This window comes from Melanotaenia boesemani, chromosome 5 (genome assembly GCF_017639745.1).
Source record: "Melanotaenia boesemani isolate fMelBoe1 chromosome 5, fMelBoe1.pri, whole genome shotgun sequence".
Taxonomy (NCBI): Eukaryota; Metazoa; Chordata; class Actinopteri; order Atheriniformes; family Melanotaeniidae; genus Melanotaenia; species Melanotaenia boesemani.
This window is the reverse complement of record NC_055686.1, coordinates 5,602,648-5,666,519: the sequence shown is the minus strand read 5'-3', so window position 1 is coordinate 5,666,519 and position 63,872 is coordinate 5,602,648. Positions and strand designations below refer to the sequence as shown.

The 63,872-nt window shown below is 39.5% G+C and overlaps 1 protein-coding gene across 2 annotated transcripts; it reads right to left on the bottom strand.

Annotated features, from left to right (window-relative positions):
• Positions 1-5,913: 5,913 nt before the first annotated feature.
• On the bottom strand, positions 5,914-42,402 carry lratb.1 (lecithin retinol acyltransferase b, tandem duplicate 1). 2 transcript variants are annotated; one of them, XM_041985110.1, is made up of 20 exons: positions 42,070-42,402; positions 41,277-41,377; positions 40,315-40,384; positions 40,095-40,225; positions 39,919-40,007; positions 39,746-39,845; positions 39,459-39,502; positions 39,142-39,219; positions 36,020-36,216; positions 31,936-32,000; positions 31,749-31,855; positions 31,431-31,533; positions 30,513-30,612; positions 24,854-24,893; positions 24,713-24,764; positions 23,229-23,340; positions 20,963-21,046; positions 18,477-18,594; positions 12,607-12,697; positions 5,914-11,318 (listed from the first exon to the last, which is right to left on the bottom strand). In XM_041985110.1, exons 1-20 carry the CDS (start codon positions 42,308-42,310, stop codon positions 11,244-11,246), a joined length of 1,998 nt encoding a protein of 665 aa, XP_041841044.1. In that variant the 5' UTR covers positions 42,311-42,402; the 3' UTR covers positions 5,914-11,243. The 2 variants fall into 2 exon arrangements, with proteins under 2 accessions (XP_041841044.1, XP_041841045.1); XM_041985111.1 differs by having other exon boundaries at positions 31,936-31,994.
• Between the last annotated feature and the right edge of the window lie 21,470 nt (positions 42,403-63,872).

Below are 63,872 nucleotides of genomic sequence, written 5' to 3'. Positions count from 1 at the left end.
GCCTCCACAGTCACCAGATCTCAGTCCAGTGGAGCAGCTTTGGGATTTGATGGAACAGGAGATTCTCATCATGGATGTGCAGCAACTGTGTGATGCTGTCATGTTAATATGAAGCAAAGTCTTAGAGGAATGTTTCCAACACCTTGTTGAATCTATGACACAAGAATTAAAAATAGGGTCTAACCTGGTACTCAAACAAAACTGCTGCAGCTTCTACAAACAAATATTTTTTTATAGGACAAACATGATTTAAATCTTTTTATTATTATTATTATTTGTGGCTTCACCACACTGAGCATGATGGGAAATTGAGCTGCTTGGCCTTCAACTCTCCTTTCATTCATTGATTCTCCTCCTGGTTTTCTTTCTTTTCCTTCTGAAGAGAAGAAGTGGATTTCCAGGGATTAAGGGTAGATTATGGAAACACACACACAGACCCACACACCGAGCTTCCTCCCCCACCGAGTCAGCCTGACTGCTGTTGAATGAGTGTCGACAGATGAGATCTAGATGCTGAATGAGTGTGTTGATGTCATGCTGACTGAGCCGCTGTGAAAAGATGAATGGAGTCCAGTGATGCCGTGAGAGGACCAGATCTGTGTGAATGTGCTGGTGTTTGCATAGTTTTGGGGACCGTGTTTTATTTAAGGAATTCTGAGGACATTTGTACAAAGAGAAGACATTTCACCTGATTCGCACTTTGGGACAAGTTTAGGTTAAGTCCTATAAAAATGCTCACATAGACGTCAGCAGTCTGGAATCAAAAGAGAAACCGTGAAGAGAAACCATGAAGAGGCCTCTGAGACCGGGACTGGCTGCTTGTGTTTAACTCAACATGTTTCTGATTGTTGGTTTTACTCAGTCTGAGAACATCATAGATGAACTAGAAATGTCTGGAAAGCATTTAAAGGTCCCCATACATTTTAGCATCTGACCCATTTTCTGTTCAGTTTAGGTATTTTATGTATGATATGGTTGATTCTATAGATGTTTAATGTCTAGTTTTTATATTTCTTTTTCTATAATTGTGATGTTTTGCATCTCTGTGATTAGTTCCTGTCTCCCTGGTTGTTTTTGCATATTTTTGTCTTTGATCCATGACGCATGGCTTTTGCATCTTCGCATAACAATTTTAATCTGAAAGTTTTTCATTACTTTGTGTCTGTGTTGCAGCTGTTTTAAGCCTGTTTGTATATACACTGCTCAAATAAATACAGGGAACACTTAAACAACACAATGTAACTCCAAGTCAATCACACTTCTGTGAAATCAAACTGTCCACTTAGGAAGCAACACTGATTGACAATCAATTCCACATGCTGTTGTGCAAATGGAATAGACAACATGTGGAATAAGAACATTCCCAATAAAGGAATGATACTGCAGGTGGTGACCACAGACCACTTCTCAGTTCCTGCTTTCTGGCTGATGTTTTGGTCACTTTTGAATGTTGGCAGTGCTTTCACTCTAGTGGTAGCATGAGACAGAGTCTACAACCCACACAAGTGGCTCAGGTAGTGCGGCTCATCCAGGATGGCACATCAATGTGAGCTGTGTCAAGAAGGTTTGCTGTGTCTGTCAGCGTAGTGTCCAGAGCATGGAGGTGCTCCCAGGAGACAGGCCAGTACATCAGGAGACGTGGAGGAGGTCATAGGAGGGCAACAACCCAGCAACAGGACTTCTACCTCCACCTTTGTGCAAGGAGGAAGAGGAGAAGCAGCCCTGCAAAATGACCTCCAGCAGGCCACAAATGTGCATGCATCTCAAACGATCAGAAACAGACTCCATGAGGGTGGTATGAGGGCCCGACGTCCACAGGTGGGGGGTTGTTCTTACAGTCCAACACCGTGCAGGACGTTTGGCATTTGCCAGAAAACACCAAGATTGGCAACTTGGCCACTGGCGCCCTGTGTTCTTCACAGATGAAAGCAGGTTCACACTGAGCACATGTGACAGACGTGACAGAGTCTGGAGACGCCGTGGAGAACGTTCTGCTGCCTGCAACATCCTCCAGCATGACTGGTTTGGCAGTGGGTCAGTAATGGTGTGGGGTGGCAATTCTTTGGGGGGCCGCACAGCCCTCCATGTGCTCGCCAGAGGTAGCCTGACTGCCATTAGGTACCGAGATGAGATCCTCAGACCCCTTGTGAGACCATATGCTGGTGCGATTGGTCCTGGGTTTTCCTCCTAAAGCAAGACAAAGCTAGACCTCATGTGGCTGGAGTGTGTCAACAGTTCCTGCAAGACGAAGGCATTGATGCTATGGACTGGCCCGCCTGTTCCCCAGACCTGAATCCAATTATGCACATCTGGTACATCAAGTATCCATCCATCCACCAACGCCATGTTGCACCACAAACTGTCCAGGAGTTGCCGGATGCTTTAGTCCAGGTCTGGGAAGCGATCCCTCAGGAGACCATCCACCACCCCATCAGGAGCATGCCCAGTTATTGTAGGGAGGTCCTACAGGCACGTGGAGACCACACACACTACTGAGCCTCATTTTGACTTGTTTTAAGGACATTACATCAAGTTGGATCAGCCTGTAGTGTGTTTTTTCACTTTAATTTTGAGTGTGACTCCAAATCCAGACCTCCATGGGTTAATAAATTTGATTTCCATTGATAGTTTTTGTGTGATTTTGTTGTCAGCACATTCAACTATGTAAAGAAGAAAGTGTTTAATAAGAATATTTCATTCATTGAGATCTAGGATGTGTTATTTTAGTGTTCCCTTTATTTCTATATATATATATAGAAAGTCAGTGTGAGTTCAAACACCATATTGAGCCACTCTACATCTCTTTTGGTGTTGTTTTGTATTTATTTGAAGCCTTTACTCAAAGCATCCACTTATCGCAAAGGATTACAAACCAAAGTCAGAAAAAGTTGGGAGGGTTTTAAAAAAGCTAATGAAAAGCAATAAACAGCAATTCTCATATTTATTTGTACTTTCATTCTGATCCCAGCATATTTAATGCTTTGTCTTAATTTAATTTGCCTCTGGGTGAGGCCTCTGGACCACGAATAATTAAGGGCGTAACATGTAAATGACGATGGATTTCAGCCGCCCACGTTTATCAAGGCCCGATCCTTCCTACGCTGGGACCGGTCAGATACGAATGTTTCATCACACATGGATCCAATCGTAAGATCATTCCTGCGATCAGATGTCCTCATTTCCTTGTTTGTTTGATAAACGAAGGCCAATGTCTGCATGTTTACTGGAATTTAAAGGGTTGAGCTTCTACAGGCAGTTTTTACATAAAAGACAAACATGGGGACTGAAAAGAGAATTAACTGGCTTGAGTTAAATACGAGTTAAACAAAGTCACTGTGTATGTGTTTACCTCCATTTATTCAGGCACAAAGATGCTAAATCCATTCATCTAAATATGCTGTGATCCTTTTTGTTTTGTTAAACTTTGGGAGGTAAAGTGACAAAGAAGTCTCACAGAGTGAGTGAGATGCCAACAAAGAGAAAAGCACCACAAAGAAAAAAGAAAAATGACCAGTGGGATGTAATTTATCTCCTTTTATCAGCTGTGACAGCAGTCAGACAGACTTTTATCCCCCTGACACATGAGAGCAATCCATGAAAATATATGAGTGATGGTTTTAGACTTCTAGCTTTTGTTTTCAGACTGCATCAGAACTTCTAAACGCCATCTCCTCTGAGACGTATGGACATACAATCTGACAAATACTGTGCAGGTCCAACAACAGTGGAGAGTCATTGAATCTTTAAGTTCTGTAAGATCCAAAGCGATTCCTCCTGAATCAAACTGTTACTTTTCCACATCCTACAAATGTTCGACAGGGAGGCCAAATCACCTCTATTTGCCATTTTCATCCACCCATTCTTGCACGGTCATATAGTGCTGATCCTCAGATCTGTCCTCAAACATTAGCGATGTCTAACCTTTACTCTTCACAAGAATCAACGCAATTTTTTTCTCCAGCCCTCAGATTATGTGCACAGCTAGACTCATTTCCTTACAGCGTTAGCTCATCATCCTAGCCTTTCTAAAAGCTCTTCTTAGCATAACTCTGGTTATAGTAGTGTTTGTCAACTCTTCTTCATGTCATTATTATTGCAATATTTAGGCAAGCAAACCAGGTTCTTAAAAAAAACCCCTGACCATCAGGGCATTTGTTAGTCTTGTTTAGCTTGCTATCTGGCAAAACAGCTAGCTAGACAGCATAAGTTAGGTTGCTTTTTACTAAATATCATCGCAAGTATAGGCTGCGTTACAAATGGTTGCAATGGGTGCTTGGGGAGTTTTCTTTCCTTCCACTGGGGCTTGCCACCCATTTGGTTGTTGCCAACAGTAGGGTGGCCATCGGGGGGGGGGGTTGTCCCTGGCCTGTGGGGCCTGTGCTTCAAAGCCATGAGGGCTCTAGCTGGGGCCTTCCTCTGCCATCCTCTGGATGGATGCGTGGTTGTCTCTCTGGTGGGCTGGCTGGGATTCCTGCTTTGAGGTGGCTGCTGGCCTTGCTGGTCCTGGGGGACCCTGGTCACATTTGCACAATCACACTCATCACTCTTTAGTCTTGATATTTTGCCCCTACATTCACTAACCTGCTGATAGTCACCATGTCCTCCTGTGGGTCTAATCACCAAAAACTACAGTTGTGTTCACGGTTTTTCATTTTTTTTTTTATTTTGTTGCTGTTTTGTTTGTTGTTGTCATTCATGTTTTCTTCAGCACATTTATCTTTTTATAGGTGTTCTCGATGATTGTGCAAGAAAACAAAGCTGACAAAAAGAGTGGTTGTAATTCAGTAGAAAAAAGTAGAAAAACCTTAAAAACAACTTGGTGGACATCAACAAGAGGACATGGAGAGTGCACTTCAGGAAAGCCTTAATCTCTGGGAATATCAGGGTATAACAGCAAGAACCTGGCTAAGTAGAAAGAAAACACTGAACAGAGTATTTGGTAATAAATGTGTTTAATCTTTTCACTTTAGCATCTACAAAAATCACTTTTAAACAGCAAATTCGAAATGCATTTAGAAAATAAGTGATGAGAGCTGAAAAATGAAGCTTCTGTCATGAAAAAGGCCGGAGTGTGATTAACTTTCTTTGCATGCTTCATTATCGGCAATTAACAATCAATGATTAATAAAATACTTGTAAATTTCAAGTCGAACACAAAGTTTAAAACAAAGCTGTGCTTGTTATAATAAAATCTGCCCCCTGATACAAGAAGTATGAATCATTTCACAGTTAGATGTCAGAGTTTTCAAACTGACTAAAGTGCAGGTGTTTTAACAATAAGGCAGGTCTGTATTAGTAAGAAAACAAGGCAACATAAAGACATCACAATGAACAAAACATTCATTCATACACGGTCCACCTGCTCTACCTGCCTTCTTTTTTTATATTGTTAAACATAACAAATGATTTATTTGAATCTAAAGTATTTTTGTATCAGTTGGTTGGACTAAAATCGATTAAAAAGCTTTCTGGTGTTCAACAAGGCTCAAGGCTCAGACCTCTGCTTTTTTTCTCCTTTTACCTGAAGATGATTAACTGCATCCAAAATCCCAACAATATCCATATGAAAGGATGAAAATTTATTAACCATTTAGTGATTAGTTTCACAAAATTACTACATTAAGCAAGCCAACACATAAGCCAACACCAAAATCTCTTTGATTAAAAAGATAGATAATGATATTTAGATTAATATGAAATCTGAACATGAACTCTTTAAACATTTTTCATTCTTTTGTGCTGATTTTATTAATGAGTTTGTAAACTTTAATGTATTTTCTAATGGCATTTCATCATCAAAATATTTTTGTAAAGGTAATGTACTGTGTGTATTAAATGTTTAATGCTTCACAATGAATTAAAATACACAAATCTATTTTATTCTATTTTCTGTTGGTTTTTTTCAGAAACATTAGAAATCATTCCCTCAGCATGCAGGACAGAAAAGAAACCGTCAATAGAGTCCGTTTCTTTCCCTAAAATACCATTTGGAGAAGAATCTCCCTCATTTAAAAAAGAAGGAATCAATAACGAGTTAGTGAAAATAATCGTAAATCTCAAAAATGACTTAAAGGCTTGTTAGAAAATGTGTCTCCAGAGAGGGTCCAGTCATTACTGTAACTGATTTATTTTTAATAACTCTTCTTTATTATTAGATGCTTGACTCTTTATTTTAAAACGAAAACAATGAGGTTAAAGTGTTTTTATTTTCACTTCCTGCCAGTGAGGAACTTTCCCTGAGTCCAGAAATCAATCCATCCAATGATTATATTTGTTGCCCAAATTCATGAGGAAGGTAGTACTGAAGCGTGTCCCTCATCCAGAAAAGGAGGAAATATATCCAACCAATTCTAGGGTAAAACATATTTTGGAGTAACTCAAAGATTTTCATTTTGTCTTCTTATCTTAATGTTTTTTTCTTTTTCTTTCCCCCATTCCTATTCATACAGTACTAGGATGTTGTAATGTACCTGAAACCTTTCGGCTGTCACCTGCAACCTTCCTCAGAAACATCTGCTGATGCGTTATCAGCTGTTTTCCAGAGGTGTGTCTTTTGGATACTTTGGAGCATCTTAGTTTTAAACTAACCCTTTAATAGATCCTCATAGTCAGCATCGGGCAGGATAAGCCTGCTGAAACGAAGGAAGCAGCTGTGGTGTTCCACAAGGCTCAAGTCTCAGATTTTTTCTTTTATGTAAATTGTAAACTATAAATTTTATTTTAGAAAAAAAGAAAAAAAAACATCTCAAAAACTTAATTATAAAATATCTCCATGCTTCTAAAAAGACTTTTGTTCATTGTTTGAGCTGGTTCAGGGTTGACAGAGTTTATGTATTTGTCTTCTTTTTCTGTTAAACATCTGAATTTAGATTGAACCATATTTTTATCCATTTTTTTTTAGAAAAATACCACAGTTCCTATTGTTAAACATGTTTGCAAATATGTTCCAGTCAAAAATTAGATTATGATACAAGTTTAGTAATATGAGTACAGAGTCCAGTAGTCCAGGATCCATGGTCTGTTTTCAGAGTGTTTCAACAGCTGTAAGGAAGTTATCATGGGAAATCAGCTGATTGACAGAACTGTAATATGATACTTTTTACTGATCAAAGCTAGATTTACATGATATTATAACATTTAAGTACAGCATCACTGTATCAACGCGGCATCTGTTTGGATCGCATTAATAAAAACACTGGAACTTACATATATATCTGAACCAGAGGAGGCCTTTAGCTTGGTTTGAGACAAACAGAAAATCTCACTGAGGAATAATGACTCGCTGCATTTTGAGGTGAAGCAGATGACACTGGTCCAGTTAAAAGCTAATGTGTGGAACAAGTCAAATGTGGCTGATCAGCCCCAAAGTTACATTTATTCATGCAGACTATGATGCGTTTAATGTCAGAGTTTTCAATGTTCGGTGGTCATTTTACTCCAACTTCAGTGATTTCTGATCATCAGTCTGAAGTTTTTTTTTTTTTTTTTTTTATAACTTTAAACTTTATAACTGTTTCCTCAAGTTGTTCCAGCACATCCAAATAAAAGGATGAAGGGACAAACAATCAAGACATGATGATAATGACAAAGATTTCCCAACAATCCCTTGATGTTTTCATTCTGATGATTTGACCCACTGGCTGTGGGAAAGTCTATCACGACAAAATGACTAAAATATGCCAGAAAATGAGCATCAACAGCCTGGAACGCCTTGTAATTTGTCGAGAGGGAATATGTAGGACAGATGTGCAACCACAGTTTAGCTTACAGAGCTTGTTTTTATTATTACGCTGGAAGCATGTTTCCTCTTTTCCATGCAAAGTGGCGACAGTTGTGGCTTGTACTTCGTTTCACTTTGGGTTTTTATGGGAACTGGGATATAAAGCTTTAATTTTAACACCTCACTCTGCCTGTTTCTCCACTGCACGTCTGTTCTGTAACTCCACAACACAAGCTGACAGATTCACTTTTCCCGTGTGATTCCTTCTTCACTGGCCTGATTTTTTGGTCTGCTTTCAATTCGCGTCTGAAAGAATTTGTCTTGCTGACATTTATTATGGTTTTATTGTGCTCCAAAGTCTTTCATTGTCCATTTACAGGGAACGCTGTTTGTGTAATGTTTCAGTTGAATGTGGCTCCTTTTTCAGACCAACCGTTGCAGATTTTCTGTATTTAGGGCAGCTTTAAACACTTGGTAACAAACTGTGAGATGTCTTTCAAAAAGAGGTCAAAGATGAGCGAAACGGCAGGCAAAGAATTTTCCTAGACAATGAGAAAGGTCATGCCACAATGACGAGCCAGGACAGAGTTGTAGAAGCAGCAGCTGATGGAGGCATGATGAGATCTGAGGCTGGACTCCGACAGCTTCAGCCTGGTTGTGATTATGACTAAGCAGACTGGAAGCCAGAGAGTTGCTTTGGTGGAAGGAGACGTGCATTCCTGTGGCGTGGCTGGTCAGAACCAGGTCATGTTGAGGTGAACGCTGTTAGATTTGAAGCCAACGACTGTCTCCTGATATCTGATTGGGTCATCTTGAAGCCAAAGCAAAGATTTAAGGCAGTGTTTCTCAAGCCAGGTCCTCAGGACCCACTGTTCCGCATGTCTTAGGATTTGTTTCTACTCCAACACACCTGATTCAGATTGAACTTCCTCATCGAGTTCTTTGCAAGTCTTTGCGAGCCATTCATGTGATTCAGGTGTGTTAAAGTAGGGTGTCTGAGAAACGCCGCTATAAGGGAAACACAAACAACTGATCTGCAGTCCTAAGGAGTTCAGAGGTCAGAGGTCAGGGCAGATCCCCTGAAGCAAAAGAAAAGGAGGAGGACAAGAACATCTCAGCCTCTGGGATGTAAACAGCTGCTGCTTTGATCAGATTATCAGTGATGACAACAACCGGGCATTTGCTTTTACAGGAGCTTTCAGACACTACAAGCACTGATGTTCCAACGTCTTCGCCCATTTTTTAATCAAAGAACAAAAAAACCCAGCTTAAAAAAAATAAAATACTATTGGGGGGTGGGGGGGTTGGAGCCTGAAGACACACTTTTCTTAACCAGGTCCCAAAGTGAACAAATGGGGTTAATCAAAATCTGCTATACTACAATATTTAAAAAAAATATATCCATAGTCAGTAATAAAAAAGAAACTGCTTAGTCATGAACTGCGGGGTCTAGTGAGGTCAGAGAGCTGATGGAACTACGTTAGCAAAGCAGTTCCTAAACCATTTATTCTATTCTACAGTCATTTAACAGACGCTTTTATCCAAAGCGACTTACATTTGAGAGTAAGAACAACACAAGCATGACCATTTCATTAATGAAATGCCCGAGAAACACCACAGTGCAGATCATTGGTTCCTACATAAATAAAGACAGGCTATACACTGATAGCTCTAGCTGAGGAAGGGACTCAGCCAAAAGTCCTGTCCTTTGTGTTAAGGTATTGGTTTTATTAAACCTCTGACAGTGTGCCCTGGTATTTGGCAGTAAGCAATCGGTAGCAGATCTTTTCAAATCCTTTATCTTGTGAGGTGGGTCCTTCATGGATCTAATGGGGCGGCAGTGGGTCAGGTTGTAGTGTTGGTTGTCCAATAGCAGTTGGAATCCTGCTTCATACCAGTCAATCTATCGTTGTGTTCTTGGACAAGACACTTCACCTTCCTTACCTCCAGTGTCGGCATCAATGGTGAATGAATGTGTGGTGGTGGTTGGAGAGTGGATTGGTGAAATTTTTTCTGTCAATCTGCGCCAGATGTGGCTAGACATATAGCTTATCACCACCGAGTGTGAATGGGGCAGGAAAAGTCAGCCCTAAAATGACTGTTAATGTGTAGTGAGATGCATTTCCTTGCTAAAAGAAGCCGCTACAGTCAGGCAATGCAACCTGGTCAGCAACATTTAGGAAGGTGTCAGAATTAACATCCACATGAAAAGCAGGACTTGAGGTTTTCCAGCAAACCCTCACCGAGCTGTCCACCCAGTGTAAAAGAAGACATGATTTATCAGAAGAAGCCGCCAGTTCTGATACTTGAGTTACAACTGCTGGCCCTTTCAGCTGACTCACCCTGACCAGTCTGCAGCTACATCTGCGTTGCTTGTTAAACACAACAAACTGCCATGCACCCTCTTCTGACACCGTTGTATCTGAATTTAAACTACAGCAGCTTCTCAAAACAAGAGTCCTACTTCTTGAGTCTTGGCCTCTCTATGACCGTGTTGCCAGTTCTGGCAAGTACTGCCCATTGCAGACCAGAAGAACCTATTAGAGCTGCACTATTTACGCTCCTTGTTAAAGCCTATAAAATTTTTATGCCCATTGTTTTGCTGATAGAAATGAAAAAAAATGTAAACTTGCTGCCTCGTACACAACCAGTAAAAAAATTGGATGCACTTTCCCATTAAATCTAATGGTAGTGCTCATCCCACCAACTGCTAGGTGCCACATTAATAAGATAATTGTTTTTATTTCGCCTGTATGGGCTCTGAATGTTGTGAATGATTGGTGGAAAATAGCCAAAGGTCACGTGACCTAAGTCATAGATTTTCTACCACTGTTACTTTATGATATTTAGATCATATTTTGAGTTGTGTATCTTTCCTTAAGCTTCTCTTTAACATTGTTAAAGTCTTTTTTCTTATACTTTGATCAAAAGCATCATAAACTCATTTTCTTACTCATATGATGGAGATTCCCACATGAAACTGACTCCATAAGGAGGAAAGCTTTCCATTTTAAATTTCCATGGATTTGTTGGTTTGTTGTTCAGTTTCTTGCTTGCTAATTGTAATACTGATGGTGTTTCAGGTTCTGGTAATCATTTAGATTAGGAAGTATGACTTTTAGTCACAGACCAGTCACAGATGTGATTTATCAGGGCTAAATAAATTAAAGGTATTTCTTACATTGATAATGTGTTAACATTTAAATCTGAAATACCTGTTTTTTTCCCATCAGTGTTGTTTATAGTAAGAGATGACTCATGAGATGACTACTGACTCATTGCTGTAAGGATATTTCTTTAGAGAAGGGAGTAAATGGGGTTTAATTCCTGGATGTTTTGTTATGGCTTGCATTGTAGATTAATTCCTGTAAATCTATTAAATTATTAGATTAAAACTACCATAAATTCTCCAAAAAGTTTTACCATCTCAAGCCCTGAAGTTTTTTTTTTAATATTTAATTCAAGGATGTGGATCCATAAATGATCTCTTTGCGTTAACTGTTCATGTCAAGAGAAGCGAGTCTCAGTCCACCAGAGATTTGAGGTCAGGAAGTCCTTTCAGCTTCAGGTCCAGCAGCATCTGTCCGTAGGCTTTACCCTAAGAAAAGATAAAACAAAGAGGTCTGCGCGACTTTACGAGACCAACGTGAGCTGCAGCCCTGACGTGTTGGAATTCTCAGTTTGTGAGTTTTACGAGTTTGTTAAGCGTGTGGATCAACACGTTAGTGCGTCTTTGATGTTTTGTAGTTTCTACAAAGGTGGGAAAAAACTTAAAAATGGCTTAGAGAAGCCTTCATTATATCATTCATTATTTCAGTATTTTAAAGATAAAATATACTTTAAATACCATCTTTTTGCATCATTTAACATGGCTAATAATGTGCAACACTTACTTTAGGAGGTTTTATTGGACCTACAGTAACACAGTTATCAGCTGGTATAAAAAAAAGGTTTCTTTTAATTCAGTCACATTTACAAAATGTTAAACTAAACCATCAAAATATGTGCTAATGTGTTAGTCTAACTGAAATCATATGAAACTAATGGTTTCTTTTGTAAAATGTACTTTAAATTGGACCCAACCAGCTTAGGCGTTTAGCAAATGCTCCCAAACTCCTGTCACAAGCTTTGACCCAGATTACGAATAGAAGAAGGAACAACATACAATAACTACAAGGGATTGGTAGTATCTCAATTGTTAAAGAAATAATAATAAATACATTAAATTAAAACTCTGTGGTCCCCCAAGAAAATTGCAAACAGAAAAATAAAAATCCTAATTAATTTTTTTTTCTCTTTCAAAGCATAAATATTTTACTGAAGTTCAGTAAAGGACACGTAAAGGACCGACACCTGAACAATCCTTTAGAAAATCTGTTTATGTGAGTTTTGAATGAATGAAATGAATGAAAAATACTTTATTAATCCCAAAGGGAAATTCAATAATTTTAAAATAATAATTTTCTGCATATCTGAAAATAGCCAAACACGATCCTCATCTTTATTCGTTAGAAAATCTTCTAATCTTCTAGTAAGTTTAGATTAGCTTTTTTTTCCAAATACGGCACAAGAAGAAGAGCTTCAAATATTCATGGTTGGTTGCACGGGGTTGTTTTCATGCAAAAGAGGCTTACACCACCCCGTCTCCTAAACCAGTACATCTCCCACAGTTTGCACTGGTTGAACTTTCTCAGTTTCCCACTTATGAGCTGCTGGGAAAAAAAAGTATTTTAACATCTGCACATGTAAAACTTAAAGAGCGAAATAAGTAGGAGGAAACAAAGAGGAATGAAAGCAGGCTTGTGTGTACATGTCTTCCACCAGAAGGCGGTTTGAGGGTCTAAATCTGGTCCAGGTTAAAGTCAACAAGTGTGTGTGTGTGTTACCTGGGGGTCGCTGCGTAGTGAGGCCACCCCTCCCCCACCCAGCGAACTCTGCAGGACGAAGTTGAGGCCATGGATCCCCGGCAGAGTGTATCTGCAAACCACAGTAGAGTCCAGACCCGTTACCATGGCAACACAAACCTCCACATGTCTGAGACCACAAAGTTGAGTAAATATGTTAAACACAAGCAGAAGTCTGCCAGCACAGCCTGGCACCATGTGTGTTCAGCAGTTTATTACACGTTAATGTGTGTGTGGGTGTGTGCGGCTGGTTTTCTGGTTTTACTGGTGAAAAGTCAATGTTTTTCTCTTGATTTACAAGAAGTGTGTGTCAGTATTTGTGTCATCATTAAACAGCTTAAACAGCATTTTTATGTGTGGGTGTGCAAATGCAAGTTTGCAAGACTTGGGTCAGATGTGATTGCGTGTTAACCCCGATCATGTGTGTGCTGCTGTCTGAAAGTCTTTAAACTTGTGTGAGCGCAGGTTTTTAAACAACATGGGGACCAAACCCTGTAAAAACACCTGCGTAATGAGAACCATGTGTACTAGTGGGGTCCACAAAATATACAAACAGATTTTTGATGCTTAAACTTGGTTTTGGGGTTAAAATTAGATTCTGGTTATGTTTGGTGTAAGTGACTAGTTCAAAATCAGCCCGCCACAGCCAGCCAACTTTAATTTCTAATTTGTCCATGTGAGTTTGCATTTTTTAAATAAATTTACAAGGCAGGAGGACGATGTGTTATATCTGTTCTATCTTTCTGACTTCACTTTGCATTATGAGGCAAGTCAGCTCATGTGGTTAGGATTACTAAACAGATGTGGAAATGTACACGTATTTAAAATAACTCCTAGATCTGGAAAAGTTACTCTCATCATAATGTAAAATGCTTTATTTTTTAATTCCAGATACATGTGATTAAATGGTTTTGGATTTTGTAAACACATTATTTGGAAGTTGTAATGTATGTTTAAATGAGTAAATAATAAGGGTGGGACGATAAAACAAACAAAAAAATCTCATTATTAGAGCCTTTGTAACCAAATAATCTTGATTAATTGCATTTTAGGAACATAACACTTGCCCTAAAAAGCAATATATTTTAATTTAAATGGATTTTAGTGGACGACTGAATCAAATAATAGACAGAGGTTAGTATTGTAAACTCAAGCTCTAGTAATGTCTGGGAAAATGCATTTAATTGCATTTAACTTCAAAACAGTAGAAAAACAAAGAAAATATTCCTGGCCAAAATTCAGCAGATCTAAAGGTAAAGTGTTATTTTAAGTACTTACAGCTCCAGCTGTTTGTTACTCATTTTTAACCTTTTAAATGTATTTCATCCACACTCTCCATTAAAAGGCATTAATATCTGACGGTAAATCAGGGCGCGATCAGCCAGTGGAAACTGTTTCATTTGCAGTCTGGTCATGGAGGTAAACATCTGTTGCTCTGACTGCAGCTGGGAACTGGGACTGATGCATGAGGACCGAGGCTTTTCTGCGGGGGAGGGGCCAACAGCAGCACATACTGCTCATTGATTACAGTAAACGACACGAGCTTCCACGTCAATCTCCAAGTCTCCACTGACACTAGAAAAAGTCGCTATTTGTTGCTAGTTGCTTTTTATTCCCGCTAGAAGGGTCTGAAAACTGGCTGAATGTAGCGCCAATGTTGCTAAGTTAGCAACACTATGGTAGCTGAGCTCTGACGTGTGCAACAGTGTAATCGGTGTACTAGGAATATGTGCACTGACAAATGTTCCGCGTTGTTTGGAATGCAAACTGCAATTAAATGCACAATTTTTTTAAAAATGAACACATTATAGCCCCACTCCTGCTAAATATGTAAAAAATAAATTAAATATGTAAATAAGATCATTTTAATATAAAAAATACTTTTATATATGAAGTTTAAAAAACAGATAAAACATAATTATCAGATTTTACAAATAAAAATAACTGTATAAATAATAAACGATCCAATGTAAAAATTCTATTCATATATTCATATATATATTCAAATATATAAATATATATATTTATGTAGAAAATCTATACAATAAGAAATAAACGTTAAAATAAAATAAAAATGAAATAAGTAAATGTGTAACAAAGACAAAATGTCGTTGAAACTTCAATTTATTTTCAAGAAATTTCAGGTTGTTTATAATATTTTCTACAATGATAGTTTATTAAATGTAAACATCTTAATAAGTGTAATTTTTCATTGCATGAAAACAAAGTTAAGTGTTAGGAGTTTTTGTTATTTATAGGGTATTATGCTGATATTTTACTGGTCTGACACACTTGAGATAAAATTTGACTGTATGTGTCTCCTGGACTGAAATGGGTTTGACACGCTTGTGTTAAGGGTTAGAAAATGCATTATGCCAACGGACTGTCCTCACAGGAATGAAGAAACAATCATTTGTGTTTGTGTGTGTACCTCCTGGGGAGATAACTAGTGGTGGAGGTGCATTAATGAAGCGTCTGTGGTGGTGTGGAGGCGTTTAAGGTGTGAGAGGAGATGCAGGTCAGTGAGATTTACAACCTGCAGCTCGTCATTATGCTAATCGCTAACACGCTGCACTGAGTCACAAGTTTAATCATCTGCAGATCAGAACAGCTATACCAAAAAATGCAAAGGTTAACTGAATTTTAACGGGATAACTGTAACTACTTCCATGCATGGACCTGTGTAATTACTGTAAAACTGTTCAATGAGGCAATTTTACCACTTAAATTAAATTGTATATGGTTTACCTCAAATTTCTACACAGAGATAAAGTTGTTCAAGCCAGAGTGAAAAGTTAGAAGATTTAGACCAGGGATCTAAAAACTCTGACCTTCGAAGATGATTTTCCTGCAGGTTTTAGATGTTTCTAAGGTTCAACACACCTCAAATTATTGGGTCACTGTGCAAATGTTAACAACAAGCTGTCCAATCCATTAGATTTCAATCAGGTGTCTTGGAGACATCTAAAACCTGCAGGACAGTGGCCCTTAAGGACTGGAGCTGGGCATAGAAAACCAAAGAAAATCTGGAGAACTATTTTCAAGGTCACTTAAAAACATCAAAACGAAGTCTGCCTGCTTGTGGAACAAAAGTATTATTGTTTTTTTATCACAATAATTGGTGCAATGGCAGACCTGAGGAGCATGAATTCTTCTAGTTTCTTCCTTTGCAGTGCAAAATGGTGACGCCTGTGGCATTCGCACCACCTACTGTTTGTACCCACAAATCATCTCCTATGTACGTAAACGACAGGACTCAATTAGGATTCATTGACATGTTTTTAAGCAAATTCTTGTGCAGTTGCATTATTTTAGATGTAAACTTCACAACATTTGGAAGGAAACTTAACCACAGTCTTCATTCAACAATAAATTTTACTGTTGATGTCTGAAACCCATCTGTCCTGATTGAGTCCTGTAGAGTTTCAACACAGCTCAAAGCAACAAATCCATCATGTTTGCATTATACTTTATTGAAAGCACTGATAGATAAAACTGATTTAGGGTTCATTTAACAGGGGCTGATTTAACAGATCTAAGCTGTGATGGGAAAATTAATCTTACAATGCTGGGCCAGGCATCATTTAAATTACGTTAAATTAAGTTAAAGATGAATGAAACTGCCATTTGTCTATCCAGCAAACTAAAAATGTCAGGCTTTAATGTAACTGATATTTCACTTATTGTACTTGAATGAGTCAAACTGTATGTGGAAATAAAACAGTAATGAGTCATCTGAAGAGGAATTCAGTCCATATTCTTCAATCAAATATAGTCTACCACTACTGCTACTTCAATTCTGCTGCTAGTCTGACAAAAACAAAAAGAAAACCCTATAAATTAAATGAATAATCTAAATAAATCAGATTTTTATGTTTGAGAAAAGCTCGGTTTCTAGAGCTGCTGGCTCAAACATCAAACTAAACTAAACCTCTGGTTTTGATTAAAGGCCCATTTATGTTGGATGCAGAAGACAGATATGCAGATTGACGGACAGTTTAATTTGTCTTTTGCGAGGGTTATGCGCGGAATTTGGTCCGTTTTTAGGGAGCTTAGCTATCTATTGCTTGACACAGAAGACGGAGCAATACCACTGGAATACCATCCCTGGGGCAGTGCTGAGCAGAATAGCTGACATGTGACCAGTGAAAGAAAGAAACTATAAGGAGGACAAAAACTATAAAATCTGCAGAAGGAAAGGACTGGTTGGGTGGTTGAGAACAACTTCATAACAGTCCATTACCACCGCCAAACGGTGTTTGAAACTGACGTTGGCTTGCGGAAATGAACTCTGAAATAAGCATTGCCCACAAGTGGAGGAAACTTAACAACCATGGCGACACAAAAGACGTATGGGCAACAGCGACGTATGACAATGTTTGAAATGGACGTCGCTATTTACGCACGTAAGGGAGCATAAATGGGCCTTAAGTCGTCTCCGCTGCATCATTAAAGGTTGAATATCTGGAAGGAGAGTCAGTGGAAGTCTTGTTCCCAGTCTTGCTTTACGGTTGTCATTTGCCAATATGCTTTCAGCAGATTTCCTGATTATAATCAATATAATTTTTAAATGAATTTGTTGAGGACACATTCACACCAGGACAGCCCTGTTGGGTTTGGTTTGATTAGGTGGTAAATTAGGGAAAATGTTACACCTTCGTTTGGTTTGGTTTCACACTATACTTTACTCAAGCAGACCAAACCGCCTGGACAATGTCACGCAGTTACAACTACTGCTCGCTAGGGGGCGATACTATCCAAAACAACCACTGACCGAAAAGAAAAAAACCTGGCTCTTTTATTTTGGTGTTCAAACCTAACCTTTATCAGAATTTGTCCAGTATGAGCAACAGGAGAGGCAGCCAGACGTCCACCATGATGTACTCTTCGTCACTGGATGGTCTGTTCGCTTTCACACTGCAGGAGAATTGCACCAGGGTTCACTTGCAAGTGGAACGGGACTCCCTGTTTTGTAAATGACCGGAGTTCACTTGTTTGGTTCAGACCAGATTCTGATGAGTAACTGCACTGCTTCAAATGAACCATACTATCTGTGGAAATGAACCAGGGTTTGTTTAAAGCGCCAGTGTGAATGCTTCCCTAAGGCTCATTTATGCTCCCTTTACATATGTAAATAGGTCCGATTCAAATGTGTCCTCATACTCTCATCTGTCCTCTACTTCGGTATGGCTGTTAGGCAATAAATCCACCAGAGGGCTGTGCAGAGTTTGGCGTTCACGTTCGAATTCTGACATTCATTTCAGAGTAATGAACATGGTGGAGGAGATTTTAACGATGGTGTATCAAACTTCATTAAAGGAGAAAATGTCATAGCTGGAACCAACAGCTGATCAATGGAATAACATGCCAGAGCCAGGAGCAGATGCCACCAAACATTTCACTGGTGCTCTGTTTAGTGGAATAAAAGGAAAAGCACCTCTGCAAAGAATGAAGAGGCAGCTGGTAAGACAATATGCTTCAAGCTGTATTTAGGAAGAACGTTGGTTTGTCAGTGTACAAAAACCCCTCTCGCTGGTTCTAGGGGTTTTGGAATGTTGCCGGTTCTAATGTTAAGACATGTTGACTTAAGTCTTGATACGTGACTTGCTACACAAAGAAGAAACCAGAGGTTGTGGAGGTTGATGTGGTCTGACCATCATCGCTGTTGTGTTTCCTGTTTGTGTTTCATAAGGCACGTCTCAGTTTGGGTTGTGACTAACATCAGAGGTTCCTGTTCAACATGTTTCTGCTGTGATTTCACCAACCACAACTGCTGATGGCTGCTGCTGTGGTTTGACACATCTAAAAGATATGCAACAACCACACTGACTTCCTAAATCTTCTCTGCTTACCGTGTGACAGCGTTGTGAACTCCCTGCTCGATGAGGTGGGAAAAGTATTCCTCCACCACAGAGGAAGTCAGGTGTTTCTTCAGGTAAGGGTAGAAGAGGGGATGGCGGGCTATAACTCCTAGAGAAAGAATAAAAGAGCTCATTTACACTTTGACTTCTTGGTGACCCTCAGTGGCTTCCTATCTTTTATTTTAAAAAGAAACCAGATCATTTTCCAGCAGATTTGACATTTTCTAATGGTAAATGGTCTGTATTTATATAGTGCTTTTATGCAAAGCGCTATACAATATACATCACATTCACCCATTCACACACACATCCACACAATGATGGCGGAAGCTGCCATGCAAGGTGCTCAACCATGACCCGTTAGAAGTAATTTGGGGTTCAATTTCTTGCTCAGGGACACCTCGACATGCGCTCAACATGCCAAGGATCGAACCGGCAACCCTCAGGCTACAAGACGACCACTCTACCCACTGATCTGCCGCCCCATAATCTTCTAGAAGATTTAAATCAGTTTTGATCAACATTTTTAACAACTTCTTACCACTGTATATCCTATTTTCATAGACAGTGATGTTTGTTACATCTGGATTGATGCTCCTCTAAGGTCTGTCTGTTATTGCTGATGAACAAAGTGGTGGTCAAACCAAAATGATAACGTTGCACGTGGAAGATGCAAGATGTTGTCCAAGAATTATTACAGTTTAGAAGGGAGTTCATGCATAACTCCCTACCACCACCAGCTGTTTCACTCTATCATGACCTAGACTCTTCGTAAGAGCTCAGTCTACGAGCCCTGGACCAGGCCAGTCTATTGCAGGGCCACGTAACTGTTATGATCTGATCTAATGGGTGTACATGAACTTCAGAAATGCAGTTTTCAAAAAACCATTAGTCTACATTGTCCAGTCCATTATGGGATATCTTTCTGAGTATGTACGTATTGATGTAGCTTCCTGTTACTTTTAAAACATCTAGTCTTTGCTGAACATGAGGCCCACAGTCTTAGCTTTAGATGCTAATTTGGGAGTTAATAAGTTGAAAAATAAACCACATGTGAATGCTGTACTTCCTTCAGACTCTAACTTTCTGCTGCTGCACGCTAACGTGTTCCTCTTTAGCTTTCTGCTCACGTTGTGACTTTGTAGTTTCTGTATTTCAATTGAAAACTTAAAAAAAAACTGAACCAACAGTTTTTAGGCACATATGCAGAGATAAACAAAAACAAAACAACATAAACTAGATGCATGAAGGCATTGGAAAATTGAGGAGAAATCTAGGGATGTTAATCTAATTACTTAATTAGCTAACTGCCGTTATCTGATACAACACATCACCTTATGCTTTCTACACGATCGCTTGAAGAATCTGATAATTCCATAAACCAGATCATGTTCAGATTTTTAAAGTTTTTTTTTAAAGTTTAGATTAAGACTAGGCGTGTAGTCTATTTTGCTGCTTATTAGCTCCAACATGGTGCACAGTGGTGTGGTGGTTAGCACCGCAGCCTCATAGGCACAAGAAGGTTGCTAGTTCGAATCTCGGCTGGGGGGAGGTTCGAACTGTAAGGGCGGTGGCCTTTCTGTGTGGAGTTTGCATGTTCTCTCCGTGTATATGTGGGTTTTCTCCGGGTTCACCGGCTTCCTCCCACCGTCCAAAGACATGCATGTTAGATTAATTAATTACTTTAAATTCTCCCTAGGAGTGTGTGTGAGTGTGAATGGTTGTTTGTCCCCTATGTGTTGGCCCTGCGATGGACTGGTGACCTGTCCAGGTGTACCCTGCCTCTCACCTGTTACCCGCGACCCTTAATGGGCCAAGCGGTACAGAGAATGAATGAATAGCTCCAACATTACGACAGCTAATGCTAAAACCGTGGGCATCACTAAGTTTAACAAAGCCGGATGTTTTGGAACTAAAAGCGTTTTGAGTATTTTGTCACGTCATACGTAGTACTCTGAAGGAAATCCAATAACAAACTAAAACATGTAGACCATGGCTTTTCACCTACTGCATTTCTTCAGTGTGTATAAACTCCTCAGACACAGCTATTAAAATGATCTGATTGTTTGCTATTTACAGATTTTTATGGTCATAGAAACGGGCTCAGTTTCAGGATTTGAATGACTGGAACAGCCAAATGCCTCATTGGGTCTCATGATCTGTAGTTCCTGGTAGCTAACCAAGCCTACAAGATAGGCTAAATAAAGTTTATTTCACAAATATTATGAAGTGGAACATGGTTTTCAGAAAGAAACATGATGAAAAAAGTGTCTTCATGCATTCATGCTACTGCTTATTCAAACAAAAATCTGTCAAAACAGAAGAACAAACTAAATCTCTTGAAATTCTTGAAATCTCTAGAAATACTTCAGTGATGTGTTTGTCCCCCAAACCCTCTTAAATATATTCTCTATAACCTTTCAGGGTTCAGACTTGTAACCAACATAGAGAAGACTTTGTGGATTACTGGCTCTCACCGATGTTTGCCGAGTCTCCTTTGTCGCCACTTCTTGTGTATGCCAGATCCTCCAGCCTGTAGCTGTGTGGTCCACTGGGCAGGTCTGAACACAAACCAGAAAAACTTGTTTGTTGGCTCAATTAATGGTGATAAAACAGGCAAACACACAATGAGTCCGTTTACTTCTTGCCAGCGGTCTGATCTTTTTTTAATACACCCCTCTTAGTTCAGCCACTCAGAGATGGTTGAAGGCCTTGAAATTTCTCAAAGGTCTCTTAAAATGTTTCTTAATGGTCAGTGAGGATATTAAAGGGATTCCAAAGCAGTTCTCAAAGCCACCTTTACCCCCCTAAAAGACTGTTTTTATTTAATTGTTTTAAACTCAACAACCTGCTGAAGAAATGAAAACTGGAAAATAAACAGGAAAATCACAGCGACAGTCGACCCTCTCCATCTCAGTGAATGTATGTGAGGAGGTTGTCCTGACTCGTGTGCGTTTGTTTGACGTTGTACAGAAATTAGGTTTTAACGTTGAGCTGAGACTCTACAGAGTCCAGAGCTCTGCTGAGTTTTCAGAACAATGCAAAGGAAGAGCTGCTTGAAGGACTGAAAGGCTGAAAAGTGGCACAGCTTGTACTTCTCAGGAATACACAAACAAATAAACACACTAGTCTGTGGAGGTCTGACTCTTTCCCACAACCTCTGATCTGAAGATTTTTAGTTGTTTTATGAGGATTTTTTAAAAAAATGCAACTTAATTTTCTTTTTCCTTGTCTTGAACAAATGATTCTAGTCAAGAATTTATTTTAACCCCTAAAACACAGGTGTCAAACTCTGATCCACTATCCTGCAGGTTTTAGTTGTTTCCCTGCTCCAACATACCTGACTAAAATTAATAGGTCATTGTGAAGAAGTTGATGGTAATCAGGTGTGTTGGAGCAGGGTAACAACTAAAATCTGCAGGATAGTGGCCCTCAAGGACCAGTGTTTGACACCCCTGCCCTAAAAGATATGTTAAACATCCAGAATGACGACCTAAACGCCATTATGGACATTTGGAGCTATTTCTTCTAACAATTAAGGACTGAACTTTCCAACAACTAAGCCTGTGGCATGGGTTTAATTACTGCTGAGCATCTAAAATATGCAAGTCTGAGGCCTGCTTCTTTCCTAACTCTCAGATGTTCTGGTTTTATGATTCGTGGCATGATACCAGACTCAGCTATATCTAGCCTGTCCCAGTTATAAAGGGACAGAGATAATTATATGTCCATTGTGTTATACAATACTGCGTGATAGCGTGAGTGGGTATATTACTTCCCTCGATAACTAGTTTGGTTTTAAACCAAAGTTTAAAGCATGTAGCACATCACTCTGCACGGCCCATCTCAACTTGTTTGCTGTATCTTATAAAAAAATACAGCATACAAGTTGCAAACAATGATGCCACGACTATTTTACTTAAGACTCCCAAAGGAAGAAGTGCTAGCACTTCTGAGAAATGATGTCTAAGTTCATGCAACATCTGGATGAATCTAAAAACAGGATCATTGTAGTACTCTCAAATCCATCTAAGAGCTGCTCCCGTCACTCATCCAGAGTATACACTGGCTGAAACGTCCCTATGTTATGTGATTATCTTGATTATCGTTAATTGAGCTTTTAGATTTTCTGTCCCTTTCTTTTATCCGTCTCCTAAGTGTGTATTTATGGACCTAAATCTGTTTAATAAATGGAACTGAATATTAGGTGAAGTGCAGAGAGTCCAGCTGGTGGCATTATGAGCTAGCATGTGGAACAGTTTGACTTCAACAGAGATGAACTAAAATATTCTGGAAACGTGACAAACATAAGAAATCCTTTTACAAGTTTCCTCCTGGGGAAGGATGAAAAAACTGATTATAGGTGCTGCCAAGCAGAGGATAAATGAGTCACTGATGTTAAAGCCATATTTAAGAACCATTAAAATTCTTAATGGACAATCTAAGCCTCCTTAACACCTTGAAGAGAGGTCCTTGAAGACTTTTACAGTGTTCAAGGATCCCTGGAAATATTCAGGGCTTGTTTGTTTAGCTTCCAGGATACTTTTCAAGGACCCTTGGAGCTTTTTTAAATTTCTTCATGGACCTCCAGAACTATCCAACAAAGAATGAAAGACAAACCTCAATGACTTTATAAAACCATTTAGTAGAATTCCATAACTCTTCCAGGCCTAAAACATTTCCTGATCATTCTTCTTGTCATAGAATCCAGGTCTCAGGATGGGTTCATATAGAACATCATACCTGTGTCAGGTATTTCCTCAGCTGGGGTGGGCGGAGCTTCATCCTGCTCAGGTGTGTCTGGTTCCGCCTCTGTAAAGGACTCAACCAGCTGTCCACCAAGGTGAATGTCCACCTGCCGGTCGTTAAGGTTTGTTACCGTTAACATCGTCAGATTTTATTCATGCAGATTCTAACATGTTGAAGCTCATCACTGAAAACATTTTTGGTTTAAGTCTTTTTATCTGAACATACACTCACTGACCACTTTATCAGCTCCACCTGATCAACTGCTTATTAACACAAGTATCTAACCTGTCAACCATGTGGAAGCAACCCAACACATGTAGACATGTAGACGTGGAGAAGACGACTTGCTGAAGTTCAAACTGAGCATCAGAATGAGGAAGAAAGAGAATTTAAGTGACTTTGAACGTGGCATGGTTGTTACTGGGATTTTCACACACAACCATCTCCAGGGTTTACAGTGAAGGGTCTGAAGAAGAGAAAATATCCAGTGAGCTGCAGTTGTCTGGTTAATGTTGGAGGAGAATGGACAGACTGGTTGGAGATGATAGAAAAAAGAACTGGTTCCACCAAAGGTCTGAACACACAACACGTCCAGCCTTGAAGCAGATGGGCTACAGCAGCAGAAGACCACACCGGGTGCCTCCTGTCAGCTAAGAACAGGAAACTGAGGCTACAATTCACACACACTCACCAACACTGGACAATAGAAGATGGAGAAACATTGCTGGTCTGATGAGTCTCCATTTCAGCTCCACATTCAGATGCTAGGCTCAGAATTTGGTGGAAACATCATGAAAACATGAATCCATCCTGCCTTGGATCAACGCTTCAGGCTGCTGCTGGTGTAATGGTGGGGGGAGATTTTCTTGGCCCACTTTGGCCCCCTTAGTCCCAACGTGGCCTGGTTTAACCAGCACAGCCTACCTGAGTATTGTTGCTGACCATGTCCATCCCTTTATGACCACAGTGGAGCATCTTCTGATGCTACTTCCAGCAGGATAATGCACCATGTCACAAAGCTCAGATCATCTCCACCTGCTTTCTAAAACATGACAATGAGTTCACTGGACTCCAACGGCCTCCACAGCCACCAGATCTCAGTCCAGTAGAGCAGCTTTGGGATGTGGTGGAACGAGAGATTCTCATCATGGATGCAGCCGACAAACTTGCAGCAACTATGTGATGCTGTCATCACAATATGGAGAAAACCTCTGAGGAAGGTTTCCAACACCTTGGTGAATCTATGAGTTCTGGAAGAAAAGGGGGTCTAACCTGGTACTAGAAGGTGGACCTGGTAAAGTGGACAGTACTAAAAATATGATCCACTAGTAAATCTACATTCTACGTAGAGATATTTCCATATAAAACATGGATGAAATGAACAACCAAAAGGTCTTTATATAAATGACATGTGACGTTTGACGTGTCAGAAAGTTTGATAAAGTTTTTATTAAAATGAAATTTTAAATCAAACTGACCTTCAGCTGAGATTTAGGATGCAAGAAGCAAAACGGCTTCAGGACAGGAGACCTGTAAATCACAACAAAACCATAAAAACACGAAGAACAAACTTTAACTGACAGATTTATGTGCTGGGAGAGTTGTTGCTGCTCGCTCACACTCTCGGCCGTCCGCCCACGATGCCAGTGAGTCCAGGAGCTGTGAGTTTAGAAAAAGTGAGAAAACAAGTTGAAGTTTTCTAGTACCAGCAGGTGTCGCAGCAGCTGACCTGAGATCAGCCTGCTCCGTGTCCTACTTACAGCACAGACAGCATGAATCAGCAGGAGTCACGCAGAGTTCACACCGAGGTGAAGCCGCCACCAGAAACAAAACCCAAATGTGGCTGAGGAGGTCACAACCCCTCTTATCTGGAGCCAGCTGAGGAAGACTCCCCCGTCAGGAAGGAATCTGGTTCAATAAACTGTTTCAAGCCCAGAGTTCAGCTCTGTTTCTGGAGGATGATTTATTAGTCCTTATGATTACGCCGTTAAACCAACATTATAGACGTATATAAGTAAATATTTAGAAGAATCTAAATTCGACGGACTCCTGTTTGCAGCTTCACATTTTTTAGAAGATGAATGTTACTGAACTAAGACCGGCAAAAAAATCCAACTATTCTTAGAATTAGATGCAAAAGGTTGAATAGAAAATGTTTCTCTGAGACCAGTGTTCCTTTATTTAACTTTTTAGTTTTAAAAAACAAAAAAACTAAACTAAAAAAGTCTAGAAACCCATTTTCTTTCCATTAGAGGTTGTATATTATTCTTACAAATATTTGGGAGGTGGACAGCCTGATGTAGTCTGCCTTATAGCCGACTGAAGCAGTAATCAGAGATGAGTAAATGTTGATAAAAAGCACAGTGATAATAATGAAGTGAAAACAACCTCCCACAAAAAACTGATGAAACCAGTAAACCAGTAAACAGTAAAACCAGCTGTTTTTCTTTGCTGTTGGCAGATCGAAGGATGAAATCTGATGAATGGATGAAGAAATTAATGAAAATATATTATTATCTAAGGGCAAATTACACTGGCCACCAAATAAATAAATAAAAACACACTAATATTTCATTGGACCACCTTTAGCTTTGATTACAGCCTCATTCTCTGTGTCATTGTTTCTAGAAGTTTCTGCAACGTCACGAGATTTATTTCCATCCAGTGTTGCATTAAGTTTTCTCCAATATCTTGTATTGATGATGGGAGGGTCATCTGAACAAAGCCTTCTCCAGCACATCCCAAAGATTCTCAGTGGGGTTCAGGTCTGGACTCTGTGGTGGCTAATCCATGTGTAATAATGATGTCTCCTGTTCCCTGAACCAGTGAGCCCCATGAATCCTGCATTGTCTTCGTGTAGGGAAGATGGAATAGCCTGCTCATTCATTGGACACATCATGTTGCTGAACCTGGACCTGAACAAATACAGCAACCAATAGGAATGATGGCTGCATCACTTCATCTGCTTCTCTTCTTACCCTGATGCTCCATCACTCTGGAACAGGGTAAATCTGGACTCATCGGACCACATGACCTTCTTCCATGGCTCCAGAGTCCAGTATTTAACAATCCTCTGTTTGTACCATATCAAATTGTATCTTCTCATGTTTATTTAATTTGTTTGCTTTATAGAAAACAATCAAGTAATGAATGCAAGTTTCCCAGGGAAAGAGAAAGAATAATTGCGATGTTATTTAAAAACCAGATGTGGGCTTGTAAATTCTTTGTCTTTGAATGGTTCTGAATTGCATCATGAATCGTATCGAACCGAATCGCATTGTATAAGGTTATATCGTCAAATTATTAAAGAATCGCATCACATTGTCAAGAAGGGTGAATCGTATTTCATCATATCGGCAGGGGGCTTCACTGTATCGTTAATGTGTCGTAGTGCTGGCAGTGTATCGAGATGTGTATTGAATTAGCCTCAGTGGTGGGGATTTACATCTCTAGTACATGTATCTAGTATGTTGCAGCTACTTTAGGTTTTTTTTCTGTTCTTAACTAAATTATCAGTCAAAGAAAAAAAAATAGTCTAATGTAAACTGTCCATTTGTGATGATATCAGCAGTTAGATCAAAATTAGAAAATAGCTATTCTATCCTAAACTGATAGTCAACCATTCTCTGGTCATTACACTGTGTGTCCCCATTACCAACATAAATACCTAAAGGACTGGAAGGAAGACAAACATTTGTTTTGACTTTCATACATGTAACCTCCATCTAGGCTTAATAAACGTGAATACTGGCAGCTTTTAAATCAGCACTGCAGAATCACGTCTTCACATAGAAATTTAATGTAACCACTTGCCGACCCATTTTAGTGTGAATATGAGACATGACCAAACAATCTAAACATCATCAGACGGCTACACTCAGCTGTAAAGTTATGTCACATTTTCAGACCTCATCACGGACGAGTTTTCCACAAATGGCTGAAAAACTGGAACAAAAACCAGAAACAGAAAAAATTTAAACCTGAAATTTACTGATGAGGTGAATAAAAATAGATTTTATTTAAAGCACCTTTCAAGAAACCTAAGTCAAATTGATCAACAAATCTAAGTAAAAAAGATAAAAGTAAAATAAAACAGTCTACGTGCAACAGAAATTAAAGGAGTTAAATACAGAGGTTTAAAGGTCGTAGGCAAGTGTGAACAGGTGAGTTTTTAGATGAGATTTAAAGAGATGAAGGGAGTGAACAGTACAGAGGTCAGGAGGAAGGGAATTCCAGCAGCTACAAGTCCTGGTCACCATGGTAACAAGGCAAGGGGCGGGGACAGCGAGATGGAGAGAAGAAGAGGATCTCAAGGAGTGAGAGGTGATAGCTGTGTGGACCAGGGTGGACAGGTATGGATGGCATAATGGTGAAAAGGACTGGGGGGTTTATGGGGAGGCAGTGCAGCTGTTGTAGGACAGGAGTGACGTGGTGAGAAAAGGAGGTTTTAGTGAGGATGTGAGCAGCAGAAACCTGGACCAGATGAAGCTTATGGAGTGATGTTTGAGGTAGGCTGAACTGAAGGGGGTTACAGTGGTCAGGGCAGGGGGTGACCAGGCTGTGGACCAGGACGTCAGTGGTGGGAGGGGTAAAAAAAAAGATGGCTTTACTGGGTGCAGTAAGACGCAAAAGTCTTGTTGTGTTCTGGCCTCTCGTTTCCATGGTAACAGTTTTGGGTGGGTAGAACTGCAAAGACTTGACAACGGCCCCCAGAGTGAAAATTTCCCACAATGCAAGGCGAGTCCTGTCAGTCTTTTACTTCATCTCGCACTTGCAAACTCAGACTTTGCTTAATCCATGAAAAGCACAACAATGGCGGACCTCCGTGTCAGAGGTTACAGATAGTTAAGGCACGTCTGTACGAGCGGAGGATTACTAAAAGCATAATCTGACTGGCATGACTCCCAGTCAATGTTCTCTTGGTACTTTGAAGATTTGTAATCTAGAGTCAAACGAAGTAGTAATTCTACTATTTAATCAGTCCACACAGGACTGGAACGCAGGGTTCCCATCTTCTGTTGTTCCTCTTGTTTTTTCCTAACGTTGTGTTGTGTCTTTTTCCATCCTTATGAGGACATCGTGCACACCTGGGTGTGTCGTTGCAACGTTTCAGCACCCACTAAGGGATGGCATGCACACTACATGGTTCCTGGTCCCATATGCATTCCCAGCACGGAGGTAGTTTTCATTCTGCTGCTGTTTAATATAAGCAAAAGGGAAAAGAACACTGGATGGATTTTAAGCCATAATACGTCTAAAAAATGACCACAATGGCCTGGAGATTCTGCTTGTTTATGTGTGCACATTTCTGCAATCCACAATAAGTTGTCTGTAAAACACGAGTGTTTCCACCTTGACCTTAATGTTGAAGTAAAAAAAAACAAAAACATATTTTTGTCACAAATTTAAGGCAATATATTTCCCGACATGAATAAGACTGTTTAAAAGGATAGAAGATAATTATAAACCTGTTCTAGAGGAAAGGGAAGACTAAATAACTTCTGTTGTCATAAAAAGAAAATAAATTTAATTTAACCTTCAGGTGAAGTAGGGCATCCTTCTAATATAATGGTGGGAAAACACTGTAAGAGATAGGGTTTGAGTTTATTTTAACCCCAAAATGCCATCACTTCTACCTTCATCAGTGTCTCAGGAGCGGTAGTGTGTAACTCTGTGGGATAAACTGTGATGGATATTTTAAGAGACCTCTATTTAGACCTGGAAATGATGATGAAGCCACTTCCTGTCAAACTTTCCACCAATCAGAGAGCTTAGATTGATGGTAACGTCCAATCAGGAGCAGCCAAAGATCAACCAGTGAGCAGAAAGTTCTATGTGTGTGTGAAAAGAAGAAAAATAAAGCTCCTCTATGGCTGAAATAAAGCCAAGAAGACGTTTCTGATGCACGGTGGCGCCACAAAGCAGCTGAGCTGGAGTTGGTTTAGTGAGGATAGCAGGTAAATAGTAGCAGGAATAACTGGAAATGAGGAAAAAGTGGAAACATGGAAAAAGTTTCTGTTGTGTGTTTGTTTCAATAACAATATTTTTTCTCCTGAAAGCCAAGACTTGAAAAAATGATGTGCAGATGAGAAAAGGCTTGGTCACTGCTGATCTGTGTGTTATTTCTACAAAGTTCTGTTAGTAATTAATTCTGTTTTCTTCTTCTGGTCGGCCTTTATGCTGCTTTATCTATTCATACATTCATTTTACATCATTTAACCTCAAAATATGACGATAAAGGCTGGAAACATCATGTCTGATGCTGACTGGGATTCAAAGCTCCAGCTTCCAAATGTAGTTTCACATATAAAAAAAAAAATAGAAAAACAAACAAACAATAAAAGAAAAAGGCTCGGGGTTTTAAGGGTTACATATGTCAGTAGTGTTTTTTAACCTTTGTCATTTGTGAGGCTGATAAATGATATATATGTATATATATTAAAGGTTCTCTAAAATTTTATGTAGCCGTCATATTTTACTTCTGACTTTCTATAATATAACTCTTTATTAAACATGTTCCTGTCCAACCATGTTAAAGCTTAACTGATTTTATAAATTATTCATTATAAACTAGTATAACCTTTATCATTTATGTTCGAAAATACATAAAGAAATTACAAATTAATCTTGATTAGGGAACAAATTCTACCTCATCTGGTAAAACTCTGCCCCCTTGTGGTGATATTTCATGAAGACAAACTCTTCCTTTACATAAACGTCTGGATTTTGGATGTTTTTTCTTTTTTTTAAAGTCTTCATGTGAAGGGATTTCATTGAGTAACTGGTGAAAATAATAAAAATGTTTCCTTTATATCAGCTCAACAGAAGGATCAGTGGTCAGACCAAAAAAGTTCAGCAGAGCTTTCTGAAGGATCTCTGGTAACTCGTTACTACCACAGAACAAGCAAATGTGCAAAGATTTGGGGAAAAAAAAACCTGTGATCAGTTTAAACCATTATGGTTCAAAAAAGGAGTGGTGGGAGTACAAGAAGTATAGTTTATAGAAGAAAAAGCAAGCTGAGCCCTCAATAATTACATGAACTGATCATCCTTAAAGCCCTGTTATGTTAGCGTTATGTTAGCGAGGTCTATACGAAGACGGGATTCAGGATACGTTTTATGTTTAAATCCACACTTTTACAGCTGATCTGCTCAGAGTGATACATGTTCAGATGACTCCTAAAAAACCTTGAAATGACACTTATAAAAACAGTTTTAATAACTCCACATCCAGCAGAGCTCATACGGATATTTAGCCAACCGTAAATCATTTCGTACCCATGCCGGTGCCTGCAGGAGCTACTTCTCTGGAGAAGATCTCCAGAGCTTTCTTCTGTTTGTGGTGGACAGCCATCCAAATCACTGCCTCCCTGGAGCCCTGAAAACACACGAAACGTCCAGCATGAGGCTGGAGATGGTCTGAGATTGGCTAATTAAAGGTTTAACAAACAAGACAGCCAAAGACATCAAAGACAGTTGGGACCCTGGCTCGATTAGTCGACGGTAGTAGACAGTAAAAATAGTAAAAAAAAAAACTACAGAGTGAGACATCGTCTTCTTTTCTTATCTCTGCTGAGAGTTGTACATGCGCAATAAAGTCTGCCAGGGGAAAATATGGCGGCCGACCGGGGAATCAAACGGCGTCAAAAGTCTGAAACAACTTCACGTTAAACTTAGAAAATAAATTAAAAACATGTGAGGTTTGTAAAGAGGACCTTCCAGCGAACCACGAAAGTACGTCTGCAAGGCTCAAACTTTTAAAGAGGAGGAACGTCGGACTCATAACAACCTCATGCAAGATTTCAAAGCTGAAAGTGAAATAAGAGCCATTTATAATAACTGTGAGATACATGATCCGATTGGTCGACTAGTCGTTTTAATAGTCGGTGACTAGTCATGATAAAAATTTGTCCATATCACCGTTTAATGAGCTCAAAAAGAAAATCAGAATTTAATATATTGCATAACCCCGTGTAAAACTGACTCAAACTGGGACAGGCTGGCTAATCTGAGACATCTCAACTGGAGAAAACCCAGCGCACCATGGAGATCGACCCGAGTAAACTGGAACAAACCACCTGATCCAGGCTAGAACATGTAGACCAACCCAAGTCAAGGACAAGCCTGATCCAGGTAAACTCCAGTGGACTCGGACCAGAACCATCTGACCCAGTGTTTGCTGTGTGTGGTTTTTACCTTGTTGTGAGCGTTGGGACCGTACGTGTCTTCGGCTCCGAGGACCTGAACGTTGACTGAGCTGAAGTCCTCCAGACCCAACTGCTTAAACATCCGCTTCGTCCTAAACCACAGAAAGAATAAAATCCTACCACACTTTCCCAGTTTAACCTAGTTTACCTCACACTGAACCGTAACCACACTTTGGATTACTGTGCTGTGTACAAAATATTGATATATTATCGTATTTTACGGACATTTTGACATCACATAGCACGAGCAGGGGCGTACTGATGAGTTTTACATCCTAATTATTGGAAGATTTCACATCTTACACACCGTTTGATGATGCTGTCAGCGGTCCGTCGGGCCTTTTCTGCTGCTCTCGGTCCTCCGACAGGACACACCGCCGTGGCTCGGAAACCATCCATGTAGGTGGCACAAACCTGGAGGAGGCAGGAAAACCGGCTCAGAGCCGACATCCATGAAGACAGCCCGGTTTAAGCCGACCATGAAGCTGTGTTACCTTGTAGTCGTGTGATGGAGGGAAGCCTCTCGCCCCACTGACCCTGACAGCACCTCCTTCTACACCCGAACACACACACCATCGATAATCAGTGACACAAGCCTTTAAATAAACTGGAAATACATTTGCTTTACTCAATAAAAGTGACTATAAATAATAAGACGTACTGAATTTCAGATGTCTTGTGAACTGAAACTCTTTAAATAAACAAATGAATTAGAAATTTGATCACATTATAATAAAAAGCTAATCTGTCTTTAAATAAGCTCATTTAAAAATAAATTATGGCAAAAAATAAACAAGTTTATTTCTACGGCACATTTCACGTGCTTTAATTCAAAGTGCCTGACATAAAACAATAAAAACATAAAAAGTAAAAGGCAGCAGAAAATAGCTAAACTCATAAATTATATTAATTATGCTAAAAATGCTTTTTATGTTTCACTAGTTTTTTCCAGATTAAAAGATTTTCTTCTTGCAGTTATTAATCTAATCATTCATTTAATCTCTAATCAATTCAGCTATAATTTCATGTACATAACATGAATTCAATAAATTAAATATTTATCAATATTTAATTTATAATCCGCAAAATAGTTTATTTTTAAACCTAATTCCTAATTTTAGTAAATGATTAAACACTTTTCTGACTTTATATTTTTCTTGCTATATAAAAAAAAAGAAAAAAAAATTATTTGAGACTTTTTTAATTTAATTTGGTAATTAAAAAATTTCATGGGGATATTTTTTAATAATTTAATTGAGATGGTTAAAAAACATATTTAATCTGGACAATTTTAAAAGTTTTTATTGGAAAAGTTTTTATTGGGGGGAAATTTATTAAATTTTTAAATTTATTTAGGACAGTTTTTTTTGGTTAAATGATTTAATTGGCACAATTTTTAGGTTTATTTTTGGGACTTTTTTTATAATTAACTGGGACTGCAGGTTAGTAAACATCAGTACAACATCACACGATGGAAACATACTGGAAGTAAAAGAAAGAAGCTAATTTCCATCCGTTTTCCCAACACAGAAGACATGATTAGAACAAGACCACACAGGAACAAATAAAAACAATAGATTACACACAGATTCATCTTTTTTTCCTAAACTGAACCATGGAGGTTTCACCAACAGGCTGTTGCCCTTCTACAGAAGATGGAGGCGTGTCTTCCTCTGGCCCCGCCCCCGTCCTCTCCTCCGTCTCTAACCTCCTGACATCTTGCTGTGTTTGCTGAGGACAACACGCCGTTCACCCCTACATGAACCAAACCCTGAACTCACCACCGGCTCGTCCTCACTTCACCTCCCCGCCCGGCGGATGTTTAAAGATGAGCTGATGGACACGGAGACGGGTCACGAAGTGGTCAAAACAAGCTTCACCAGTTCACAAGGCTCAATTAGACGGGACTGAAAGTTCACATCCAGACTACAGTCAGCAGCTGGACCCTTAGATTGACCGTATTTGACCTTTGACCTTATTCATCCAGCGGTGAAGTGCTGGTCACATATACAAACGTTGATGCAACAAATCCACGGCTGTCTCACTGCTGTTTTCTTTGGGAATTTGAACAAATGTAACGTTTCCTCAGGGCCGAAGAAGATTTTGTTGTGGGACATTTTGACGTTGAAAACGTTGCGGCGTCCACCGCAGTGTCTTCTGTCTTACACTGTCTGTCTGTCTGTCTGTCTAATAAAAGTCAGTGTGCCATCAAACAAGTCAGGAACGTAGGGTTTAAAGATGGAAAGCTGCGTAGTGAGTCTTTAACCTTTTAAAACCTAAGGTTTCCCTACTGGGTGCCAGGTGTCCATTTTGGAGACTTTTGCTGAAACTGTCTGAACAGCTACACGTCCTGTGATCTGATGGAGGTTTAGAGCTACAGCTGCATCCTCCCAAGGACATAACCATATTCATCCTGAACGTTTCTGGATTTTCTTTTTTAGGCAAGCCTGAATTTTTTTTCATTTATGCTCTGTGCCATCTTCATTTATTCTTCACCAGTAGCTGATATTTACACGTCTTAACAAATTTTCTTTCACTATGATTCTAAAAGCTGTCAGATGGACTTGTGGTTGCATGTAAACTCGTTTTTATTATTTCTGAGAAGAGGTTTAGAAACAGGCTGTTATTTATAGCAAAATGTCTCATTCAACATCTGATGTTTATGTTCTGTAAATAAATAACTGATGAGATGTGGAAATCAATTCATTCTGTTTGTATTCATGTTTTATGCAGAGACCCAATTGTTGTGGCTTGAATTGAAGTTAAATAGACTTTATTTATCCCAGAGAGAAATTCTAATGTTATTCTTGAATTTTGTTTTGAACGTGTGACCAAAAGAACAAAAAATATTGTAAAATGCTAAAAAAAACTGAATGAAAATAAAAATTTAGTTTCCACCAGCACTTAAACGCAGCACGTACCTGAGGAACTGTGAGGAGTCTGGAGCCAACTCCACGTGCACAGATCAGCATGCACGTCAGGCCGTTTAATGATTTGTAAGCAGAGGAAACTTTGGGAACACGAAATGAATCCCATCTGTGAAGTTCAGGGTAAAAATCTGCAAGATATTCATGTCTGTGCAGTTTCTGAGTCCCAAATGTGTAAAAAGGTCACTCATTTATCATTTATAAGACTAATTTCTGTCAATAACAACAATAATATTAATATTAATAATAATAATAATAATAATAATAATAATAATAATAATAATTATTATTATTATTATTATTATTATTATAAGCAGCAGGTTTAGATCAATAAGGAGTAAAAGTTAAAGGCTTGAAGGATAGCCATGAGCAGCTCCAGGTAACTGTAACTGGATTCCCTGGAAGGCTTGGACGCATCCTTTCTGTGGGTTTTTATCCGGCCAGGTCCTCTGGAAGTTCCGGCCAGAGCAAATGTAAAAAACATTTGTTCAGGTTGGATAAAACAGACAAACTAACTGAATTTTCTTGGCTTGTTCCGCATGTAAACACAACACAAGAGATTAGTGATGTTTACTCAAACAGAGGAGGGCGAGTTTTGTGGAATCTGAAAACTCTGGGAACGCCGCTGCTTGTTTCCTCTCTGAATCAAAAACTCCTGAATTAATGACCCGTTTTATCAGGGAGGAGTTCAGCAGCGGATCGGAGGAAGGCTTTTTGGAGTTCATGCAAAGGTCAGACGCTGCAGCCGAGTTCCCGACGGCTTCAGCCGGGTTGATTGATACGTGTTTAGTTTTATAAGAGTAGCTGATAGAGTTTAATGGAGGTTCAGAGGAGGGTGAAGGGTTCAGTCAGAGGGCGAAACAAAGCTCCAGATGGGTTTGTTTAAGGTCAAGCAGACAAGTTTCCAGGGTTATAAACAGTCAGCAGTTCAAGCTGCGGTCACGTCCTCGGTGCTGAGCGTGTGCACCATAGACTGTAAATAAAAGATGGACGGCGCCTCCGTGACGTCACCCGTAGGAATCTGAAGAGCTGAACTGAAGCTCGGGCGGTTCCCACCGTCGCCATCTTGGCAGCGTCACACCTGCCGTCGCTCCTGGAAAATCCAAAAATGGGCAAAAAGGTGGAGCTGAGAGGCACTTTCAGACTGTGAGCGTGGGGGTGGATGATTGACATCCGTCAAACTCCAAGCTGCCTGTAGCTAAGAGCTAAATAAGCTAACCCGGAGCTAACGGTAACTAACCAGCTAACAGAGGTAGGCAGGCTAAGGCTAAAGTGGCTGTTAGCCGGCTAAAAACCACGGTTGTGCTGCACTCTCCATTCTTCCCGCAGATATTGGATACCTGTCAATCAAAAGGACACGCCCCTAATTAAACCAAATTTCAAGATTAAATAACATTCAAGTTAGACAAAAAATCTCCCCCCTCACAGGTATCATGATGGTAAACTTGACCTATTAATCCTAAAATAATTTTTGTACCAGGCTTTAAACACGTTTATTTCTGCTGTAAAGTTGGTCTTTTTAACATGGGAGTCTATGGGGATTTGCTCTGTTTTAGAGCCCCTAGTGGATGAGGGGGGAACTGCAATATTTTGCACTTCCGCATAGGCTTCACATTTTATCGCCGGAGGTTGCCGCTTGGTGTGCATGTACCTGCTACTTCCTGGATCTCCACCTGGCTGAAGTCGCAGATGACGTCAGGCAGCAGGTATCGTCGCGGGTCGCCGATCTCATACACCAGCTGCTCAGCGGCGGTGCCGAAGGAGACCAGGCCGCCGGTGTTGGGCGGCTTGGAGAGGACGAAGGAGCCGTCGCTGGAACAGTCGACCACTGGGAAGCCTATGTTGTCCCTGAGAGCAGACCAGAGGCAGGAGACGGTTTACCGGGTCTCTGTCCCATCATGAGGACCAGTTTGGGCCAATTATAAATTTATAGCTACATAGTTACACCCCTAACAACGCTATGCTTTCACATGTTAGGACATTTAAGGTTCCCAACCACTCCTAAAACGATGTAAATCTAACCTCGGATAAACATAATATCGTGTCATTACTATACAGAAACAAAGATGGAGAAGCACTGCATGGAAAACTAAACCCAGCAGTTTGTAGAAGCTTCTTCAACATCAGAAACTTGAGGTTTCTGGTTTCCAGGTTGCTTCAGTTCAGGGAGGTTTGCAGCTTCTGTTTCTGCAGAGGCTGAGGTCCACACTTTGGACCATGTCAACACCTCGATTCTTTTCTAATCATTCTGTACATCTGCTGCTGTGTTTGGGATCATTGTCCTGTTGCCTGAGCCGGTTTCCTTCTAGTCCGACAGATGGACTCACTTTTGACTCAGAGATGGGCAAAGTTGGTCCTGCAGGTTTTGGATGTTTCCTGCTGCAGCAGCTGATCAGATTATTCAACATGATGGGGCAGAAGTTGACAACAAGCCTAAATTGTCCTCAAATCTCAGAGTACTTCACAGACAAAATCACTTCAAGCCACCTCACTGATCTATAAAGGTCAAATAAAGTAAAATGAATAAATAAACGTAACACGCTGACTGAGAAGAACTTGCTGAGTCGTCCCTTCCTTGGAAGATGATCAGATAGTGTGGAAATGACCTCATAACCTTCCCGAGTGATGGCAGTAACAGGTGCTTCTCTGCGGTCATTTCTGATGTCTTTCCTCCTCGACATTGTGTTGACGTGCCTGAATGCTGCAGACACGGAGCAGCATGCTCATGTTTAACCGTTTCTACCTGCTTTAGCACCTTGTAAGAATTAGTTTATCATGATTCAATCCAATCCGAGTCCGTCTGATAATTTTCCATCTGTTTCATGCTGCAGGTGCAGCTGTGGAGGTTTTCCACCCAAACTAAAGGAATGAAGTTCACTTTAACACAAATCTAAACATATTCAGGATTTTAACTACAACTTCTCTCCAGAGTTATTTTTAATTTTTTTACCTAAACCAAAATGTGAAATTATATTTGTTTGCTTCTTTATTTTTGACAATAATAATATTAATAATATTATTATGTGGGCATCACCTTATCTTGATTAACTGTATCTAAATTATAATTATTTATTTATACTTTTTTCCCCCTTTTTCTGGTAAATTTATTATTATTACACTCTTAGCCCAGATTTTGTCTGAACATAAACTTTTTAGTAGTGACTAATTATCATTTTATGTTTTGTATAAAGTGTGTCATCAATAGAATAAATAAGTTGTTTTTAATGGTTTTCTACATCGTGCAGTGAAATATTAACGATTAGCCAATAAAACTCAACATGTCATTTCTGTCAGAGGGGGCGGGGCTATTTTCAAAACGCAACATATTTGGGCTGCAAACGCTCATGGGAAACGCAGATTCAGCTGATGTTTAACCATTTTTTTTTATTGACGTGCTATAATTTTGAGTTATGTGCTTTATTATTTTAATTATTCAATGTTATAAAGTTCTGCCCTCTTTGAATTTTAAAGTTGGTACCATGAATAAAAAGGACAGTACAGACAAACCATAGACTGTATATAAAAGACGGACGGAGCCTCCGTGACGTCACCCGTAGGTTTCTGAAGCACCAAAGCGAAGCTCGTTGGGCGTTCCCACCGTCGCCATCTTGACAGCGTCACGCCTGCTGTCCCTCCCAGAAAATACAATCATGGGCAAAGTGGCAGAGCTAAGAGGGTGGGTGTGGATGATTGACGTCTATCAAACTCTGAGCTGCCTGTAGCTAAAAGCTAAATGAGCCAACTCGGATCTAACATGAGCTAACCAGCTAACGGAGGTAGGCGGGCTAAAGCTAAGGTGTACTGTTAGGCAGCTAAAAACCGCGGTTGTGCTGCACTCTCCCTGCTTGCCACGGATAATGGATACCTGTCAATCAAAAGGACACGCCCCTAATTATGAATTTCAAGATTAAATAACATCCAAACGGATAAGTTAGAAAAAAATAATATTGATCCTAAAATGGATTTTTGTACCAGGCTTGTAACATGTTTATTTCTGCTGTGAAGTTGCTCTTTTTAACACGGGTCTCTGGGGATTTGCGGATGAGGGCGAACTGCTATTTTCTGCACTTCAGCATAGTCTTCACATGTTACTGCCGGACGTTGCTGCTTGAGGCGAACAAAGCCATCACCAGCGATCAACTCTGTACGTTGAATTATGGGTAAGAAGGTGAGAGTTATTGACGCAACTCATTGTCATCTTCTCAGTGCTGCTGATCGCATTTCTGGACCCATAAGTTGATGCCAAACTGCATCTACAAGTTATTGTTAAATGTATGTAAAAGAACTAAACAGTACGAGTTAATCTCATAAAAGAGAATTAGTTCAAACTACTAGAAGCTTTAGAGAAATTTTGATAAGTGAAGTTGATACAGCTTGACATGTTTAGTTTCAGCATTTGTAAAAACTAGAATGTTTAAGCCTCAAAAACTTCTAGTAAACTCAACTAATCCGGGATTAGAGTGTAATGACTATATGTAAACTTCATTTATAATTTTCTTACACTTTCTATCATTTGCGTACCTGCTCCCCTTTCTGTTCTGCTTGCTTTCTCTCTACTGTGTGTTAGTATAAGTGAGTGTAGTGTAGTAGTATACAGTATTAGTCCAGCAACATGTCTCCTCACTTTGTGATCAATTTAGTTAATTTTTAAATTTAAATCTGATCACAGGACAAAAAGACATCATATCAAACCAAAATGTGAATGAGTGGCATTAAACTGAATTTTTTTTTTTTTTTTTTTAAATCCGGCTCTTCCTCCAGTCGGAGACTCACCAGTCGGGAACTTTGTGCCAGTCGGTGAAGATCCCTCCGGTGCTCTGAGCTCCACACTCGATCAGGTGACCCGCCAGACTGAAACATGAATCCTCATTTTCATTAATAAGTTTAATCAAATAAAGTCTATTTTGTTCCTTTTAACCATCTAAATTGATCTAACTTATAAATATTGATGTCAATTATTTTCTCATGTGTGAAACAAATATTACAATAAGTTCAATTTAAACAGATTAATGCAGATGAGTGTGTGAGGAAAAACACACACACTTCTAGCATGCGATTTATCTTTGAAATAACCCCAGATGTGTGTTTACCTGCCAGCTGCGAGCAGGTCGTAGTCGCTGCTTCTCCATCCAAACTGCAACACAAACGCAGACGTTTCATCACCGAAGGAACTTTTCTACATGCAAACATCGGAGTGTGTGGAAACGGAGCTGCTGCAGCGCGGTTTTAGTTTAACAGAAAGATTTCTACTGGCTTTCATTCACTTCGCAGACAAAAACTAAAATAAGCTGCTAAATACAATCGATTCAGAGCAAGATGGACCAGGTATGTTTGTTTTTTACACCCTGACATGCTGGTGAACGTGAGGCGAGCGTACGGTGTGCATGAGCGGCCCCAGCGCCACGGCGCTGTCCACGCAGCGTCCCGTCACCACGACGTCGGCTCCGAGATCGAGGCAGCGGCGGATCGGCTCGGCCCTGAAAACACAGAGGATGACGTCAGCAGGTGTCTGCTGCAGGTAACCCTGTCCTCTAGGGGACGTGTCCGTACCCGAGGTAAGCGTTCATACTGTGAAGAGTCTTCGGTAACGTCCGTCCGTCGCCGCCGTCGGCCATCTTTACTTCAGACAGACTGCTCCTCTGATGGAGGAAAGAAACATGAGATCAATCAAGCAGATTAATAAAAATGACAAATAAATTACTTCTTGTTGGGGGGGAGGGGCTCACATGAGGCATGACGTCATCACCGGTCACCACGGCAACTTTGAGGTCAAGCCCAGCCTTTTTGAGGACTTCCTGTATGGCCTCGGCGCAGGCCAGAGGGTTCACTCCTCCAGCGTTACTGACCACACGGATTCCTGACAGGACGGGAGGCTGGCGTTGACTGTTGCCATGGAAACAGGCACCTGATGAGGTAAGAGTTGGCCCTGTCGTGTCGAGTACTCACCTTTCCTGTGGATGTCGTTGATGAAGGGAGCCAGAGCGACCTGGACGAAGTCCGGAGCGTAGCCGAGGTTCTAGAGAAATTACAGAAATCTTAGTAAAGGTGCTCAGATCAAACATTCACTTTTAAACTCTTTAAAAATGTTTAAAGTCTGTAAACAGGCAGAGCTGGATTTTAAAACCCTCTCTGTGACCAGGTACAGAGCTGAACTCAGACTCTGATCAGGGTGCAGCAAAATCAAATCCAAGGCTGAGGAGGAGAGCAAGTCCAAAGACGGAAGAAATCTCAAAAACTGCATGAAACACACTGAACTCCTGAAGACTAAGCAATAAGACGAACTAGCAAAGGCCAGAGGGAAGAGGGGAACTTATTTACATCCACGAGGGAAGCTGGTGACGCGCAGGTCGGGCAGGTAATCAGACAAAGGGAGGGACTGACTGGGGAGATGAGGCCTGACACAGAGGATGAACAAGGACAGCTGGTGTCTGAAAATCTGAGACATTCATTTTTCCTAAAGAGGCTTAAATTACAACAGACTTTGGTCCAGTTCCAGTTTCTCACCTTGGTGTTACCCCTCAGCTTTAGATCCTGGTGGGCAGTTTAGAGCCCTCCAACCAGGGATCAGGGGTCATTTTCACAACCAGAAAACACACAAAGACTGTATGGAAAGATGCATCAGAGGATCAGAGGTGAACCAGCAGAGGGCGCCCTAACATCAGCCAGAGTCCCTGAAAGCTTTCCAGCATCTTGATAAAAAGTCACTTTATTTAGGTTGTTTTTAAAAACAGAGACAACTCTTGGGGAGAAAGCAGAGGTTTGTTTTCACTCTTCTTAACGTTTAAGCATCATTCTGGTTGTTTTTGGACTGAAAATCCTCACATGCTGAAAATGACTCATGAGACACGGCAGAGGCTCAAACAGCAGCAGCTGGACAAAGACGGTGGAGTGAGACGTGCGAGACTCACAGGCATCTTGGTCTTGGCGGCGGTGAGAAGAGACATGGTGATCTCACTGAGGTAGTCGAACACCAGGAAGTCCAGCTTCCCGCTGTAGATCAGCTGAGGCACTGACAACACACACAAACACACACATTACAGAGCTGAAACTCAACAGCACAGCAGAGATGGTTGGTGAAGTCTGATCAAACTGAACCAATCACACAACATCTTCAGCAGCCAAATAAGCATCAACAACATCTGATATTTTACATAAATCCACTTTAAACAAAACACAAATCTACTTTCCAGTGATTTCACCAAGCTGTGAAGTTAGATTTTCAAAATGGTGGCCTTAACTATTACCAAAGACATGGACATGAAACATAAAAAGAGACTAAATGACCACAAAAAGATGAAAAACTACCAGGAGACACAAGGAAACATTTTTTTAAAAAATACAAAATACCCATAAAGGCCAGAAATAATGTTAAAAGCGGCACAAAAACACGAAAAAGAAAACAAATAAATACTGATAACCAGAAAAAGACAAAAGCTGAACAGCTGCAGACAGCTGTGTCGGGAGGTGGGGGGTCCTCCACGGCCCCCCTGCTCTCATAAACTGACCATGAACGCGTCTCAGGTTCAGGACACATGAACTCACCACACTGAGAGGAAATGAGCTAGAAGTTAAAGCAGGAACCTTTTAAAAGCCCGAAAACTGGGTCGTAAACACGCTGAGAGTCGCTGACGTTAATGAACATTTAACTTTTCGTAAGACCGATATTTTATTTTATTTTTTTTTAACGCTGCTTCCCGGTACCTGAGGTGGCGGTGTCCCCCCAGAACCCGGAGGCGCACCCGATCCGGACCGTTTTAGTCCCAGCAGAACTTGTGTAGCACTTGGAGCCGCCTCTGTGTTGATGGTTTGATGACACCTCCGTGGACGAACTCAGAAAGTTCGCTTTCAAACACGAACTGACGCACTTTTCTGAGCTTCCTCCACGCGACCACCGTCTGGCCGATGAGCGCGTGACACTAAGTAACTGTGGAAAACTAGACATGTTAATTATCTTATTTATAATAAAAGTGCGAGGAGAAAAGAGCCCAAACAGCTCCGAGGAGAAGTTCAAGGTGCACTAGCACGGTTATAAAAACAGTCCGACAGGGAACAAATCGCGAACGTTCCGCCCCTCTCCACAGTCCGGACGTTTTCATGTCAAGATGATTATTCAGCAGCTTTGTATTTTATTTTATTATTTTTTATTTTGATACTTCAGGAGACAAAAGTTTACCAGAACAGAATGATTAAATGTAAATACAATTAATTACTTTTAAAAAAGCAAAACTTAACCTTGAGTATTATACTTTTTACTGTATGTACGCACTGTTTCGTCTGGTGAAATCAGTCTCTTCACTGCCTTAGGTTCTTTCTTATATTTCAGCTTGCAAACACGTAACATTAATTTCTGAGTAGTTAACAGCAAACTTATTTTTGGCACAAGAATGCACTTAGTTTTTATTTTATTTTATTTTTTACAAACAATTTCATTTTTACTTGTATTGACCTAATGCCATCGCCTCTTAAGTACCAGAGGATATGAAAGAAAGTATGGTCTATTTTCCACATGGTCATACATGAACTAGAGTCAGTGCAGTCACAACCAGAATTTGTTTAGTTCTCACCACATTGAATCATTACAAATTGCCCCTATGTAAACATATCACTCCACGTCAGTGTGAGGGCACAGCTGAGATTTAAATATCTAATCATTAGTGGTTAGATAACATGCAAAGAACCCAGGATCCCGACTGTTTTCTAGAAACACTGGATAAAGATAAATGCTCAGTCAAGAAGCCAGTTTGTGGCAATCTGTGGAAAAAGAGCAGCAAGAGACGACTTCAATCATTTGAAAGAGTCAAGGATCTTCCTGCTGACATGGTTTGAATCCTTTTATTTATTCAGATACATGAAATTTATGTTGTTGTCTTTAATCATCAAAGACAACCATTTCACAATTTTAAAGGGATATTTACTGGGATACTTTTGATCTTTACTTGTATGTTTTCTCCGGGTACTCTGGCTTCCTCCCGTTGTCCAAAAGACATGCATGTTAAGTAAACTGGTCACTAACTTCTCCCTAGAAGGTCCGTTGAGTGGTTGTTTGTCACTCGGTGTTGACCCTGTGATGGACAGGCGACCTGTCCATTGGACTAAGTAGTTTAGAAAATTAATTCATTTAAAAATGAACTTTTATGTCTGTACAATTTTTATTATACAGATGATCTAGTTAATTATTCCTCCTCTAGAGTTTATAATTATTTAATATATTTACACTTTTGACAGCTTGTTGGACCAAGGTAGCTCTGAAGCTGTCATGCTGGGTGTGGGAGAACCCAGAAACATACAGGAAAGGTAATAAACAAAAAAAGTGAACTAGCAAACAAAGAAAAATATGCTTCAGGCAGGGAATTCACTGTAAATCCAAACAATATCCAGGCTGACAATCACAAACTGGGCAAAATAAAGTGCCTCTAGCAGCCAGTCTGACCTCAGTTTGAATTCTTGCTTGTGTTGTTGTTACTCTCAGATGTAAGTCACTTTGGATAAACGCGTCTGCTAAATGACTGTAGAATAGAATAGAATAGAATGAGACAAATTATAAGTGAACTTCATTTAAGGATCTTAAAAACTGTGAAAGGGGATCAGGTGAGTGAATGCATGTGAACTACTTACACAACATGGAGCTGTTGTGTGTCATGAAGGTATAAACTGTAAAACAAGAAAAAAAAAAGACAAAACCCAAGAATTATCCAACTAAAGATAATAACAGAAAAGATTCTGTGTAATAACACAGGAAAGCTAGAAGTTACAGTCTGTTGAGGATGGACCTGGGTGATGCAGAGCTTTGAGCTGAGCAGAAACCTCTGGAGTCATTTTGTTATAGTGATAAATTAGATTAATGTTAGAACTGGTGATTTTTCCAGTCAGGTTCAAGAAGATTACATAAATTCCTTAATTAAAAATAAATAAATAAGATTAAATAAATAAAAAAAGATTATCAAGAGGAGCCTTATATCCATAAACTTCCCCTTGACAAAGCAAATATGTTCAGCACAACATAGCAGCCAGACCATCATTCTGCTGCCACCATGCTGGACAAGTAGAAAAAAGAAGAATTGGTGAATGAGTTTAGTATAAATAGTGTTGAGGTCCATTAGCCTTCCATCTATACTCCATGCATTCCGTTTCCAGGCGCTCTTGGAGAAGCATCTCTTGAAGCAACAAAGAGCAGTACCACTGATTACCACCGGAGGCAGCGTTGCTTAATATAGCTGATGTGTGACCACCTAAAGAAACCCAGAAAGCACAAAAACCTTTAAAACTCCAAAACCGTTTCTCAATATGCGAACTTGTCTGTACTTGTGTTATTGTGTACTTGTGAAATGTCATCAGTTGTGGCCCAAGTACTGCTCCACTTTAAAGAATGCATCCAGACAAGTATTCTCCAAGTTCCCGGATGTGTACTTGCCCCACCCACTTTATCAAGGATGCATCAGACTTGACTTGTGTGGACTTCGAGTAGCCTGCTATCCCAGAATGCACAGCGGCACGAACAGAAAGATGGCGAGAGGAAAAGCTCATAACTGTAAGTTCTGTTGAAAATATTATTATTTCAGGTAACGTGGGCTTTAATGACTTTTACGCAACCATAAATATTTTTAACTTCAATTTTGTGGTTGCTCTATGCAGTTAAAACCTTTTTTTTAAAGTGGCTTCAACGTTAGCTAACAGCTAACAGCTAACAGCTGGTCGGTTGGTGCTCAGATAAACTGCCCCGTTCACAGTTTCGTCTCAGCAAGTCCTTTTCTAACTGTAGTCATAACTGGAATTAACAAGGCTATTTTACTATGTCAACTGTCTATTTTTATTTTTATTTTTTGGTTTAATATTTCATTTACACATACTACACTTTTAATAATATTATTCTTGTGAATAATAATTAAATTGGTCGCATTGTTTTACTTAAGGGACAAATGAAGAAACCCGGGACCTCATTGATGGAGACTTTTCACCGGCTGCCACAGCTCATGTAGAAGTGGATGGGAGTGAGTATTAGTTTAGTGTATCTTCCAGCGGGCTTGAAAGCACTTTTGACATTTAAAATGATGAATATTGAGCTGAAACTGTTTTTGTCTGTGTGTGTCTTAGCACTGGCCTGGCAATAACACCCAAACAGGTGAAAAAAAACATGGAACAACTTTAAAGACAAATACAAGATAATCTGCTGGATTATATTCACTTATTCTGTTTACAGATTCTTTATATTCTTTTTCCAGACATTATATGGACATGTGTTCACAAGCTCAGTCATTTTTATGTTAGAATAATTTTTTAGGAAATTAGGGACCCTCCAACAGGCAGAGGGGTGGAGGCTGGTGGAGTGACCGCTGGCACCTAGTGGTACGGTCCTATGGATGCTGCACTCCAGGGGCAGCACTCAATCAGTCCGCCCCTCATGGTGGCAGCAAACCTGACTTCCACTTCAGGTGTTACAGTCACAACCTGGTCCCTACCCCATCAGCCAGTTACCCCTCTGTGGCTCCAGGCAGGACACAGGCAGAGAAAGGTCCAGGGAGAGGGACATCCTGGATTTCCTGAAGGAAGAGAGAGAGATAGAGAGAGAGAGCGAGAGAGAGAGAGAGAGAGAGAGAGAGAGAGAGAGAGAGAGAGAGAGAGCAGCTGCAGAGAGATGCTCATTATTGTTTCAGAAAATAAGAAAGAAAATATAATTAAAAAAATTGTAAATGCACATCTTCTTGTGGGGGTTGTGTTTATGTATAGAAATTATTTTATAAATGTTCTAACTAATATGTTTCTCTATTAGTTTTGATTGTGTAAATAAGTTTATCTACTGTATTGGTTTACAATATTACAATTTACAAATGAATTCAGTCCACAGGATTATAATTATAAGGTCATATATATATATATATCAAGTTGACAAAAAGATCAGAGTACTTATTTACTGTTTCAAACTATAAACATCATAAAGGATATAACAAGATATAACCACATATTTTATTGGTCCTTCAGATAAATGTTAAATATTCTTCAGCAAGCAGGGCGGCTGCATGTCTGAATCAACATGAAACATGCAGGCAGTAAAATCTTTCCTAGATGTCGTCATGTTCATTGTGACATGCAGGCAGCCCTGCAGGGGCAGCGTCTTGGGCTGCAAGCCTGGCTCAGAAGCAGTTACGTTACATTACAGTCATTTAGCTGACGCTTTCATCCAAAGCGACTTACAGTGGCGAGGCAGTAGCGTTAAGGGTCTTCCTTAAAGACCAAACTGGAAGGTGTTAATGTCCATCTGCTGGGAAAACTGAACTCTGGTCTCCTGAATGAGAGACAGACGTTCTGCCAACTGAGTTATCCAGTGTCCTCACAGCTGCTGGTGGTCTGCATCTTCATTAAGAACCTCCCCTCCATCATCATCACCTGCCTCCTCCTCTTCCTCCACTAGTGCATCCAAGATGTCCTCTGCTGCCACTCATATGTTAAGTAGAATGTAACAGGCTCCTACAACATTTGGAGCAAAATGGGGCCTAATCTCCAGTGCTGGAAGGAAAATGGATCGTCAGCTTGTCTTAAGCTACAGGTACTCGCCATGATGTTTCTGGCCTTTGCATGGTACCTGTTAAATCTCGCCTCCACTCAGCCTGAATGTAAAACATAAAGGTGAAAATGAGTCACAGTGATTAATGAAACAGGATCTAGTGTGTGACTATAGGGAAGATGAACACAGGCTGATGGTACAAGGTGATTACACAGACAGGATGCCAGCAGAAAGAACCCAGATGGAGGATAAAGGGCTGCTTGTACATGGGCGATTGTCATAGAACAAGCGCATCATGCACCGAGCCTGGGATGCCAATGTACACATCCAGGAAAGCTCCCTTGGCATCAGACACTCTGCAGTATGATGGAGGGAAAATTGTTCTGTTTATGTAACATTTCTTTTGTGGCTCTGCAGGAGGAAGAATTCGGATATGACATCCATCTATGGCACCAACAGCTCGGCGGGACGCCTCATGGCCAGCAAGGCCTGCAAATCCTGCTCCCACCTCCTCGGCAGTACCTCTGGTCAGGATCTTGCTCCTATAGGAAGGAAAAAGTGGGATTGGATAAACTTAGTATTTGATTCATTTTTAAACTAAACAATATATTTGTTTAATCTCGTTTCTTACATATTGCAATGTAACATACAATTTGTAACTAACCCTGAATATTTTTCTTCTAGCTGGCTTAAGATGTGAATTCATGATTGTGATTCAATTGTTTAATTAAAACGTTGGTCTTTACTACTACGTCAAGTTGACTGTATTTAATGTTTTATTTGTTTATTTCTTGTTAAATCCTTTTAAAAATAGACAAATCCTGAGACATAATTTTCAGTCATGTTTAGCGAGTTATGAGCTTAATAGGAAAGGGTGGTATAAACAGACCTGTTTGACCATAACCACAGACAAGTATATGAAATGTCACTTAATTAGATGTCTTTTTAACTGAAAAAGTTTTCAACTTATTCCTGAAATACACTTAAAGCAACTATAAGAAGGTATTTATTTTATATACTTAATATATTATTATATATTGAAAGTACACAAACATAACTTTTCACTGTTTATTTGTTGTTCTGAACATCAAGTTATATTAAAAGAGATTTATACAGTTGGTTCTGTTATAAATACTGAAAAAGAAAAAAACAAAAAATGTACCAAAGTAGACAGGTATGCTATCAGGAGAAGCCTTCTGCTCCTCCGCATCCTGCCTCGTTGCTCCGGGATCTCCCTCCTCCTCCTTTTTACCGTTTTCAGCAAAAAAAATTTTTTTACATTTTTTTAGCGACGTCTTTGACACCATCAAGTTCGCTTCCGTACCAAATGCACAATGAGCGTACTTGCTAATCCATGCTAATTAGGGTGGTTTGATAGCATTATTGCTGTGTATGAGGGTGCAAACAAACCACAACTGACTGTTTCACTGTGGCCTACATTCTTTGTAGAAGGCCACTCTTCATCCTAGAGATTGCACAGACATATTGGTGAATGAAGCACAAACATTTTTAAAAATTTTTTAAAAAGCAGCTTTGCTTGTATTGCCCTATCATCACTTTAATTTAGTCTTAACAGAGAAGGAGTCCAACCAACTGGAATGATTCACACTGCTGCTGTTAGGTTCGTTTCCATGTTTAATAAGGCTTGTTCAGAGAGTGTGAACGTTCATTCGTACTCAGAAGAAGTGAACACCAGGGTCTCGGTTCACTTGCAAGTAAATCCTGGTGCGGTTTGCTGACAGTGTGAAAGGAAACAATGCATCCAGTGAACCAAAGAGAGGAAGTGATGTGGATACACATGTTGGATAGCTGGCTGCCTCTCCTGGTTTGAACACCAAACCTCAAGACTGCATGAACTTGCGGTTGCCTTATTGTTTACTTGCAGTAAAAGACACGTTTTCAGTCCTGGCCAAAAGATAAGGTAGATTTTCTTCTTTGTCTTGCTCTTTTTCTTCTTGGTCAGTGGTTGTTTCAAGGAATATTGCCCCAAAGGAGCATTTGTTGGAACCATGTGATGTTGTTCAGGTGGTTTGGCCTCATTAGGTGCATTTCCATTACCCCTAGAATTGCGCAGAAACTAAATATCACAATAAAAAAAGGAAAAAACAGTAATGGAAACACATTTCAAAAAAACTCTCAAATGTCGCTAAAACGTTTTTACGCTCTCATGAGGTGGGTTTTCAGACATGTTGATGTAGAAGTATATCGCAAAAGTGCAATGGAAACACTTTTCTCGCATTTACAGTTCACCGGACGTGACGTAGCGGGTTATGTGTCCAGTTAATTTCAAATAGAGATGGTGCAGTCTGAGTAGATGCAGGAGGAGACGGAAATCCTTTTTACAAATAATCAAAGAAAAAATATAATTGTCATCCTTCATAGCAAACAATGGCAAAATGCAAGAGTTTTACAAAGATTTAGAAATCTCTATCCTTCTCAAAGTGGAGTCTCAGGGGACGAGATTTTATGAGAATAACTGCTAATGCGTTAAACACCATTCAATAGAAACACCTGCAAATCACAATTGCACTTTATCGAAATTTTAGAAATATCGCTTTTATTTTGTGAAGTACTGTAATGGAAACGCAGCTATTGAGTCTGCATTACTCGTCTAATGGAACTGATTCCCCAGACAGTTTGTTGTGAATGCCCTCACAACAAACTGCACTTCGACTCAGCTTCTTCTGAACACAAAGAAAGGCTCACAAGCCACTTTTCTCAACATCTTACCTTTTTCTTTCCTTTTTATTTATTCACCCTTTGAAAGACATTAAGTCATATTTTACCCTTCTGCTTTCTTCTTGCTTTTTTTCCATAGGAAATATCCAACAACTGGTCCTCCACCTTTAATGACCTTCCCACTCTCCAACCCGCCAATAACTTCTCCACCCTCCCTTTAATCTGGCCATGCAGGGGCTTAAAAGTGAGCACCATAATCTTCACCATATACACCCTCAGCGGCATCCTCTTCCTTGTCCCACTATACAGCCTCATCCTCTACATGCTCTTCAACCAATGGAAGCGTCAGCGTCTTGCACCTGGAGGGACAACAGTGAGACACTCCGACATCTTCACCTTCCACATGATGATCTTGGAGATTTTGGGTGTTTTGGGATCACTTTTCTATTCTTTGGATGCCTACATAAAATCTGATCAAATGTTCATACTGGGTTCAATTTTACAGAATATTATTTTACCTGGACAGACTGTGTTTCATGTCCTGACCTGTTTGGAGTGCTACCTGGCTGTTGTTCACGCTATCAAATACATGCAACTAAAAGTAAAATTAGGGTTCAGAAACACCCTCGTAGCTTTGGTTTGGTTGGGATCCTTTGGATGGGTGGGGGCATCGTGGGCGGCTGTGTCTTACATTTCTGCCCGATTCCTGGTCTTCTTGGTCATCTGTCTGTGTGTGATATTATTCTGCTGTCTGTCAGTTCTCCATGTTCTGGCTCAACCCAGGCCAGGGGAGGTGGGCAGGCGCAATGGACAGGCTGACCAGTCAAAGCAGAAAGCTGCCCATGTGATCGTGGTCATAACAGGAGTACTGACTTTGAGGTTTGTTGGGCTCCTGATTTGTTTCAGCATTGAAAAAGTGCATTTGGATGATGTGGAAAAATTGTGTGTGCTACTGGGTTCAGGAAGCTTCCTGATGGTGCCCAGCAGTCTAGTTCTACCTCTGCTGTTTCTCCACAGAGAAGGAAAACTATCATGTCATTGATATATGGATTGAGTCGAACAGTTTGGAAACCTATCAATTGTCATTGATGACCTCTGAAAAAACAGTCAGCTTATAGTGATTGTTGGTATTAGATACCATTTAGAGTAATGAGATGAATTCTGATAGCTTTTACCTTGCCTCTTCAGTCTAAAGGCCGGCACTTTTCAGAAAGATTTCATAAAAATTGGCTTCTAACAGTAGCAGAAACAAAAGACAATACAATAGTTGTATCTATAATCTTGATTTCAAAGGTAAGCTGAGACTTGTGAGAAAATGTAAATAGTTATCTCGTCCTAAAAGAAAACCACATTGCTTTCAGTGACAACCAGATAATAGCAGCCCAATTCATCTAGGAATTAGTAACATAGTCCTAGAACTTAGTAAAGTAGTCATAGGAATGAATAAAAAAGGGTTCACAATTACTAAAGTAGTACCAGGAATGGCTTAACTAGCTCTATGAATTAGTAGGTTAGTTGTAGAAAACTAGTAAAGTAGTGCTAGGAATGACTCAAGTCCCTAGGAAAGAATAAAGTAATCCTAGAAATGAGTAAAGTAATCCTAGGAAGTAGTACTAGGAATTCCTAACAAGCCTTAGGAATTAGTAGGTTAGTCATAGAAAAGTAGTAAAGTAGTCCCACAAATGAGTAAAGTAATCCAATAATTAAAGAAGTCCCATGAATGAGTAAAGTGGTCCCAGGAATGAGTAAAGTAGTCAGGTGTTACACAGGTAAATATCTCAGGAAGCCATCAGCTGATGTTGATGATGGACACCTCTATCAATGGTCAGACTCAGGAGAATCCAGAGATAGCCCCCACATTCACCTTAGAAATACCATGAGGATCCAGAAAGAAGTGAAGCCCAAGATAGTCTATGATAGGATGAGTGAATAAACAAATAAACAAAGCTGACAATCATTGGAAGCACCTGACAAACAAAGTGAGAAAAACATTTATCACAACAACAACCAGGGCACCAGGAGCACAAATCCTGGAGCACGAATCCCAGCCACCACACCACAGAGATGACCACGCATCCACCCAGGAGGCAGCAGAGGAAGGACCCAGCCAGAGCCCCTTGTGGCTATGGGCAACAGGCCCCACTGGGCATCAACCACCGAGGTTGAGTGCAGGGCTCAGGGCCCCTAGAGCCCGAGAAACCCCACCCCCCACACAAAGGGTCCACACAATGCCCAGGAGGACCATGTTCTCGAAGACGGCCACCCGGCATGGGCCAACAGCCCCCCCCAATTTTCCAGCCACACACCCCAGGCACCCTCACCCTCCCTCCACCCATGCACCCTCGCCCCCCAACTGCACATCCACACCTTTTCCACGGTCACCCTCCCTCCATCCACCCACCCACATCCACTACTACCACATGGTTGTTTCTTATTATAGGTGAAGGACTTGGGAAGTCAATATTTTTTAGTTTATTTAGTTATGTATGATGTCTGTAAATTTATGAATGGATATCTAGAACATGGTGCTGGAAATTAGTTTTTATATTTATCTATATCAGTTAAATTAATCACAATATTTTCTTTTGTTGTTGCCTAAATGTGTGTGTGTGTGGTGTTTTCATTAATTTTTACTGTGTTCCAATAAACTCAGCTATACTCTATGATTTAACATTACCCAGATGTGCTTCACTTTGTATGTATGTGTATTGCTCAAAAATAGTCACTTAAAAATTTTTTTAAACATAAAAATACAAACATAACAAGACTCCAACTTTTCCTTATTTGCATCCACTATATATACAAGATATTACTCACCAGGACTTTTCTTTTTAGGTAACCTGAATTCTAACTTTTCACATTCAGACATTTAGTTTAGTGCCATCAGATAATGATGTCAGCTGTAAATGCAGGAAGACTGCCCTGTCGCTGATTCTGCAGTTTAAACTGGACAGATTAATCTGACCTGAAGCGACTGAAGCATGCACAGAAACATCAATCTTGTTCATTTTCCTGCCACACAAACACAAAACTAATCAATAATCCTCTGACAGGACACCTGCAGACAGAACTTATCACAATAAACTCATCACTGATATTTACATCTGTTTTCCTGACACAACTCCATGTTTTTTTTATATTTATTGGGAAACTGAGGTGCAGTTTGGGAAATTATGTTGATGTTTTCAGCAGTAAAACCACAACATTTTCTCAACCACCAAATACTTTTAATGCGTATCAGAGGAGGAGTAGTATGAAGGAAGTGAAAATAAATACATAAACAAGAAAGAAGTAAAAGAAAAATATTTGTTAAGTTTTGTTAATAACAAATACATATTTAGTAAAACTGGGTTCATTTAAATTTACTTGATTTGTTGGATCTTGATTTCCAGATTCTGAGCTGGAAGATATTTTTCAAGCAAAAACTGAGGCAACTGAAATCATCATTATTGCAGAAATGAGCCGTGAACATGCTGTTCTTGTAAAATGGGATAAAAACAACATCACATCCCTGGTTTTGCATCATGCAAAGAAGCTGCCACATTTCCTACTATTAGGCAGTCAGCACGGAGATCAGCAGTCAATCATCATCACTCTGACAGGCCATCTGCTCTACTCAGACAAATTACTGGAAACAAATATAGAAATATTAATCCTATTGACAAGGTCAGTCTTCTACTTTTTACTCCCCTTCTTAACTCTACAAAGTTATATTCCCTGTACTAATATAATGTTTATATAATTGAAAGAGATTAATTGATCAAGTATCTGGTGTGTGAGATGTCAGCTTCCTCTGCGGCATGATATTTTCAGTGATTAGCATTAATTGATGTGTTTGGCATTATTTGTTACAGCCATGTTTGAATTTCATCTGTTTTCTTGCATTTTGCTAAAATCAGAAACTGGAATCATTCAAAAATAAAATAAAAATTTTTGGCTGACCTAACCATCCTGTTGCGTTAGTTGATAAGACTAAGATCATATTTATATCTGTTTTTAAACTAGAGGTGACGGAGACAACAGTTAGCTAACTGGCAAATCTAATATCTTTTTTTTCTGTTCACAAAAAAATATAAAAGTTGTGGTTTTACATGAAAAAATGGGCAGAAAATTCTACCTTTTCAAAAGGCAAAAGTCTTTATTTTACCCTTTAACAACATCAAACAATATACATAGTTCATGATTATTGTGATACATAAGAATAATTGCAGCGTAAAAGGTATCCACTAGGGGACAGAGAACAAGTATCAGATAGCATTTAACAGGGTTTTGAGCAAAGTTTTTACCATAAAGTGATAAAATAGGCCTCAGAAACTGTATGTGCCGGGTATTATTTGGCATCTAAGGGTTAATTCTTAAGGCTAAGTACATGTGATATTTTTAAAAACAATGGTCTTTTTCCATGTTATCCCATAAAAATCATGTCCACACAGCAATTCTTACAAGATTAAAAAATTCTTTCTGATTTCATGTTCAACTTTAGGGGTAATTGTTTTAGATGTCTGATCATAGCATGTATAAAGTTTCATGAAGATTAGTTGAAATATAAGGATTAACAAGCCAAAAATTTCAACAGCAACTACTGGTGAAAAAGTCTTTCACCAGAATGAACATATTGAAAACCACTACATACAACATCATCCACTCTCATCTGTAGAAACAAGGGTGGCTCTATACTTTAACTCCACAGATTAATCAAGAGGTTATGTTTATTTGTGCTTTGGTGAATATTAAAGCTGCACTGCAACAACTTGTAAATTGCATTTTATTTCTGTAAATTAATTGCTTCACCCTGTGACTGGTCACAGGTTTTATCAATGCAACTTCAATTAACTGCTCCATGCTTAGAGGAGGAAGAAGTTGAGTTTGAATGTTAGATTTGCTAATTCAAGCTGCTTCATATACCTGTATACAACGGTTGCAAGGACATTCCTAAGGTATGTATAATGATCACAGAAATACTTTCATTTTGGCACATTTCTGTGAATATTAATTTGTTCTTATGTTATGCAGATGACACTCAGCTTTGTCTAATTGACAAATATTGATAATTTAGACAAACATCAAAATGTCAAACATTTTTTAAACTAAACTACATTTGCAGTAAGTGATTAATTAATTTTCAAAGGAGGAATGCTGATATTTGGCCACTTTTTTCTTTTGCTGATTGTAGCTGTGTTTCCATTTGTGGCAAGACCGGGGGAGTATGTGAGCTTCAGCTGCACTAAAAGGTCCGACAACGCCACTCTGGGACTTTCACCCAGAGATTATTAATATTTACTCCACCAAGGCACTCAGGTTCGTTATACTAACAAGGCATGAGACAAGCATCCAATAAAATTAACAATCTTTATTTAAACAAAATAAACTGGGACAGGTGGGCTGAAATGAGGTGAGGGAATCCAGGGAAGGGCCACCCCAAGCACACGTGCAGAACATGCATACTACCACACAACACAACAAACGCACAGCACAGGCATGATCAACATGCAGAGGAGGGGAGGGTCGCACAAGGAGGGGAACCAGCACAACCACCCCAAGCTCTCAGGCCTCTGAAAAGGAAAAAATAAAATAGTGTTAAAGGGCGAAAAATAAGATAAAATGCAATAAAAAAGTGGCAGTACACAAACTAAAATAAAACTGCCTCAATTTAAATGATCAAAATAAATTGTATGCACACTCAGCCATTCAATTAAAGAACAGCGGCACGTATTGAGACATCTTTCCCCACAACAGCTCTTTGTAGCCCGTAACATGCCGCAACTACAGGCCTAAAAAGGCGAAGTAGCCCGGGCATTTGTTGGAAGCACCAGCGAGTAAAATATCCTAAAGTAAAATAAAACAATCAACATAAAACAATGGAAAGCAAAGCAGCAGCAATCAGGGAGACGATCAGCAGGCGTGGTAATCAGCTGTGGCTCATCCAGCAATGCGCACCGCAGCAGCCAATATCAGCTGCCTGCAGGACGGCTATGTTGTTTAAAGCTGTCCGATTTATCCCCCTAACAAAATAAACATCATAAATGTCCCATACAGACAGGAAACATGCCGACAAGCCATGGATTGACCGACCAGGAAGACAGGGTTAGCCACAGAAAGGAGTCTTCAGATGCAGGGAGTAGCACTGCGCACAAGTTTCCCTATAAAAGCATAGCTAATTAAGGCCTGTCCAGCCAGATACACGGTGCAGGGAAAACGAAGCATACGTACCACAGCAGTTCAGGTGTGGGAGATAATTCAATACGATAGCAACGGTAGCCTCCATGACAGCCGGAAGTCATGTCACCAGCCAACCAGACCGAGTGCTTGATGACAGACACTGGCTCTACGCCTGCTTAAATATGTCGTCTCCCTCAGCTGATTGGCTGGAACAGCAAAAACTTACGTTGTACTGCCACACATTACAGTATTTTGCAAAATAAAAGCAATATTTCTAACCTTTCGATAAAGTGGAATAGTGATTTGCAGTTGTTTCCATGGAATGGTGTTTAGCGCATTAGCCGTTATTCTCGTAAAATCTCTCCACGAGACTCCACTTTGAGGAGGACAGAGATTTCTAAATCTTTGTAAAACTCTTGCATTTCGCCGTTGTTTGCTATCAAGGATGACAATTATATTTTTTCTTTAATTATTTGTAAAAAGATTTCTGTCTCCTCCTGCGTCTACTCAGACTGCGCAATCGCTATTTGAAATGAACTGGTCACATGACCCACTACGTCACGTCCGGTGAAGCGTAAATGTAAACTTAGCGATATTTGTTTTTATAGATATAGATATAGATATATAGTTTTTTCTAAATGTAGATGTTTCCATTACCATTTTTTAAATTGCAATATTTAGCTTTTGCGCAATTCCAGGGGTAATGGAAACACACCTAATGATGCTTGTACTATGTATGATAAATAAGTTCTTAATCTAACTCCTTACAAGGACTTTACACCAATCTCCAAAACCAAGTTTTCCCATCTCAGGACATGGTAAACCCTTCCAATGCATGGATATCCAGTTGCTGGCATGTGATGCAGGGCTGTAAAGCACAACACTACTGTGGTAAACAAAATCAATAAATAAATAAATAAAAAATGAAAAAAAAAGTGCAATTTCTTAATCTTGGGATGTTGCAGGGCAATGATGGCTCCAGAAATGTACATAATGAATATCACTTTACCATCAAAATGAGTCAGAGGAACAGAGTCTTATGTTTGGAAGTGTTATTGTAAAGTTCACAAATTGCATGTGTTGCCTTTGGTACATTTTGTTCTATTATTAGAATAAGTTTTCACGTTATGCAGATAACACCACATTTATATTTTTTGTAGAAATTGGTAAGTTAAGCTGTGAATATTGTGCTGTCATGTTCCCTTTGAATAACAAGTCTTTGTATCTTTCCTTTCTCAGTTTTCAAGTTATCAAAAATGGTGATCAACTCCTCTTCAAACACTTTCCCACGGTCTCCTCTGGTCTGCTCAGTAAACACCTCCATCTATTCGACAATCTTTAATTGCTTCACTGAGAGCAAATATTCCATCCATGCGATCGGCCTCACTTTAAGCTATGTCCTGCTGATTTTCCCCTTGTATATTCTCATCCTCTGGATGGGGTTTCAACAGTGGAAATATGGGAGTTCTGTCACAAGACCAACAAGCCATGCTGATGTCTTTACATACTGTATAAGTACCATTGAAACAACTACTGTTATAGGATCATTGTGCTACTGCTTTGGCATTTTTATTTGCCTACCCAGGGTAATGGTGGTTGCATATTATTGTCTGTTCCTTGGCTACACTGCACAGACTTTCTTTCACTTCCTGGTTTGTGTTGAGCGCTACCTAGCTGTTGTTCACCCAATCACCTACAGGGGGCTCAAAACTTCGCAAGGGGTCAGAATCAGAAACCTCAGCATTGGTTGTGCTTACCTGCTAAGTTTTGCATTGCTGGGCTTTGTAGCTATGGTTTTCCCCGTTTTTCCCAGCGAGGCTTGCTTTTTAATTTTGGCTTTAATCGTAATGGTCGTCTGTTTTCTCAGCCTGTCTGTTTTCTGTGTTCTTTGCCGTCCAGGGGTGGGAAATGACCAGTCAAAGAGAAGAGCCTTCCATTTTATCATGGCCATAACGGGAGTGCTGTTGTTGAGATTTGGTGGGCAGGGGGTTTCCACTATCCTAATTAGCTCTGCGGTACAGAGTGAATCTGGAGACTGTATGATTTTTTTTGCGGCAAACTGGTTGTGTTTGCCATGTAGTCTGGTTATGCCTGTACTATTTCTGCAAAGGAAAGGAAAGCTAACATGTTTTGTTTGAATCAGAGTTAAAACTAGAGACAATTAATAGACGATGAACATAATGGTAGAAAATATCTTCTGTAGATAGCTTTTAGGTTTCTGATAGCTATGTGTGGGTAGTTACTTTGGAATGTGTTTGTGATGCTGTTTGCTCGGTTAGTTGAAACAGTTGCTACAGGATTTCTATACACTGATATTACAGAGTTTGTTTGTAGGTAGTTACTATTTGATTACACCATGTTAATAAAAACAGTTTCTAAAAATTTAAATTCCAATTATTGTTTGGAGTTGAAAGATAAGTCAATAAGATGCACATATTGCATATATTCCATGGGGAAAATATTTAAGAAGTTATGACCAAATTCAAGAAGTAGATATCAGGTGTCATATTGCAATTTTATGCGCATATCATTAAATAAATCAGAGATTCAAAATTTCATAATGAAGTGTTGTGTAACTATATTTCACAAGACCTTTTTATATACTTTATATAAACTCTTATATTCACAGACTTGGAAGGAAGGTATGGAGGGCCAAAACTGTCATAATCAAAAATAAATAAATAAATGAGGAAATAAATTATTAAATATGTGTCATTTTACATATTTTTTATTAGTTCATCCATTTATTCATCTATTTTATTTTGCCAACTTTATTCTTATTCCCATATTTTTATTTATTTTCACAATTTACTATGTTTACACTTGTTTTTTATTTTCACATTTAATTTTTTATTTACACATTTATTTATTTTTTCCTGTGTCCATTTTATTTAATTCTTCACCTATTAATTTTATTTCCTCCTTTATTTATTTATGCATTTATTTTTACCTTCCTACATTTTCACTTTTCCTAATGCACACATTTACTTTGCCTCAGGTATTATTCCCTCAAGTGTCTGCTGATGATGGACAATAACATTATTTAATATAATTTAATATAATTTTAGAATTTTTAGATAGTAAGGTAACTTTGAGCATTTGATATTTTCTATTTTAACATGAATAACATGTTGATTTATGAGCTTTATGACAAATCATTTCGATCTTGTTTTTTATTATAATTTATGCAACATCCTAGCTGTTTTGTAGAGTTGCAATAATAGAATTAGGATCATCATATGAATAAATTGTTTTGTTCGATTTAGACTGTAAAGAATCCATCTTAACAGGTTTAAAGCTAACCCCTTGTAGCATTGTTTCAAACAGGTCAGGGGTATTTGGATAAATTACTTAACATTAGTAGCAATGGGCAGGTTTTTTGTGGGATATTATCAAAACTGGTGACTTGTTGAGAGTTTAGAGTGGAAGCTGCTGTTAGGTGGAAGCATTTATATCAGAGCTGTTTGTTAGATGCGGGTGTTATTCATTGAAGGAAGGGTGATTTATTAAATGGAAAGGTTGTTAGTGGTTTGTTGGTCTTTGTTGGTTGATGTTTGGCTAGATGGTCAGGTTATTAAAGAGTGAGACCCAAATTTTGGCCTTAGAAACCTTGGGATAAACTCTCCTGTACGGTGCTCAGAAACAGATCCACCATCAAACCATCACAGGTTTCCACTGGGGTTGTTGGATAAACAGATCAAATGGAGCAACTGGCATCAGGACACAGGTAAACAAAAGCTAAAACAGTGAAATTACACTGCCTGGCCCAAAAAGAGTTGCCACTTTGATTTAACTCAGCAAATTTTGAAACATCCTATTGGATAATGACTGCACGGGTAAATATCTTTCAGCTGGTAACTAGCTATTTAACCCCAGCTGATGCAATGATTTGGTAAGACACATCCTGTGGTTGCAGAAAAGATGTCTGTTTAAGAATCAGAATCAGAATACTTTATTAATCCCGGAGGAAATTGTATGCACTCCATAAGGATGAGATAAAGATAAAAATCACAAATTAATAATGATATCTATATAATTGGACAAAGGATGAATCCTGCCAGTTAGTAATATGTACAGTATTATCAATATAATAAACATTAAAAATGTAAATGAAGTGCAGAGAGTAAATGTAAATGTATAACTGTAGATGTTGTTACTATATAGAGGAGTTGTACAGTTTGATGGCCACAGGTAGCCATCAAACTGTACAAATCCTCCACATAGCAACAACATCCACTGTTATAAAGTTAAAGGGGTTAGAAGGGTTTAGATCAATGGCATCAAGCAGAGAAAACATCTGAGGAGATGTAGAAACTACTAAAACTGAGTTAAGAACTGTCCAACACATTATTAAAAACAAGAAGGATGGTGGGGAACTAACATCTTCCTGGAAGAAATGTGGTCAGAAAAACATCCTGAATGATGGTGATGGGTGATCACTTAAACATTTACCCTGTTCCAGAGTGATGGAGCATCAGGGTAAGAAGAGATGAGGATGAAGTAATGCAGCCATCATGCCTAGTGCCTACTGAACAAGTCTGTGGGGGCAGTCTATGATCTGGGGTTGCTGCAGTGGGCCAGGTCTAGGTTCAGGTCTAGGTTCAGCAACATTATGTGTCCAAAGAACGAGGTCAGCTGATACCTGATTATACTTAATGAGTAGGTCATTCGATATTCCCTGATGGTACGGCCATATTCCAAGATGCCAATACCAGGATTCATGGGGCTCAAATTGTGAAAGAGTGGTTCAGGGAACAGGAGACCTCACTTTCACACATGGATTGGCCAGCATGGAGAATCTTTGGGATGTGCTGGAGAAGGCTTTCTGCAGTGATCAGACTCTCCCGTCATCAATACAAGATCTTGGAGAAAAACTAATGCAACTCTGGATGGAAATAAATCTTGTGATGTTGCAGAAGCTTATCGAAACAATGCCACAGAGAATGAGGCTGGAATCAAAGCTAAAGGTGGTCCAGCGAAATATTAGTGTGGGGCCTTTTTCTTTGGTGGCAACTTGTATTTTCTTGTTTTATTTTTTTGTTTTATTTGGCCAGGCAGTGTATTTAAACTGTCTATGATATTAACATTGATTCAATACAATTTAAAGCATTTCAGCTCTAAACAATATCTTTACACATATCACCCTCCTCACCTTCCTCTTATCCATGATGGCAGAGATCAAATTTAAATCATTAATCATTTGTAGTTTCACAACATGCAAAGAAGTTGTGTTGATTTTGCAAATAATTAGACACACCTGTAGCAACACTAAATGTTTTACAGGAGCCAATGTGCAGCAGTCTGTGCAGAAACAAGAACCTTCATCAGTTCAGAAGAAACACCTGAAAATACAACTGACGAGGTTTGAATTGAATACAGTTATAATATTTGGTCTATTTAACTATCAGGAACAACTGAATTTAGGATTATACAAAAGTTTATATATATGTATATATTAGATGATTTCTCAATCAGTTTATATTTTAGGTATTTTAGCTCATATGGGAAAAAGTGTTCATGGTGTAGAGCTAACTTTGTTTCTCCTGATACCTCAATATTGGCTGGAAGCTGATAATACCACTTCTCTTCCAGGAAATGTTCTAGCGCCAAATAACTCAAGGATATTGTGAGTTATCCATATTTCAGGCAGACAACAGTTATTATCAATAACACTGATTAAAATTTTATTAAAGCCTGATTTGGTTTGGGCTTCTTCTTTAGGGTTTGAGGGTTTGGAAAAAGGAGGACGTTGGATGCCTCATCTTATAACAGTATAGTTTATTTTAAACTTACATTTCTATCCATTCAGAAATTCAAAACAACCTTTTAGAAAAGCAGAGAAAAGCCTGAATGAAGAGTGAAATGTTGTTGGTTATGATCATATTTTTCAGTGGAGATTTACTGGTGGTCAGTGGATGCAGGTGGCACTTAGTATTTATAGAAAATTAAGCCTTTAAAGCCTGAACAAAGAAACAATAAGGAGGATTTTTAAAAAAATTAAATTATTATGCAAAATGTCAAAAACATTGTATTGCATTGTTGTATTATTATTATTATTGTATGAAATATTTTGGGTTCTTAAATGTAAATTTAATTTGCATATGAGAGTTTTTTATTTGGCATTGTGGCGTGAGGAACAAAGACCACATCTCACATCACCAGCTTCCTGTACCTGCTTCTACAGGTGTGTTTAGCATCACTGTCTCTCATTTGTTCTGCAGGAAATGTCCATCAACTCTTCATCCTTCTATGACATGACCTCCTCTTCCTCCAACTCCACTAATTCCTTCTACATAGTATGCCAGGAGTCAGCAGAAAGCGTGATTGTCTATGCTGTTTACAGCTTCTTAAATACCAGCCTCTTCCCGCTCTACATCCTGGTCCTCTACAAGGGTTTCCAACAGTGGAGGCAGACGAGACGCTGTGCACCTGCAGGGGCGACGATAAGCCACACCGACTTCTTCACCTCTAACATGATGTTTGTGGAGATCACTGGTGTTTTGGGCTCGTTTTTCTACACTTTTGGCACCTTCACTAAACGTGAGGTGACAGCCCTTTTGGGGATGTATTTCTTTAATGTCCTGTTCCCTGGACAGACTATGTTTCATGTCCTGACGTGTATGGAGCGCTACATGGCCGTCGTCCACCCCATCGCATACATGCAGCTGAAAGACGCGTTCAGGGTCAGGGTTCGAAACATCAGCACTGTGTTTACTTGGCTGCTGTGCTTCGCATGGGTGGGGGTCATAAAGCTGTACATGCCTGACTTTCCCACCAACCTGTTTTTGCCCTTCTTGGCCATCTGCATGTTTGTTATCTTTTTCTGCTGCCTGTCTGTTCTCCGTGTTTTGACTCGTCCAGGGCCAGGGAAAGTAGGCGGGAACAAAGGGCAGGTTGACCAGTCAAAACAGAGGGCTTTCCACATGACCATGGCCATATCAGCAGCAATGCTGATATGGCCATTGGGCTCCTGATTTGCTTCGGCACAAATGATATCATAAAACTTAAGGACACAGAAGCGTGTTTGCTGATGGATTCAGCGGTCTTGTTGACGGTGCCCAGCAGTCTGGTTCTGCCCCTGCTGTTTCTGCACAAAGCTGGAAAACTGTCATGTTGCAGAAAGATCCCCAAATCAGGATGACGACTTAATTTTTGTAATCCCAACTCATTTTTTCAGGCTTGATTTTCTGGAGCTGTTAACCTGACAGTAGCAGGATGTGCTGATGTCGGAGTGTCAGATGTTTTCTCGTGGTCTGTAAGATAGATTTTTTGTTCATACTGAAACAGAATATTGGGAAAAAATGACCTCCGAAAACTCATTTCTATTCAGTGACATGGCAAAATTCTATTAGTCTCCAAGTAAATAATCCTTATGTTCTTAAAACTCTTCAGATGTGTAGTCAGCCTAAAAAAGCTGCCATATTTAACCCCTTAAAATCCTTCAATTTTCACCTCAAACAGGTTTTTATCAACCAGCAACCTCCAGCGGTAAAATGTGAAGAAGTACGAAAAATTGTAGTTCACCCCTTATCCACTAGGGGCTGGCTCCAAAACAGAGTCAATCCCCATAGACTCCCATGTTAAAAAGGCCAACTTTACAGCAGAAATAAACATGTTTAAAGCCTGGTACAAAAATCCATTTTAGGATTAATATGTCAAGTTTACCTTCATGACAAATGTGAGGGAGGTGAATTTTTTTCCAACTCATCTGTTTGAATGTTATTTAATCTTGAAATTTGGCATATGTAGGGGCGTGTCCTTTTGATTGACAGGTATCCGATATCTGCGGCAGGAAGGGAGAGTGTAACACAACCACGGTTTTTAGCTGGCTAACAGCGCACCTTAGCTTAAGCCCGCCTACCTTCATTAGCCGGTTAACTCACATTAGAGCCGAGTTGGCTCAGTTAGCTCTTAGCTACAGGCAGCTCGGAGTTTGATAGACGTCAAGCATCCCAGTCCCCCCCAGTATGGCTTCAAAGATAAATTGCAATGGTGCCTGGTCACAGTTTTGACCTTGGATTGTACCTTGGAGCTAACTGCTGAAATAAACAAACAAAAACGAAAAGAAAGATGAACCTACAAGATTTTAGTTGCTAACAAGGAATTTAAACAGATTAAAAGTTGCTGGAAAGCTTGTATTACACTACCAGTAACATCTTCAACACGC

What these genes read in the sequence shown, in the direction of transcription:
- lratb.1 (XM_041985110.1), bottom strand. Translation starts at nt 42,310, where the DNA reads ATGTCTAGTTTTCCACAGTTACTTAGTGTCACGCGCTCATCGGCCAGA. An exon ending in TCCTGCAGGCACCGGCATGG is followed by an intron (nt 24,894 to 30,512) that starts GTACGAAATGAT and finishes CTAAACTCACAG; the next exon opens with CTCCTGGACTCACTGGCATC. An exon ending in ATCCTAAATCTCAGCTGAAG is followed by an intron (nt 23,341 to 24,712) that starts GTCAGTTTGATT and finishes AACGACCGGCAG; the next exon opens with GTGGACATTCACCTTGGTGG.